General features: G+C 43.8%; 1 protein-coding gene and 1 long non-coding RNA gene across 2 annotated transcripts; one reads left to right on the top strand and one right to left on the bottom strand.

The window, feature by feature from the left end:
- Positions 1–20,271: 20,271 nt before the first annotated feature.
- LOC135232718 (uncharacterized) lies at positions 20,272–22,786 on the bottom strand. Its single transcript, XR_010323293.1, has 3 exons — positions 22,331–22,786; positions 21,106–21,208; positions 20,272–20,656 (listed from the first exon to the last, which is right to left on the bottom strand). It is a non-coding gene; the product is annotated as an uncharacterized LOC135232718 (long non-coding RNA).
- A 1,226-nt stretch (positions 22,787–24,012) lies between these two features.
- GATA6 (GATA binding protein 6) lies at positions 24,013–53,601 on the top strand. The gene is made up of 6 exons (XM_064294649.1): positions 24,013–25,132; positions 29,463–29,629; positions 33,697–33,822; positions 34,696–34,783; positions 34,873–34,976; positions 52,521–53,601. Exons 1-6 carry the CDS (start codon positions 24,013–24,015, stop codon positions 52,689–52,691), a joined length of 1,776 nt encoding a protein of 591 aa, XP_064150719.1. The 3' UTR covers positions 52,692–53,601.
- Positions 53,602–71,612: the final 18,011 nt, after the last annotated feature.

The following is a 71,612-nucleotide window of genomic DNA, read 5'->3' as shown; positions in this document are numbered from 1 at the left end:
TAGGGTATATCTTGAGTCAATCCTTTTGAGATATAAAAGAGATTAAACAAGCAAGCAGAAAGACAGATGGGGTAAGATAGATGCCAAGACATATGGAGATCTCCAAGGAACCAGGAAGCAGAAGCTGAAGAAACAAGTACCTTCCTCCAGAAAAAAAAAAAAAGAGCGGACAAAAAAAGCCTTCCCCTAGAGCTGGCCCTCTGAATTCGGACTTCTAGCCTCCTAAACTGTGAGAAAATAAATTTCTGCTTGTTGAAGCCATCTACTTGTGGTATATCTGTTATAGTGGCACTAGATAACTAAGATACGGAATTTAATGTATCGTCTAACTTCAGGGTTCTACAGTTCTTTGTTACTGGTCCATTGTTTTCATTACCATTGGGATATACAGTTGCCCACCCACTTTTTCCTCCTCGGGTTCATTGGGAAGCTGCTTTCCCACTGACAGTGCATCCTGCCACATGGCGGGGCCTTTATGACTGTTTGAAACCAAAAACAAACAAAAAAAAAACAGGAGGGTGCCATAAATTACTGTTTCTACAGGGTGTTGTATGAGGTGTGTGCATTTTTGGTAGGAAACAAAAATTTTGAAAACAAATTTTAGGGATACCGTATGTCCCTCTGAACTCTAAGGGGAACCCAGGGGTAGAATTAGTGGGAAACCATATGTCCCTTGGGACTTGGAGGGTAGGATTGTTGGTGGGAGCAAAAAAAAAAAAAAAAAAAAAATGCATACTACCTACTAAAAATTCAACAACACTCAGTGATTCAGCAGGCTTCCATTAATGAAAACACATGGTATCAACAAAAAATTCAAAGCAGAAAATAATTGGGTCTTGAAAGGATTATAAGAGAATGAAAATGAATCTCTGTAATAGGGCAACATTCTTGAACAACATGGCATTTGAAGATTGTTCATACCCCTTTCAGCAAGCTATATCTTGTTTGTTTTCACAGCAGTTGTGGATTTACCATCATTATTTTAAATATTTTTTAAATTCTAGCATAGCACTCACATCTTGCCACTAAATATTTTACGCAGAATACTTTATTTACTGCCGCAAACTCTTTTTTTTTTTTTTTTTTGATCTGTCAGTTTTGTGGAAACCTGAGAGATCCAAAGAGGCTCAGGTTTCTAAGCAAAGCAAAAGCAAGTAGTAATTTCCTTCTCCTTCTGCCATGGGTTACTCAAAGCAGGGACTCTTTTCCCAAGAGTGCAGATATCTGCCATCTTCAGATGGTTTCAACACAAAAATGCAATGGTTTATAATACTTTCAGTTCAACACTTAAGTCGTGGTTTGAAAATAAGTGATCAAGTAATTATTGAGAACACCTTGAAATAAAACAAAAAGGTCTGTATTCAGAGTCATAATAATTAGGCAAAAACATACCCTACCTATAGGTGTGGAGCACTGCTGATGTATTGGTTAAGAGCTCAGCTGCTAACCAAAAGGTCAGCAATTCGAATCCACCAGCCGCTCCTTGGAAACCCTATGGGGCAGTTCTCCTCTGTCCTATAGGGTTGCTATGAGTTGGAATCTACTTGATGGCAACAGATATCTACAGGTGTAGCAGGTGGTAGCCCACCTGGTAGGAAGTAAATGTTACTAAAAGACTCCCCCTCCCAAAATCTCTCCACTAGACTGCCAAGGAGTCTGAAACTCCAAAAATCACTCCCTTAAAAAAACATATTACACAAAGTACCCCTCTGCTCCCCCAAACAACAGCTTGATACCTCTGAAGGCTAGGTCATTAGGCCATTAACTCCTAGTAACACGCTGGGCCCTGTGGCCAACTGTTTGGGGTGGGTTGCTGGGAGAGGGAAGAAGGGAAGTATGGAATGAGAGGGAGGGTGACTTCATGCCTCATGAGAGTCCATGGTAGTTTCACAGCATTGAGGGTGGCAGCAAGGACACCCCAGACAATTTTACCTATTTCATAGTTTTGCCTTGGGCTTTCCCTATAGATCTTGGTTTTAAGGAAGTCAATAAACCTCATCCTAGGGAGCACTGAGTGAGTTCCTGGGTGGCGCGAATAGTCCAACACTCAACTACTAGAACCCACCCAGGGCGCCTTGGAAGGCAAGTCTGGTGATCTGCTTCCAAAAGGTCACAGCCTTGAAAACCCTGTGGAGCAGTCCTACTATGCACATGTGGGGCCCCCATGAGTTGTAATCGACTCGACAGCAACTAACAACACCAGGGGTACTGAGTCTGTTTGAGGTGATGAAAAGCTTTTGGAAATAGACAGTGATGATGGTTGCACAACATGGTAAATGTAATTAATGTCATTGAATCGTACACTTAAAAATGGTTAAAATTGCAAACTTTCTGTCATATGTGTGTGTGTGTGTGTGTGTGTATATATATATGGAAACCCTGGTGGCATAGTGGTTAAGTGCTACAGCTGCTAACCAAAAGGTTGGCGGTTCAAACCCACCAGGAGCTCCTAGTAAACTCTATGGGACATTTCTACTCTGTCCTATGGGGTCGCTATGAGTCAGAATTGACTCGATGGCAGTGGGTATATATGTATAGCCACAATAAAATTTTTAAAAATCCTTATTTCAATAATTAATGACAACAAACCTTATCCTCCTTCTTGAGCCTGAGAGAGTATGAATTGGAATGTTTTCTCCTACCACATCGTTCCGTTCTGGGCCCTGTTATTTCTAATTATATGGTCATCTACACAGAAGTCTCGGTGGGACCCCTGGGCTGTGGCCTGGCAGTGGCTCTGTAGACAGAAGAACAGCTGTTCAGATGCTGCTTCTCTCTCCTGAATGACTTAGGGTTATGTCCCAGAATAATGCTCTTTCCATGAGTCCCTGATTTGGTGCATGGACAGAGGAAGTGAGAGACCATTCTCTTTACCCCTTCCTGATCCCCAGCCTGCAGTCCCTGTGTCTACTTTAGAGATGAAACAAATAAGAGAAAATGTGATGCTGAAGTTTGGTCTTGATGTTGTGGAACAGAAGTACGGTTGGACCTCTGTGGGTCTGGGTCTATGCTCTGTATTTATTTTTTGTTGTTGTTGTTATTAGGTGCCATTGAATCAGTTCCGACTCATAGCGACCCTATGCACAACGGAACAAAACACTGCCCGGTCCTGCACCATCCTTACAATCCTTGTTATGCTTGAGCTCATTGTTGCAGCCACTGTGTCAATCCACCTTGCTGAGGGTCTTCCTCTTTTCTGCTGACCCTGTACTCTGCCAAGCGTGATGTCCTTCTCCAGGGACACATCCCTCCTGACAACATGTCCAAAGTATGTATGTAAGACGCAGTCTTGCCGTCCTTGCCTCTAAGGAACATTCTGGCTGCACTTCTTCCAAGACAGATTTGTTCGTTCTTTTGGCAGTCCATGGTATATTCAATATTCTTTGCCAACGCCACAATTCAAAGGTGTCAACTCTTCTTCGGTCTTCCTTATGCACTGTCCAGCTTTCACATGCATATGATGTGATTGAAAATACCATGGCTTGGGTCAGGTGCACCTTAGTCTTCAGGGTGACATCTTTGCTCTTCAACACTTTGAAGAGGTCCTTTGTAGCAGATTTACCCAATGCAACGCGTCTTTTGATTTCTTGACTGCTGCTTCCATGGCTGTTGATTGTGGAGCCAAGTAAAATGAAATCCTTGACAACTTCAATCTTTTCTCCGTTTATCTTGATGTTGCTCATTGGTTCAGTTGTGAGGATTTTTGTTTTCTTTATGTTGAGGTGCAATCCATACTGAAGGCTGTGGTCTTTGATCTTCATTAGTAAGTGCTTCTTTTTCAAGTCCTCTTCACTTTCAGCAAGCAAGGTTGTGTCATCTGCATAATGCAGGTTGTTAATGAGTCTTCCTCCAATCCTGATGCCGCGTTCTTCTTCATATAGTCCAGCTTCTCGTATTATTTGTTCAGCATACAGATTAAATAGGTATGGTGAAAGAATACAACCCTGACGCACACCTTTCCTGACTTTAAAACAATCAGTATCCCCTTGTTCTGTCTGAACAACTGCCTCTTGATCTATGTAAAGGTTCCTCATGAGCACAATTAAGTGTTCTTCGCAGTGTTATCCATAATTTGTGATGATCCACACAGTCGAATGCCTTTGCATAGTCAATAAAACACAGGTAAACATCCTTCTGGTATTCTCTGCTTTCAGCCAGGATCCATCTGACATCAGCAATGATATCCCTGGTTCCACATCCTCTTCTGAAACCAGCCTGAATTTCTGGCAGTTCCCTGTTGATATACTGCTGCAGCCATTTTTGAATGATCTTCAGCAAATGTTGCTTGCATGTGATAGTAATGATATTGTTCTATAATTTCCACATTCAGTTGGATCATCTTTCTTGGGAATAGGCATAAATATGGAGAGCTGTCTTCCATATTTCTTGGCATAGACGAGTGAGGACCTCCAGCACTGCATCCGTTTGTTGAAACATCTCAATTGATATTCCATCAATTCCTGGAGCTTTGTTTTTCACCAATGCCTTCAGAGCAGCTTGGACTTCTTCCTTCAGTACCATCGGTTCCTGATCATATGCCACCTCTTGAAATGGTTGAACATCTACTAATCCTTTTTGGTATAATGACTCTGTATATTCGTTCCATCTTCTTTTGGTGCTCCCTGCGTTGTTTAATATTTTCCCCATGGAATCCTTCACTATTGCAACTCGAGGCTTGAATTTTTTCTTCAGTACTTTCAGCTTGAGAAATGCTGAGTGTGTTCTTCCCTTTTGGTTTTCCAAAAAGTTTGGTCTTGATGTGGAACAGAAGTACAGTTGGACCGCTGTGGGTCTGGGTCTATGCTCTGTATTTATTTAGGGTACATTTATTGGAAACCCAATGGGGCAGTTCTACTCTGTCCTATAGGTCACTGAGTCAGAATTGACTCAACAGCAGTGGGTTCATTAGATAGGACAGCTTATGGTGACAATTTTAAAAAAAGACTTTGCAGGGCAGGAATTTCACCTTTCATAGTGTTGTGTTAGAGTGTGTGTGAACTTTATTCCCTTAGCAAGTCTTGCTTTGTTTCCTGTGTATTTGGGGGCTCCCAGAGAGGGAGGACCCTTGGTGTGGATGATGGTTGGTTTTCTTCAAATAGCTCTCCAGTTCTCACACTAAGCACTTCCTCCCCACAGTGAAGAGAAATCTGGGCTACCCCAAACAAAACAGTGGAAAAGGTGAGCGATTGTATTCTTGAGTTCAGCAAAAGTGGAAGAAATGTGACATTTTATCTGAATGAACCCCTCAGGAGTGACCCTGGTTTTCCTTGTGTTCTTTTCCCTTTTTTGGTGTGAGGCACTGCTCTTCCAGCACTTAAAATAGAAGTTCTATCTATGCTTTATGTCCCTGTTGCTGGAGATGTCGTTGATGTTTAACAAATACTTGTTGATGTGTGCTATTAGCCATTAATTCTTCTTTTAAAGTGCTCATTCTAATAGGCCTAATAAATTATTGGCTAGCGCAGAATTCTGAATACAGACAATAAGCTAGTCTTAAGTGACTGAATTAGGAGAACAAACGTGGAGAGTGTTATGAAGCTGGAGGTGGTAGAATGATGTGAAATGTAAGGTCCGTAAACACTCAGACTAAATAAAGAACAATGCTGCGCCGCAATAATAGCCTCAAAATAGCTCCTGTAAGGACCAAACATAGAATGTTAAAGATCAGAAAATTTCCATGGGATACACTAAGAATTTGTTTGTGTTAGAGTTATGTGTTGGAAGTTAAGCTATAGTTACATCATTTAATGGGGCAGTGGTGGTTCAGTGGTAGAATCTTGTCTTCTATGCTGGAGACCTGGGTTCAAATCCCAGCCAGTGCACCTCATGTGCAGCCACCACCCATCTGCCAGTGAAGGCTTACATGTTACTGTGATGCTAAACAGGTTTCCGTGGCGCTTCCAGACTAAGACAGACTGGGAAGAAAAGCCTGGTGAGCTACCTCTGAAAATCAGCCAGTGAAAACCCTACGGATCACAACAGTCCCTTACACAACTGATCATGGGGGTGATACAAGTCTAGGCATGGTTTCATTCCATTATGCATGGAGTTGCCAAGAGTTGGGGGCCAACTAGATGGCAGGTAACAATAACAATGTAATCTGATAATCAACTCTATTCAATATAGAGTCCCCCCCGCCACAAACAAAACAAAACAAAACAAAAAAACGCCAACTTTCAAAAGTTGTTTTAGGATTCCATTTAGGAGGGTGCGGAAGCAAAACAGTCAAATTTTAAAAAGCCGTCTAAGGAGATCATAGTGTGGGATGGTGTGATACTGATAATGTTGGAATTTATGATTTAGACTTGGAGCATTGCACCTACACCATTCCACATTATCACAGTCAACAACTTAATCAACAAGCATTTAGTGAGTACCGTGTGCTAAACTTATAGCTACTCATAGTGACACTATATAGGAAATACGGTCACTATGAGTCAGAATCGATTCGAGAGCAGTGAGTTTGGTTTGGCTTTTTGGTATGGGCTAGACACTATGCCTGGGGATGCAAAGATGAACTAGCTGTGCAGCGCCCCTGAGGCTTCACAGCCTAGTGGAACAAATGGTTGCAGTGAGAGTGAGCTACACGTGACTGGGGACTCGTCACAAGATGCACAACGAGGCTGCCAAGGGGATGAAGGAAGAGGAGGCCTTGTGTGGTTGGAGATGCACTGTAACAGCCTTCGCTGGTTTTGTGATGGCATCCTGGCCTCTAGAGTCAAACCGCTTGTGCCTGCAGACACAGCCGGGAGCTCGCAAGTCCTGAACTGACAGATGCAGCCACCCTAGGCCAATTTCTAGTCATTACGCGCTGCTTCCTCGAGTGAGAAAGGTTACCGACCCTGCTGGAATGGAGAACTTCTTACATTTGTTAGATATTAAAATATTTGTGCAGTGGGAGAGTTTTATTGGCTCTGCAAACTTTCACTTTTCCCTCTGATATAAACAAGATATGCTCAGCAATTGCCCGTGACTCCGTTCACAGATCAAGGCCTTCACTTCGTGAACTATTCAAGTAGGAAAACAAGGACTCTAGTTTGCAAGGAGTCCTTTGAAATTCCAGAAATTCAATAAGAAAAAGACTACTTTTGTGAATATTTTCCATGTAGGAAGATTTCTTGGTAAACTGGGACAGCTGGGTTGCTTTTCTGAGTCCTGCCCTGCTCTTCTGATGGGTTTTCACCAGCTGCCTAATTTTCTGCTTCTAAACTCTTATCTGTAAAATAGAGAGGTGGAATGATGACAGGATTAGTTGCTCAGGCTGGTCTACCAGAGACCCGGGCTGGAGAACTGGCATGCCCAGCTCTGTGGTCAAGCTTCTGAACTTTCCATACCTCAGTTTCTTCATATGATAGGATGATAACAGTGCCTACCTCGCCATGCACTCATGAGGATTACATTGAGATAATCCACACAAAGGGCTTGGCTCACAGAAAGCACTCGGGAAATGTTAGCTGCCATTCCCACTACTGTAACTACCATTCCCATCATCAAAGACACTTACGAAATGCTGATATGTACACGGCCCTGTGCCAGGCACTGCCCAGCAGACTTTTGAGATACCTACTTGAGAGAAAATTCAGGGTAGCTGTTATGAGTTGAATTGTGTTCCCCTAAAGTATGTGTTGAATTCCCGGCCCTTGTACATATGAATCTAATCCTGTTTGGAAATAGGTTTTCTTGGTTATGTTAATTAAATCATATCTGAGTAGGGTGGGTTCTAAATCTAATCTCTTCTGAGTTACAAAAGAGCAAATTAGACACAGAGACACTCACATGTGGTAGAAGACAGATGCCATGTGAGAATCGTCTACAAGTCAAGTAACCAAAGAATGCCTGAGACTACCTACAAGGAATTGATATAGCCAAGACCCTGGTTTGGACTTCTAGCCTCTAAAGCTAGGAGAGAATAAATTTCTGTTCTTTAAAGCCACTCACTTGTGGTACTTCTGTTACAGTAGCACTAAGAAACTAAGATCAAACCAGTTTCCACCAAGTCAGTTCTGACTCATGGTGACTGTACGTGTGTCAGAGTAGAGTTGTGCTCCATAGGGTTTTCAATGGCTGCTTTTTAGGAAGTAGGTCACCAGTCCTCTCTTCTGAGGTACCTCTGAGTAGACTCAAACCTCCAACCTTTTGGTTGGCAGCAGAGCGCATTAAACATTTACACCGCCCAGGGACTCGAGGAGACTAAGACAAATTGGCTCAATATATTTTCGTGTGTCATTCATTCAATGAATATTTATAGCGTGCTCACTATGTGCCAGGAGTCCTGGTGGCGCTGTGGTTAAGAGTTCACCTGCTAACCAAGAGGTCAGCAGTTGGAATCCACCATTCGTTCCTCAGAAACCCTAGGGAGCAGTTCTGCTCTGTCCTATAGGGTTGCTATGAGTTGAAATGGACTGGACGGCAACATATTTGGCTTTTTGGTACTACGTACCAGGCCCTGGGCTGGGAAACAATGACAAACAGAACAAACAAAAAGATTGCAGCTTTCTTGAGCTTACTTTCTAATGTTCCATCCTAATTTCATTATTTTAGGCTCCTTTTAAATGCCCCAAATCTCGCTGTAATTTACTTGGAGAGATTCAATCATGACTCAGCCCTTTAACACTCTGGATAGGAAGGTGAGTTTCGATTGTACCAAAGAAACATCTGAGAGAATCTTTTTTATTTATTTTTTTTCCCCAGCAAAGTTAAAGTGATAGTTGAATAGTAAGAAGTAATGAATCCCTGTGCTGGCACTTTAAAGTAGAATTTTCAAGAAAATACACATAGTTGACGTCAGTTGAGGGAGAAAGGTCAGATACTGACTTGATACAGCCAACGTATTACTCATGCTCAGAAGGATTCTGTGCTTAGTTTAATGATCTGCTGTCTTACCCTTGAAATTCTTAATAATTTTTGAGCAAGGGACCCTTTAATTTCACACTCCTGCAAATTATGTAGCCAGTCCTGATTACTTTAAATCCAACTCTGTGCAGGGTGTCATTAAGCCTATTTCTCCCTTACAGATGAAGAACATTCTTCCACAAAGCCAAGGGAGAAGGCTGGCAGGTTCCTTCTGTAGCTTCACACTAGGGAAGAGGTTGTTCTTTGAGGGGCAGCACCAGTTTCCCATCGTTCCATCCTCAAGCTTTGCACATCATGTTCCCTCTTCCCCCACTCCCACCAGCGCATCCTACAGGTCATGGGGCTGATAATGAGAAGCTTTTCCTAGCCTCTCAAGACTGGGTTAGGCACCACCTCTTGGAGATCCTAACACTTAACCACACTGTGTTTCACGTACCTCTTTGTCTGCATCTCCCACCCAGACCACTGTTGAGGACAGCAACCACACTTTATTACTAATGAATCCACGGTGGTTAGCACAGAGTAGATGTTGAAGGAAATAAAATCTTTAAAGTTAGCCACAATAATGGTGATGATGATTCAGTGTATTAGTAATAGAAGAAACCTTATCAAGTCACATGCCAAGGACTTTGTTGTTATGTTGTTAGGTGCTGTTGAGTCCGCTCTGACTCATAGCAACCCTATGCACAACAAAACTAAACACTGACAGGTCCTGCACCATCCTCACAATTGTTGCTATACTTGAGCCCATTGTTGCAGCCACTGTGTCAGTCCACCTCGTTGAGGGACTTCCTCTTTTCTGCTGATCCTCTACTCTACCAAGCATGATGTCCTTCTCTAGGGACTGATCACTCCTGATAACATGCCCAAAGTATGTGAGACATAGTCTCGCCATCCTTGCTTCTAAGGAGCATTTTGGTTGTACTTCTTCCAAGACAGATTTGTTTGTTCTTTTGGCAGTCCGTGGTACATTCAATATTCTTCGCCAACACCACAATTCAAAGGTGTCAATTCTTCTTCCATTTTCCTTATTCGTTGTCCAGCTTTCACATGCATGAGGCGCCTGAAAACACCGTGGCTTGGGTCAGGTGCACCTTAGTCCTCAAGGTGACATCTTTGCTTTTCAACATTTTGAAAAGGTCTTTTGCAGCAGGTTTGCCCAATGCAATGCGTCCTGTGACTTCTTCACTTCTGCTTCCATGGGTGTTTATTGTGGATCCATGTAAAATGAAGTCCTTGACAACCTCAATCTTCTCTCTGTTTATCAGATGTTGCTTATACGTCCAGTTGTGAGGATCTTTGTTTTCTTTATGTTGAGGTGCAATCCATACTGAAGGCTGTGGTCTTTGATCTTGATCTTCATTAGTAAGTTCTTCAAGTCCTCTTCACTTTCAGCAAGCAAGGTTGTGTCACATGCATAACGCAGGTTGTTAATGAGTCTTCCTCCAATCCTGATGCCCCATTCTTCTTCATATAGTCCAGCTTCTTGGATTATTTCCTCAGCATACATATTGGATAAGTATGGTGAAAGGATACAACCCTGATGCACACCTTTCCTGACTTTTAATCATGCAGTATCCCCTTGTTCTGTTTGAATCACTGCCTCTTGATCCATGTACGGATTCCTCATGAGCACATTTAAGTGTTCCAGAATTCCGATTCTCCACAATGTTATCCATAATTTGTTATGATCCACACAGTCAAATGCCTTAGTGTAGTCAATAAAACACAGATAAACATATTCCTGGTATTCTCTGCTTTCAGCCAGGAACCAATCCAACATCAGCAATGATATTCCTGGTTCCATGTCCTCTTCTAAATCCAGCTTAAATTTCTGACGGTTCCCTGTCGATATACTGCTGCAGCCGCTTTTGAATAATCTTCAGCAAAATTTTTCTTGCATGTGATTAAAGTGCTCAATAATTTCTACATTCGATTGGATCACCTTTCTTGGGAACAAGCAAAAATATGGATCTCTTTCAGTCGGTTGGTCAGGTAGCTGTCCTTCAAATTTCTTGGCATAGACATATGAGCACTTCCAGTGCTGCATTCATTTGCTGAAATAACTCAATTGGTATTTCGTCAATTCTTGCAGCCTTGTTTTTCACCAGTGCCTTCAGTGCAGCTTGGACTTCTTCCTTCAGTACCATTGGTTCCTGATCGTATGTTACCTCCTGAAATGGTTAAACATCGACCAATTCTTTTTGGTATAGCGACTCTGTGTACTCCTTCCATCTTCTTTTGATGCTTCCTGCATCATTTAATATTTGCCCCATAAAATCCTTCAGTACTGTAACTCGAGGTGTGAATTTTTTCTTTAGTGCCTTCAGCCTGAGAAATGCTGAGCATGTTCTTCCCTTTTGGTTTTCTGTCTCCAGCTCTTTGCACATGTCATCATACTTTACTTTGTCTTCTTAAGCTGCCCTTTGAAATCTTCTGTTCAGCTCTTTTACTTCATCATTTTTTCCTTTTGCCTTAGCTACTCGATGTTCAAGAGCAAGTTTCAGAGTCTCTTCTGAAATCCATTTTGGTCTTTTCTTTGTCTCCTGTCTTTTTAATGACCTCTTGCTTTCTTCATACATGATGTCCTTGATGTCATTCCACAACTCGTCTGATCTTCAGTCATTAGTGTTCAACATGTCAAATCTATTCTTGAGATGGTCTCTAAATTCAGGTCATACTTTGGCTCTGGTGGGCTTATTCTGATTTTCTTCAGTTTCAACTTGAACTTGCATATGAGTAATTGACGGTCTGATCCACAGTTGGCCCCTGACCTTGTTCTGACTGATGATATTGAGTTTTTCCATCATCTCTTTCCACAGATGTAGTTGATTTGATTCCTGTGTATTCCATCTGGCGGAATTCATTTATTTCGGTGAAAAAAGGTATTTGCAATGAAGAAGTTGTTGGTCTTGCAAAATTCAATCATGCGATCTCCAGCACTGTTTGTATCACCAAGGCCATATTTTCAAACTACCAATCCTTCTTCGTTTTCCAACTTCCGCAATCCAATCACCAGTAATTATCAGTGCATTCTGATTGCATGTTCGATCAATTTCAGGCTGCAGAAGTTGGTAAAAATCTTCAATTTCTTTACCTTTGGCCTTAGTGGTTGGTGCGTAAATTTGAATAATAGTCATAGTAACTGGTTTTCCTTGTAGGCTTGTGGATATTATCCTATCACTGACAGGGTTGTACTTCCAGATAGATATTGAAATTTTCTTTTTGACGATAAATGCAAAGCCATTACTCTTCAAGTTGTCGCTCCCGGCATAGTAGACCATTATGATTGTCCAATTCAAAGTGACCTATGCCCGTCCATTTCAGCTCACTAATGCCTAGGCTATCGATGGTTATGCATTCTGTTTCATTTTTGAAGATTTCCAATTTTCCTAAATTCATACTTTGTACATTCTATCTTCTGATTATTAATGGATATTTGCAGCTGTTTCTTCTCATTTTGAGTCACACCACATGAGCAAATGAATGTCCTGAAAGCTTGACACCATACACGTCATTAAGGTCAACTCTACTTTGAGGGGCAGCTCTTCCCCAGTTGTATCTTGAGTGCCTTCCAACCTGAGGGGCTCATCTTCCGGCACTGTATCAATGTTCCGCTGCTACTTATATGGTTTTCACTGGCTAATTCTATTCAGAAGTAGACCACCACGTGCGTCTTCCTAGTCTGTCTTAGTCTAGATGCTCAGCTGAAACCTGTCTGCTATGGGTGACCCTGCTGGTATTTGAATACTGGTGGCATAGCTTCCAGTATCACAGCAACACACAAGCCCCCACAGTATGACAAGCTGACAGATGGGTGGGGGTCCAAAGACCTTAGTAATGTATAAAACATATTGAGGGAAAAAAAAGCAATCTAAATTGTGAAGACAAATACCAGTTTATGTATGTGATATGGGTATTCAAAAAACCAAACCTGTTGCCATTGAGTTGATTCTGACTCATAGTGACTCTACAGGACGGAGTAGAACTGCCCCACGGGGTCTCCAAGGAGCAGCTGGTGGATCCAGACTGCTGACCTTTTGGTTAGTAGCTGAGCTCTTAACCACTGTGCCACCAGGGCTCCAATGATATGGGTATTAAATATCCATTAATAATAAAAATAAAATGTGGCCCTGCCATTTCAGGGTCTTTGCTTTTAGCCCCTTCTAGAATACAAAGGGAACTTTTGAGCTTCGCATGGTTTCTAATGTTACCTGAAAACCACTGATACTAGAGAACAGCTTTGTATCATATCATGCAACAGGACAGTCCATAAGAATTTTCTCAGGGAACATCCATAACCTCAGTGGGAACAGTGATCTCTCTGGTTTTCAACTTTGAATACTAATTCATTTAGCGTTCAGAATAATCCTGTCAGGTGGCTACTGTTACTATTTTTTTGTTGTTAGGTGCCATCCAGTTGGTTCCAACTCATAGTGACCCTATGTACGTCAAAGACTGTTATTACCACTCCCTTTTTATAGTTGAGGAAAATAAGCAGAACTTGCATAAGGACACACAATGTTACAGAGCTGGGATTTGAACCCAGGCCTCCATGTCTTAACCTCCACATGGGTGCTTAATCTAGTTTGAGACCACACGTGTAGCCAGATTGTGCTGCTGGTCCACCACCTCCAACAATAAGTAGGCTTTTTCCTGTTCACAGAGGCTTTTTCACTTTGCCCAAACCATGCTGAGATCTTTACAGAAAGATGCCTTTGAAATGCAGAGGTTGACAGCTTTATTTGTGAATCCACACTGTGGTTTTTGGCTAGAGTCGGCTGGGCACCAGCTATGTGGTTATCTGTGAGCACCTTTTAAAATGGTGTAATACACTGTTATTGTTGGATAATTGCATGCCTTTAATTTGTGGTATTATAAACAGCAGTAATCTGGCTCAGGAGTAGCCAGAAAAAGTTACTTGATATCCATTAAGTCAAGTTTTTATTTGTATTCACCTTTGTAGAGATAAAAATTACTATGGTTAGGAAAATGCATCATATTAAGCTACTCTAATGGGTGTCTCCTGATTGGATGGGTAAAAAAAAGTTGCCTCCTGAAGAAGTAGACGGTTCTGCTTCTTTCCCTAATAGGTGAATATACTTTTTTAGAATATGAATTTTAAAGAGGAAAAAACAGCCATACTTTTTTCAGTTCCTGGACATGGAATAGTGATTTTTTTTTTTAAGACTTCCTTAAACCACAGTTACCTGTTTACCTTACTCAGAAATTCTGATAGTTCGAGATAAAGCAAAACATTAAATCATGTACAATAATTACTTATCTAGTAAATATGAAGTCCCCATAATAGTAACCAGGAGTCCCTGGGTACTGTGAACGTCTTATACATTCATCTGCTAACCAAAAGAATGGAGGTTTGAGTCCACCCAGAGGTGCCTCAAAAGAAAATCCTGGCAATCTACTTCCAAAAAATCAACCATTGAAAACCCAGTACTACTGGGACACACAGGAGGCCATAAATCAACTGGAGGGCAACCGGTTTGGTCTTGATTTTCTACAGTCACCACGCTGAAAATCAGGGTATTCATCTTCAGCTATTGCTTTTAGTCAGTGTTCTGTGCTTTAGTTGATTCATTATCTATTTACAGAGAAAGAACGAATTATTTAGATAGCATCTTCCATCAAAAGACATTTCAGTGGTTTGAAAACTGGAGCCTAAATTAACTGTTAAGTCATTGGAGGGGAATCATTCTTCTTGTTTAGCCTACTGGGATAGCATTTAGATTTCCTTGTAGGTTTGTATCTAACCTGACAGAATCTAAAGATCCAGATGAGGCATGTATTAGGGTCTTCCTGGGGCCCCTGACAGAGCTACGTGCAGGGAGGAGAGCTTAAGCCATTAGTTTGTGATTAATGTTTGCAGAAAGTAGTAATATTTCTACCATTTTATGGATGGAGCAACTGAGGCACTGAGAGGTTAAGTGGCTTGCCCTCGGTAACAAAGCTGTTCAGTAGGTCCAGGAAGACCCAGATCTCAGGCGAGCTGACCATGATTTTGCACCTAATTCTCACCAATTCTAAATTTTGCAAATTACAATTCCTGCATTTGCCCACAGGCAGATTACCAGACTGAAGGTTGGAACAAAAAAAAAAAAAAAATGAGAAGATGTTGACAGTCACTTTCTAGGGGAAGGACGCTCCGAAGGTTTGTTTTGAATCACAGAGCTGCCGTGGGTGGGAACACGTCCGGCGGACCCGACCCTCGTGGCCACCGCGGGCTTTCTGCGGATCCCTGCCGGCTTCCGTCCATGAGGATTCAATCAGCCCCGACCGCGGGCGGTGGGGGCGGGGCCGGCCGACTGTAAATCTGGGAGAGCTGCAAGTATTCGGGGTCTTGAACTTTATCAGGTTTGAATGTGTGATTGTGAAAGTAAAGAGCAGAGAAATGACAGCACTCAGTAAATCAAACCCAGAGAAGATCAGGACTGTCAAAGACAAGAGAAAAACAGGCTCCGGGCACAAACCCTGCCTAAAACCCACAGGCATGGGAATACTTTTATGTTTCCTTCAGACTTTGCCTCTGAAAAACAAATCTCTTGCCCTGTCATTTTATCTACAGACCAGTATTCTTCGTTATGGCCCATGGATTTCTTTTTTTAAGTTTTTGTTATTGAGGCTTAGATCTTGCTTTAGAAGACCGGCTGTATAAGAAAAAAACAAAATTCGTTGAGAATAAACTGGAATGGTTTAGATTTTTCCTTATCAATAATGTGCTCTGTAGTTTCTGAGATCGTTCTTTTATTACTGCCTTAAAAAAAAAAGATTATTACAGTAAAATAAATCTCCTGCATATATAGCAAAACCAGATTGAATACTAAAAAGCAGGAGAGAAGTATAAAGTTAGACAGCCAGATCAGTTTATTATTATTATTTTAATATCTAATAATACCACTCCTCAAGGCTGCCCTCCTGATGTTAATTCACTCCTATCTACTGCCAGAAGAAGTCCCCAGGGTGGGCTGCTCCAGAGGACTGGGATTCTTGGAGCAGAAGAGAAGCCTCAAGATGACTATCTTTGCTTGTAGAGGACACTGGAGGCTGCTGCTGGCATTTGTAAGGGGAACAACAAGGAATGTTTCCTCTTCAAAGGAACCAGGAGTAAGTAAAGGGACTGTTTGTCTCAAGCTCCCCACACCCCCGTCTTCCCTGTTACAATGTAATAAATAAGGTCCTCACTGCTAAGTAGAAAAGGCCTGAAACCTCTGGTGAACAGTAGGTCCCAAAGTTGAATGGGTGCTCACAGAAGTTCTTTCCTGGGAACTAATTGAGCTCCAGGGGATAGTTGGGCCACACAACTATTGAAATTGAAATTTGGATTAGTATATGTGAGTCTATTACAATATAGATATTAGTATTACCAGTTTTATAGTGCTTACTATGTGTCATATACTAGTGGCACTTCATATATACAAAATTTTTTAATCCTCACAGCAGTCCTGTAAGGAAGGTACCATTATTGTCTCCATCTTATAGATGGGAAAAGTGAGGCTCAGAGAGGTTAGGTACCTTGCCCAGGTTACAGAGCTAGTAAGCAGGAGGGAGTGGGGGGAGGGGTCAGGATTCAAACCCAGACAGGCTAGTCTGGAGTCTCCACTTCTAGAGATTCCCTCAGTCTGCAAGCTAGACCGACAGCCTTCTTTTCAAACTTGAAGCCTATAGGACAACAGGAACTTGGATACTTTTCTAGAGAAAGAACAAGGGCTCAGCCATTTTGTCCATCTAGGAGGCTATCTGTGGGATAGCTTAGCTGGCATGACAGAGGTGCCAACCTTCTAGACTGTTAACACCTCAACACTAGGAGCTAACCCTTCTATTTCTTCTTCATGCATCACAAACTCAGTGCATGTTAGCAAGTGGAGGGCTATACGATGTCTCCCTTTGGTCTTAATTCTCTGCATATTTGCAACATAGCTGAACAGAGAGGTCATATTTCTGGGTGGCGGATGCAGTAATTCTTAATTTCATGGACACTTTTTTTCCTTCGTTGATTTGAGGAAGGGGCATTAGTAAGGTAGTGGCTCTCCAAAAGCCTATCACCTCCTTCTTTCTTCTCCTCCTTAGCAACGCCCCCCATCAGGAAAAAACAAACAACAAGAACAGGAAGGTCTCTTGAGTTTAGACAGCTCTGGGGTGGTGGGTATCTGGATCTGAGCCCTAGAACTGGCATTACCTGCACACCCTGGGATACCAGCAGAATCCAGGGAGAGCCAAGGTCCTACCTGTCTAATGAGGTGGACATTCTGTCTCTCTTTCATTGTCTTGGAAACATAAATGATTCCTTCCCCTTGGATGCTCTGATTTTTCCCGTTCCCAGAGACTGGGCGAGTGGCAAGACAGAAGACATGGGAAGAAAACCCATGGCAGGAAAGCTCTGCCTCCCCAGCTTCTTACCCCACCCTATTCCAGGCTAATCCCAGTCTGGAGGATGTGGAAATGTTCCATCCTGTAGGTGCCTGGTCTGGAACAGTGTCCCTCTCTTTCTCTCACACTCTCCCCTATTCACCCCTACTTAAGGGGGTCAGGAAGACTGACAGGGAGGGAGGACAAAAACCGCAGCATCTGACTCCCCGAGCCCATTTTAGAGTCCTGGATCAAGGAACTGGATATTCCCTTCTGCACCTTTGGTGAAAGGGAAGGGAATCACCCCCAGGGCAGGGCTGAGGCCCAGTTGGCAGCCCTAGGCTTTATATAGCGATGCCAGTAGTAATTAATAATGATAATAAATACCATACTTGGTAACCAAACAGTCTTGAGGGTGACTGAACCATTGGACCTCTGCCTCCCATCCGTCTGTGGTCCACACCCTCACCATGGGCCTCAGCCTCATCCTGCTGCCCAGTTCCATCCACCATGTTCTGACTAGGGTTCAAAATGGGATCTGCTCAAGATGACCAGAGCTGTGGTGCACACACTGCACCTTAGCAGAATCGCAGAAATCAGGGGTGGGAAGGTGAAGGGGTTTTGATTCTATTATTTAGTATCAGAAAACAATCAAAATGAGACGGTAATCTGGGCTCCGCCGAGCTGTTTAGTTTTTGTGGGGCACGCAGGGGTCATTTGGGAACCCCAGCTCCTCCCAGGGCCTGGCACTCTCAGGCCCAGCAGCCTGGGTACCTCCACATCCCCCGGGCGAGCAATGGCCACAGGTCCCGCCAGGCCCATTCCAGATCTGGGGCTGCTGAAGTTGGGATCTCAGGGTGTCAGGGCGCAGCCAGGCTGCGGGGAGGGAGGCAGGCGCCTGTGTGGAATTTCTTTATCGGGACTGGAAAGCCGCAAGTTTCTCCTTCGCTTCTTTAAACGATCAAGGAAAGACACCTTTCGATCTTTTGTCAGACATCTTGGCCCTTAATAGCTAAATTTATTTGGTTTAAAGCGGCCATGGGAGAAGCAGGGAGGGAAAATCTTTCGTCGGTCATTGGGTGGCCTAGATAACAAGCTTTAAAAAAGAGAGAGAAGAAGAAAGTAAAAAGGTTAATGGATGAGGGGAGGGCTAGAAGGCGCCCAGCGTGGGGCTTTTACAGCGACCCTCCCCCGGCCACCCCCTTATCGCGGCCCTAACTTACCGGCGGCGTATGAAGTACATTAAGTCACGTAAACAGCGCGCGGAGAGGAATGCCACCGCGGTGACCTTTCGTGCGCCGCCGTAGCAAGCCCACCTCCGCGCCGCGCTGGCGGCCGCCGGCGGCGCGCGGGGTCGGGCCGAGGCTGCGCGGGGCTAGGAGGCCGCGGCCGGGCCGGGTCCTGCCGCCGCCGCCGCGCTGCCAACTCGCCCGGGGCGCAGTCGTGGGCTCTGCGGTGGGAAGAGGGGCGCGGAGCCGGACAGGGGCTTGGGGCGACCTCTCGGCCCCGCAGCTTTCGCGCTTCCGCCGCCACCACCTGACGTCTCTAAACAGTATTTTTGATTTTTTAGAGAATTAAAAAAACAAGAAAGAAAATGACCGGCCGAACTCTGGGCCTGCGTGGGGCTGACGGCCGCTGAGTGGCGGACTCCCCGCCCCGACGGTGCTAGTGGGCCCGGCCGGTGGCCGGGGGCACCGAGGTGACCCATGTCCTGCGGCAAATGCGTTCCCTGGACAGGAGGAAATATGGTATAACCGAGAAGGCCCCGTTAATCTAAGTTTTAAAAAACCTAAAGTAAAAATATGTTTTAAGTAAAAAATGGTATTTTTTTGTCCGAAACGTCGTTGGAGCAGCCAGCTTTGAGAAGTGGCAGTATAATTGGCAGGGATAACGGCGTATGGGGACGCGGGACCTTGCGCCGGGTCGCGCTACCCCTCCGGAAGCAGCACAAGGCGGGGTCCCGACCACCCCTTCTAGTCTGGCAGCAGAGCCCCGGCTGCCTGCCCAATTGGCTGCCGGGTTCCCGCTGAATTCGAAACGCGAACTGTGCGTTGGCACGGCCCAAATAAATCAGCCCTGGGGACAGGCCGCGCTCAGGAGCCAGTCCTCCTCGAGTGTGAGGGGGACGACGCAGGGAGGGACGGCTCGCTCACTAGGGACCTCCCTTGGGTCTAAATGTTCCCGGGAGAAAGGGCTTCGTTCAAGATCAGCAAATTCCAATAGAGGAGACTGGCGGGGAGGAGGGAGGAGCGGAAAAAGACCCACCAAGAGAACGAGAGCTTCCAAGAACCCGCCTGTCCACCTGGGCATTTCGGGGGGCTTTCCCCAACTCTTGGGTTTCCGTAGTTTGGGGCGCTTCCCTTCTCTCTGCACCCCCATTTTCTGCCCCCCCTTTCGGGCTAGCTGGGGGGCGCCGAGGAAGCGCACGGGGCCTGGGGCGGATGACGGGGGTATATTCGAAAACTTGCCCCTTCTCCCAGTGCTTTCCCCAGCGCCAAAGTGGACACGTTTAGAAAACAGCAAATTGGAGGGGCAGCGGCAGGATTTACTCTCTGAGTCAGCTCTTTGGCTTAAACAGTTTTATTTTAAATTAATTGAGAAGAAAAACATTTCACTTTCCATTGCCTGGTTTGCTTGGAAAACCATACTAAAGAGAATGAAATTCGTGACTCTGCAAAGGAGCAAACAACGATCTTTTTTTCTTTTTGTTTTAGGCAATGTTAAAAAAAAAAGAAGAAGAAGAAGAAGAAGATTTAGAGTATGGCGGAGAAAATGCCGGGTCCCTTCACGAGCCCTGAGAGCCCGAAAATTGTCAAATCGGTCAATGTCCGCCCCAGCCGCGCCAGGGCCAACGCGCCCTCCCAACGCTGCTGCAGACCTGCGGGAAGCAAGACCCTGGGAGCTCGTTAGCTCTGGCCAAAGGAATCCACACGGACACCTCCGGTACTTGTAAATATAAAGAAACGTACACCACAGTGCTCAGGCTCGTGTCGGGGCTCAGGATCTTCGGGGCATAGGCTTGGAGGCTGACTTACCCGCTAACTTAATAAAATCATTTATTTGCTAACTCTTCACTGGAAATCACCCCACTGAGATCTGAAATTTTTAAAAATCACTTTTAATAGCAAACCTGAGAAGCATTATTTCAAAACATTTGCACTCAAAGGAAATCAAACGTTCACAATATTTTGATTTACAACTGAACTTCTGCAAAATCCACTGCACTAAGAAATTTGGTCGGAACTCACGAAAGAACCAAATGGAAGGCATTTGAAGCCTTGGTCGGAGTAGAGCGGACAGCAGACGCCGGGCTATCTGTTCTGGTAGTTGCATTCGATCGAACTTTGGTTAAAATTTTAAGCCCTTGGATCCTGCTCCAGTCGCCAGTCTGCGTTCCAGAGTTTTCTACCTTCAACCTTTCCGAAATGCTGCCACGCTGAACCTGGGAGCCGCCGCGGTGATTGGGGGAGGCAAGAAGGAATGTAATAAAAGTGACTAAATTGGACAAGAACGGTTTATGGACCTTCTCAGTAGCAATTTAAAATTCAGAAGTGTTTAGCAGCAATTTACAACGAACAATGAAAAAAGATGAATTATCGCCAACTTCCTCGATTCCGCGCCCCCTCCCCCAGGCTTCTAGGCTCTGTTACCTTCCTCCCCCTTCTCCCTCCCCCCCAGGTCCCACAGGTCCGCAATGCACAGTTAAATTGGGAGAAGTGTACACTTGGGAGATCTCACAGACTCTGGAAACCATACTTTACAATGCACCTACCTACCCCGGCTCCTTTCCCGGCCCCAACTGGAAAAACACAAAAACAAAACAAAACCGAAAAAACAGAGCTCAAGGGCTTTCAGGAAGACTGGCCTTTAGAAAATCAGACTTCGATTTACCTGAGGGAAAGAAAAACGTAAAAATTCATTCCCACAAAACAACTCCTAATTAAATTCTCTCTCGGCAGCCTCTTGGGGACACGTCTGTCGGAAGAAATCCTTTCTGTGAACGAAAGGGAACGAGACATATATCACGGCTCCTGCGGACGAGCCTGCGGTCGCGCGAGTCGTTGCTGACAGATCGGCTCTGATAACCCCGCGACGTTCATTTCCAGTCTCTTTGCCCGCTAAGGACCGTATCAGTTTGTACACAGTTGTGATAACCATTTGGAGGGAGCGAAGAAGGGGTGTGTTTGTAGGGAGGGGAGGGGAGCGGTGATTTTGCTCTGGATCCAGAGAAGGTGATCCCCCCCCCCCACTCCCTTCCAAGACTTATCTGCGACTTACCTGAAGTTCTCCAGGGAAATCTCAGAGCAAACTGTACATAACAACGCGGAAGGGGTCCCCAGGCACGCCGGGCGTGGAAGCGCTTTAAGTACATTACCACTGACTAACCTTTAAGTACACGACCACCTCGAAGTAAAAGTTCCCAAAGGTTAGCTAGGGAGAGGAACTTCCCGAAACTCAGAAATTTAGTATATTTTTTAAGTGCAGGGGAGAGCTAGGAATTGGGGCACCATTTCATCTTTCCCGGATCATAGGAGCTGCGACCCTCAACAGCCAACACGGCCCCAGGGTCCCAGGAAAGGATCGGGCAGAGTTTAATGTCGGTCACAAATAACTTCAGAGCAAAGAGCTCAGTTAACCCGGGGGGAGGAGCGCGGAGGGCCAGGGGGGTAAAGCACTTTTCCCCCTAGTTTTTTTTTTTTTTTCTGGGGGCGCAACGACCCAGGGGTGACATGCCTCTCCCCTCGCGGCCGCGGCGCGGGTCTGTGCACAGCCAATTCCTCACGTGCCGCGGCTTCCCCCCCTCCACCTCGTGAGTGTGTGCGTAACTAGGGGCGCTGGTGGGGGGGGAGCGCCGCAGCGGGCAGGATGGGGGTGGGTCGCCCGCCAGCCGGGTCAGGCCTTGTGCCGCCTCGGCCCCTCCCCCGGCGTCCTCCGGCCCTGCGCCCCCTGGGTGGATTTGCCCCCACTCCCGGGACTGCGCTCCCGGCTCGGCCCACGCCCGCAGGCTGCGCGGCGCTCATTGTCTGCCCGGGGCCGCGCGCTCCCCTCCCCCCGCCGTCCACTCCCCACCCTCTTTTTTCTCCTCCCCTCGCTCCCTCCTCCTCCTCGTCTTCACCTCCAGCTCCCAGCAGCTCGCAGAGCGCAGTTCCGACCCACAGCCTGGCACCCTTCGGCGAGCGCTGTTTGTTTAGGGCTCGATGAGTCCAATCAGGAGCGCAGGCTGCAGTTTTCCGGCAGAGCAGTAAGAGGCGCCTCCTCTCTCCTTTTTATTCACCAGCCGCGCTGCGCAGACCCCGGACTCGAGCTCGCCCGCCGGCGCCCTCGGCCTCTCTCCCCGCTCAGGATCACCCTTTGCCGCGGCTGTTGTCCATGCGCAGCGCCCACCAGAGGTTCGGATTCTTCTTTCCTTCCTCACTCTTCCCGCCTTGCTCCCCGCCACCCCACGCCTTGCGGGCCGCTAGGCTTCGGGCTCTCCAGCGCTCTCCGGGCCGCAGTTGGCTCCGAGGCTTTCTCCTTCCTATCCTCCCGGTGGTCTGTAGCGGCTCCCAGGTTCCCGGGACACCGCGGACCAACTTCTGGTGTCTTTTCCTCTCCCCGAAGCGCTTATCTGCGCGCAGCCTTATCTCCGAGTTATCTCGGCGCGAAGGGGCGGGAGCCGGTAGCCGGGCGGGCAGAGAAACTTATTTCTTGCTATCTAGTCCGGGTCTGTGTGTGGGCATTAATTTTAGTGTGGTTATCTTCAGTGAGCCGAAGAGATTTGGAAAAGCAGCCCCAAGGAGGCCAGCCCGACTGCATTTCGCTTCCCACTCCCCACCCCTTTAGAGGCTCCTGTCATTCTTCCTGCTTTCCCCTTTGGGGTGGCCTCGGCTCCGGGGCGGTCTCACAGCCCGCCTGGCGGTTCCCTCTCCTCTGCACTCCACTCCACCCCGTCTGATTCTGAGACGTTCTGCTCTTTCCACGGCCGGGGATGACTACCGTGTGGGCTGTGCGGTGGGCCCGGCGGGGCGTGAGCGCGCGCGCTGGTGGCCACAGACGCCGGCTGTGTCCACGGTGTGCCGCTCCCCGGGGAAGCGATTTGGGCGTGAGACTCTACCACCGCGGACTCCGGCACTGCCTCTGCCCGGAAGGTCCGGGACTGCCCGTCTCCGCCCCGGCGCCCCACCTTCCCAGGGTTGCACTGCATTTCTTTCTGGGTGTCCCGTTCGGTCTCGTCAACGCAGTCAGGGAAGCGCTGGAACGGCTACCGTGGGAGAACGCGGCAGTTTCGCTTTGGGGGGCAGGTTGCCTTTCTTGCGCTCATGATTTTTAGCCGGGAACTCTCACACTGAGGTATTCCAGGCAAAGGGAATCCGTAGTGAGGCGGGATGAGGCCGCGCGGACACACACTGCTATTTAAAGTGTCCTCTTGCGTGTCATCGGCCAAGAGGGAGTTACTTGGGGTGAAAGGAAAACCTCGGGGAGCCTCTGTCACCCCTAGAATCTGGCGCGCGGAGTAAGGATGCTGCGGACGGGCGGGAGTGGAGAGCCAGGGGACCGAAGCGGTGCGGGTGCGGGAGGTTGGCTATGCCGAGCCTTCAGGATCCTGTGGCGGCTGCGCAGGCTCCATTCTCTACTCCCTCCCCCAACCCCTGCGTCCTGGGCCGAATCCGGATCGTCGTGAAGCCTCATTACCTAGAAAACGAAGTCGGGGTGAGGTGCTTTAGGGCCTGTGCTTTTGGTAACCCCTCTTTATTTCTGTTCCCCCCTCCACCTCGCCTCAGGAGCTAGGAGTCAGCTGGGAGCGGCGCCAGACCGTGGATGGCCTTGACTGACCGCGGCTGGAGCCTGCCGAAGCGCTTCGGGGCCGCGGCTGCAGACGCCGGTGACTCCGGGGCCTTTCCAGCACGGGAGCCCTCCACGCCGCCTTCTCCCATCTCTTCTACGTCCTCCTGCTGCTCCCGGGGCGGGGAGCGCGGCCCCGGCGGCGCCGGCAACTGCAGGACGCCGCAGCTCGACACGGAGGCGGCGGCAGGCCCCCCGGCCCGATCGCTGCTGCTCAGCCCCTACGCCTCACATCCCTTCGGGGCTCCCCACGGACCTTCGGCGCCCGGGGTCGCTGGCCCCGGGAGCGCCCTGTCCAGCTGGGAAGACCTGCTGCTCTTCACTGACCTGGACCAGGCCGCGACCGCCAGCAAGCTGCTGTGGTCCAGCCGCGGCGCCAAGCTGAGCCCCTTTGCACCCGAGCAGCCCGAGGAGATGTACCAGACCCTCGCTGCCCTCTCCAGCCAGGGCCCGGGCGCTTACGACGGCGCGCCCGGCGGCTTTGTGCACTCGGCAGCCGCGGCGGCCGCAGCGGCAGCCGCGGCAAGCTCCCCGGTCTACGTGCCCACCACCCGTGTGGGGTCCATGCTCCCCGGCCTGCCGTACCTGCAGGGGGCGGGTAGCGGGCCTGCCAACCACGCGGGCGGCGCGAGCGCGCACCCCGGCTGGCCCCAGGCCTCGGCCGACAGCCCTCCATACGGCAGCGGTGGCGGCGCAGCGGGCGGCGGGGCAGCTGGGCCCGGCAGCGCCAGCTCGGCCGCCGCGCACGTCTCGGCGCGCTTCCCCTACTCACCCAGCCCGCCCATGGCCAACGGCGCGGCGCGGGAGCCGGGGGGCTACGCGGCCGCCGGCGGCGCGGGCGGTGCGGGTGGCGTGAGCGGCGGCGGCGGCGGGAGCCTGGCGGCCATGGGCGCCCGCGAGCACCAGTACAGCTCGCTGTCGGCAGCGCGGCCGCTGAACGGGACGTACCACCATCACCACCACCACCATCCGAGCCCCTACTCACCCTACGTGGGTCCACCGCTGACGCCCGCCTGGCCTGCAGGACCCTTCGAGACCCCGGTGCTGCACAGCCGCGCCGGAGCCCCGCTGCCCATGCCGCGGGGCCCCAGCGCAGGTAAGGGTCGCGTCGCAGTGTGAGGGTGGGGTCCAAGGCGTTGGGGCTGCAGGGTGGGTGAGGTAGCTACTTACTTCAGAACGGTTTTCAGGGCTTTCCTTTCTGGTTGCGGGAAGGGTTTTGTAGGCCTGAGGCAAGGCGACCGGGGACTAGTAGCTTTCATAGGGCGATAGGGTGATGGGGTGCGTCTATTTTACGAACGAACTCTCGGTTCCTTTCCAAGCTTACCTTAGTGACTTGGAGAAGGAAGCTCCGGGAACTCGAGGAATGGTAAATGGGCCGACAGTTGGGAAAAAATGAGGCAGAAAGGGAACTGACAGGGCCTGAGCCCTCTCAACCCTTGTCTGAAGCCCTAGTTTGGGTGTCAGTGGATGACTCCCCTTGGGGGAGCAGCTTAGGGGAGTGCTGGGCACTTGATTCACCCTCTCCCCAAATACACCCACGTGCACATGCAGCCTCACCCAATTTAGCTCTCAAAAGGTGAGGAGTTGTGTGTTTTCCCTGAGAAGGATATTTGAAGAAAGGACTTAGGAACAGAAGAGATGAGAGGGCTCCTGGATGGGCCAGCCTCATACAGATAGAACTTCATCCCAAGGGAAAGCTGGTGGATAGAGCCCGGGCCTGATGCCAGGCAGGACCAGGAACCTGGGGCTGCCTGTGCCTACCTGCCCCTCCTGTGCAGGCCAGGCTGGAACCCAGGGATCCTGGAGCTCGGGACATTTTTTCAACCACGGAGTTTTGTTCACAAATTTTTCAGCTTCCAATTCCACTTGTGCTCTCATTCACAAGGCAGGGGGAGGAGGCATTTGGAGTACACTGGGAAAACACAACCTTCAAAATACCTGGAAATACATCATTTTGTAAAGTGTTTTGTTTTGCTCAAGCAGGAAAGTGTGTGAGCTGTTTCTAGCCTGACAAAAAGGGCAGATTGGCTTCTTTTCACAGTCACAGCATTCTGTGAGTCCTCGGTGCTTTTACGGGTCTCTGGATTTGTATTTCACCTGTTTGATCTTCTCAGGGAAAACAAAACTTTTTCTCTTTGTTTGAGGGAGGTGTGAGGAGCCCCTGTAGCCAGAGAGATGACAAGGAAGAGGGAGGCGTATTAGCCCAACTTTTCTCAGTGCTCCCTTTGGAACCCTGATTAGTTAGGGTAAAGTGGGGCATTGCTAAGCCTGGGTTCAAAAGACATACTGGAAAACCCTAGTGACCTGAAAGTAAGGAAACTGAAGAGCCATCGGCTAGTAACATTGGAAGGGGGCCAACAGGCTTCTTCATAACTAGCCCTTCCTTTCTTCCTCCAAGGACTTTAAGACTTTGCTCTCTCTTTTTCCTTCCCCAGCAATCTGTGTCTGGAGTGGCAGTGGGGTACCCTGTTAAGATTTACCCTATTGGGTTGAGACCTGAGAGAGCAGAGGGCTATCAGCCCTTCCTGCTGCATAGGGACCCACGTCTGGCTTCTAGGAGCATAGAGGCAAGGAGATGAGGGATCTTCAAAGAACCGGAAACGGGTAGTGTGTATGAGGCTTCTTTTATTAGTCAGGGAGTCTAGCAGGGAATCTGATGGGTGTGTGTTGGGTGGGGAGCAGATGCAGTTTGAGCAGGACCCTGAAGCTCAGCCTGTTTCTTGACATACCTTAGATTGATCTCTATAATTCCTTTCCCCTAGTCTTCCAGCATTTCACATGATTGAGAAAGAGGGTAATCCAAAAGACAGAATCAGAGTCTGCTGATGTATAAAGTCACTGGTGCTGTATGAAAAGTCTTTTTAGAGACAATATGGTGCAGTGGCAAGCAAGTTTTAAGTTTCTTTTTCTTTTAAACATAGCCTGTCTGTTCACTAATTTGCTCACTTTGTGGCCAGGACACTGCAAAATTAGAAAAATGTTCTGTAGACCAAGAGTATATTTTAATAGAAAGGGAGGGGTTTGGGAGCGCTCAGCTTTTGCATAAAGGGTCTATTAAGAAAACAGGAAGCTACAAGGGCCAAACCAGTCTTCTTTTTGGAGGGGAGTGAATTACCCGAACTTTGTCATCCCAGGTGCTCTGTCATGTACTAAGAGAGACCTTGGTTCCCCATCTCCCCTCCCCCCAGCTTCCTAGCTAGATTCTCTGTTTCTCCACTTTGATTTTTTTTTTTTTTAAATAGCCGTTTTTGGAGGCAGTCTCTAATTGATTTGAGCAAATACCAGGGCTAAAACATGAGCACTGGGCTTTCTCAACCTGCACAGTGCAGAGGCCTCTGGGTGACCCACCCCATACACCTTTCCCTGACCCTGGTGGTGGGGGGTGTCCTGGGTGAACTCAGTCCTCGGGCCAGCACCCTCCTAAGATCATCCTACTCTGGGTCCTGGGACAACACACAGGCTATGCCCTTTCCCAAGTCCATCACTCCCTCAGGGCACCCAAAAAAGCCATGTTAGGAGACAGATGATGTTGAATAAGGAAAAATTGGTGAACAGGGTCCAGCACAATCAGATTTTGTAATTTTTCTTAAAAAAAAAAAAAACAGGGTCCCCCCCCCCCCACACTCCTCATTTTAGTCAGATAAAGGATTGTAGCTGCCGGGTGAAGGGTGAAGGAGAGGCAGAAGGGGAATGGGAGCAATAAATTTTTACATAATTAAAAATAAGCAAACACCCTAGATTTTGTGACTCAAAAAAAATTAAATTTTGTCTTGGGCTTTTCAGATGACTTAATAGTTCTACTTGGGGAGTCCATACTGTCTTCTCCTGGGAGTCTTTATTGTTTCCAGCACCGGGCAAGGAGGCCAGGCACAGGGCTGAGTTTTCCAGGGAATTCCCCCCTATATGGAGAGGGGCTCTGATAGGTAACATTTTAAAGTCAACAACAAAGACAAATACCTTGTTTAACTTCAGTGTCCTTGAAGTCCTGAGCATTTTACTGATTGCCCTAGTCAATAGTGGCTTTTAGGGTGGAGAAGAATAAATCTTTGTGATGTGTTGTACGTTGCAGTGTCCCCATGACAACTTTGACTCTCATTGTGCAGGATGCTAGTTCCTAGGAAGGGAAAATAGTACTAATGGAATTAAAGAGTCTTTATGCCAAAGTCACATTTCAATATTTTTACAACAAAAGGTTAATAGTCGACGAGTAGACACAAGCTTTAAATGGCAGGGAAACTGGATGGAATAGAAAGGCTCACTAGCACCCGAAATCCTCAAATAAAACTTCTTCCAAGTGTGATGTTTATTTACTTTAAAAAGAGATTCAGAAATGCTTCTTAAAGAATGCCAGTTTGAAGTATTTAAACCATATAAAATATAACGAACCCAAATAGTAGGAGACGTTTATTAAAAAAAAAAAAAAACCTACATTCACTTATTTCACCTATTTCATTTTAGATAGTGTTTATTTGCCCATACTTAAGTTGGTTGAGGGGAAGTAATGAATGTTACAGCCATTTCTTAAGATTTTTTTTCAAGGCAGGTTAAGATTAGTTGTGATTTACAAAAACTAACCAAATAATAATAAAATGACATTTTAAATAGATTGCATAAACTGAAATTTTAGTGTAAGAAAATAGAAAACAATTTTATGTATTACTGGGAAGGTCTTACTCATTTTCTCAATCTTTAAAGTATCAACCGTATGTACAAATTTTGCAGATAGAAGAAATTAGTCATGAGCATAAAACGTAACATTAGTCTGTGTCCTTAATATGTTAGTACTCACCCCCCTCCCCAGTCCTGAGTTATATTCTAATCAATTGACATAAGTGCCCAAGTACACGATTTCCAATTTCACGTGTTTTTTTAATTGGGTAAAAGGCTTGTAAGGAAGAGTTGCGGATTCGGATATAGAAAATGCTTTAAAAAATTACCTGAGATAAAAGTAAATAAAGTAGCCGCACTGTGTACCCGGGTGTTTGTGGGGTGGAGAGAGAAAGAGTGGTCAGTGTTAATGTTGTATGGCTCGTTTGCGTTTGGCAAGTGGCATATTGTAATTATGATGGATTTCAGTTTTGAAAAGCTTGAAGCAACCGGAGACAAGGGGCCGGGGGGTCCAAACCGACCTCCCCACAGAGAGGAGGCAGATGATTTCGGGCTCTGCCTCCTGAACTGTCCCGATTTTCTGGGGTCTCTACTGCGCTCACCCAAGGTGTGCAGAAATATTGGGGAAATAAATGATCAACCAATCAATGGCAAGGAACTGAAACGTTTGAAAAGGCAGGTGGGGGAGCCAGGGCACCCAGTCTCCACGATCCAGAGGGGGGCTTCGGGGGAGGGGGGCATCAGGGGTGACGGACGCTCTGCCTGAGGAGGGGCAGGCGTGGCGCGCCTGACCCGGGCCTCTCTCCGCTCTCGCGCAGACCTGCTGGAGGACCTGCCCGAGAGTCGCGAGTGCGTGAACTGCGGCTCCATCCAGACGCCGCTGTGGCGGCGGGACGGCACCGGGCACTACCTGTGCAACGCCTGCGGCCTCTACAGCAAGATGAACGGCCTCAGCCGGCCCCTGATCAAGCCACCGAAACGTGCGGTGAGTGAGACCGCCGCCTCGCCCTTCCCTCCGGCCGGGCCCCGGGCAGCGCTCCTCCCCGCGGGGCCGCAGCTCGGCGCCGGGTGCTTCCCACCGGGCCCCTGACCTCGCCGCCGCCGGCGGCCTGGGCGGTGCTGGTTGTGCGGTGCGCGCCCGGGGCCCTGGCGGTTTCAGCCCGGCCAGAGGGACTCGGCTGCGCGCTCCTGGGCCTTTCCCGGCCCGCCCGCGGGCGTCTCAGTGTAGGCCACTGCGACACCAGACTTCGGGGAGGCGAAGGCTGCCCCTTTTCTGTATGTTTACCTATACGGAATGATGTCGTTTAGTGAAAAGGGAGGTGTAGGGTACTATTTTTTTTGTTGTTGTTAAAGGACGAAAATAATCCATATTTACGTATCGTACTTTTTACTGAAATAATTCTACAAGGATACACAAGAAATTGGCAATGGTGGTAAGCTGGGGAGAAAAACTGAGTTCCGAGAGAGATCAGGTGAAGGAAGGAAACATTTTTCTCTGTGTATTCTTCAATCTGGTTTGGTTTTGTATTCTTGAAAAAGGTGTGTGTGTGTGTGTGTGTGTGTGTGTGCATAAACAAGCCATGTTCGTTTACAACAGTTCCCTTCAAATAGAATAAAACAGCAAAAAAACTCCGACCTCTGCTCTGCCCCCTACAAAACTTCATTCTGGGCTCTTCTACTCTGTCCTTTAATACCTTTCCTCCTCGATTGAGCACCACATTCTGTACGTCTTTTGGGTTGCTCTGGAGTCTGGTGAAAATTTATTTAATCACTATGATTTGAAATCTGACTGTTGAGAGAACTGCAGAGAACTTGAGAAATGCCTAGTCTGTGTGTTCTTCTCAAGACTAGAATTTTCACCAATTGGAGCACATTTTACCATGTTTAGAACAGGGAATTCTGATTTTCTTCATGCATTAATCTCATATTGTCATTATGTGTGTTTATTAGCAGGAGTGGGTATTTGCTGCTGTAGTGATTAGAGAAAATAAATTAAATGGTTCATAAATCCCACTATAAAGGTAACATTTGTTGAACAAGTACTCATACTTTGATACCTTTTAAGAAAAATATTTTACAGTTAGATGCCGGATGTCTTAAGTATCCAAGTAATTTATTTAATTGTTATACTCTAATTAGCAGGAACAAATGCTACTCTTGTTGTTTGTGTTAAATAGATTAGAGGGAAATTGCATCACGATGTAAGTCTGACACCTTAAAAAGAAGCAATTAGTTTTATGGTTGTTTTGTTTTTAATGCATTTAAAATAAAGTGGCTGAGGTTAATTTAATGAGCGGCTGTGCAGTTAAACATATTACAACCTCCCACAGCTTAAAATTTTCTTCCAAGGGCATCCTTAACTTCAGTGTGTGACTCCTCGTGGTTTTCGTTTTCTCTTACTTGCATCTGGCATTGTATTTAAAAAGAAAAAGTAGCCCATGGAAAATATTACAAGAAAGTTCCTTATTTAATAAAACTTATTATTTTGGGGGACAGGGGAGGAGAAAGGCAAATGGAGCTGAGTACTAGGTGAGCTCTGAAAGGTAACATTTTCTCAAGATTGGGTGAACAGTTGGTAGAAAAATAGCCATTTAGATACAAGTTGCATTCTAAATTTGATCTAGTAACATTCATATTAGATAACACCATTTGTTTTGTGCCTTTATGGGTAAAAAATAACTGTTGCTAGAAAGAAAACAGTTTTTCACATCTCTGAATCAATTAATTTTCCTTCTGTGTGGCAGGTGTCCCGGCAGTGACCAAGGTCAGCCAGTATGCTTTGTAAATGGGTTTATAAATGATACCAATTGAAGGGTGTGTCACTATCAATTAGTTCTCCTTGTAGGCTTTTTATTTATGGTTTTGATGGATCTAGCATAGTTCTCAGAAACAGAAGGTTGAACCCAAGTTTGTTTAGCCAGCAGTACAGAACCAATCACTATGAATTTGAACTCATAATACGTTGCAAAATGAGAGATTTATGGTGTGGCTTGAATTCCTTGTCACTGATGAGTACAACTAAGATCACTTGTAACAAGGAACTTTTATAACCCGTTCACCTTCATTTCACATGTTTATGAGGACGGGCTTCACTTATGATCTGCAGTTGACAGTCATAAAATTCTTTGTTATAATGGCAAATTCTGATAACAGATTTGGTTCACATTGACTCCAAATTCCACTGGAAACTGTCATAAATGACCTGTTTATAAAATAAAGCTTTCTGTCCCCTAGCTTACTGATTTCACATTTATGAAGAGAAAGGAGTGCTCTCTGAGAAAATTATTTTCTTTTATCCAAAAAGAGGAAAAAAATAAGAGAAAAAGAAGCCCCACGTGTAAGGTTTTGTTAATGTTTGTTCTCATCATTTTAGCAAAGCAGTTCCCCAGATAATATCCCTGTTAGCCAAGCTCAGTCGTTTCCACTGAAGTCTGATTCTGTCTTAGCACTTGCTTCTCAGAAACGATGGGTGGAGTGTTAAAAGGTTTACTCGTGTCTCTTTGTTTTTATAACTTGTCTGGAAAGAGTAGTGCTAAAGCAGTACAACAGGATGTGAATTGTAAATGCAAAATTCAATTTTATCTTTTAAATGCGTGGGCAAAGGATTTTGAAATCTCCGTCCTCTCATCTGTGAATATTCATGCTCAATGTATATTTTTTGTTGTCCATTCTTCACTACTTCTCTAATTAATCAGCATAGCTAAATTTCCAATTTTTTTATTTGTACATTTCAATTTCCTTTGGTCCCTGAATTTTTCCTCAGTCTTTTTGCTGAAGTCATGATGCATTTTTTATAGTTGCTAATCTAGGTAATTTAAAGACAAATCTTATATTTTGCCATTTGAGGGAGGAAATTATACTAGTTCAAATTCTCATTCTTTATAATGCACACATAATAATTTAGGGGAAATAAATTCCCCCTAAGGTTCTTATGCATAAAGGGAAGGTGGAAATGGAAGTCACAGTCATACAGTTGGCCGTTCCTGGTAATGCCATTTAACCCTTTGTACAAACAAAAATTGTGTATAATACCTACGGGGTAAATATTGATGTCACTGTATAGAAGACTATGTCAGCATCAAAACATTGTTAAATTTACTTTCTCGTAAAAAAAAAAAATTCTGGCAGGCAATTATGACAATTATGGATTGTATTAAAATATGTTTCTTTACGAAGTATTAAACATATTTTTCAAGATCCATTTCCATTAACATACATAAACCCTAAAAACCCAAACCCATTGCCATCGAGTTGATTTCCAACTCATAGTGACCCTATAGGGCAGAGTAGCACTGTCCCATAGGATTTCCAAGGAGGGCTGGTGGATTTGAACTACTGACTTTTTGCTTAGCAGCTAAGCTCATAATCACTGTGCCACCAGGGATCCTCCATTACATAGATCCTTCAAAATTTCTTGAGAAATAGACCTGGTTAGTTTTCAGGGTGAGCTATGGGGACTGCCTAAAGCCACTTAGCGTATCCGTGGGTGGTTTGTGACTCTTGTATGTCAGACCTATGACCACAGGGCTGCCTGCTTGGAAGTGGGGTAGGGGGGAAAACTCTCCTGCTGGCCCAGTATTGTATAGTTATTTCTGGTGTGTTTTGGAATATAATTCTGTTTGGGCAACCTTTAGAAAAATAAACCTGATTACCCTTAAAGTAATAGCAGTAACTAGGAAACTCCTCTAAATTCTTGGAGAAGAAACCATCAGTGAGACTTTCCATATCATGATGCTAGTGAAAACTTGAAGTGGAGTTATTAGCCAACATTATATGATTGCTTATCAGTTATTTCTTCTAGAATTTATGCTAATTTGCTGGAGCAAATCAAATGTTTGGGTTTGGGATTGAGCACATTATGTAAACCTGAAGTTTCTTGACTCGGGAAGGTCAACGTAATTATACTTTAAATTTTTTTCTCAAGGAGCATATCATTTATAATAAACCCAGGTACATGCTTGTTGATTACAGCATCGTAATACAATGAAGTATGTAGCATATACATAAAAATCGTTTGTATCTTCGGACTTACTTTCTTGTGCTGTCTTCTAGCCTGCATCACGGCGGCTTGGATTGTCCTGTGCCAATTGTCACACCACAACCACCACCTTGTGGCGCAGAAACGCTGAAGGTGAACCCGTGTGCAATGCTTGTGGACTCTACATGAAACTCCATGGGGTGCGCCATTTATTCTCCTCATGTGTATATATGCATTTGGTGTCTTGTTGTACAAGGTGGTTTTAGTTTAAAAACAAAAGGGAAAAACTTGAATTTTTGAAAGTCAAATATACATTTGAAGTATGCTCTCATTAAATCTAAGATGCTATTAATTACAATATAAACTATTATGAATTAGTAAGAAACAACAACCAAAAATGCTGTGTCACACATATACATCCCAATTTTAGAAATGTTAAAATGTGAAAAACATGCATTTGAAAATTGATAACCTATGATACCAGTCCCTGTCCTGCTTTTTTTTTTGAGGGGGGGGGCATGCTCAGAGAACATGTGAGAAACCAACTAGAAGTGCACAATAACTATTTTATATTTTCAACTTTAAAAACACTTGGAATGCAATCAAATATATTGGTACAAAGGAGTAATATGTTTAAGAGTTATAGCTAGAAAGGCTCTATACTTCATTTTAAAGGATCACACAAAATATAAACACATCAGTCTTACAGAGAAAAGTAAGCTTGTATCTGTAGGAGGAAGAGAACAAATGATCTCTTTGAAATAAAAATATTTATTCAGTGGTTTTCCTCTACAATTGAAATGATTTAAAACAATAAACATTAAATTGAAGCAGTAAATTCTCCCTGACAAATTAGCCCATTTCCTCTGAAGGAATCTGTATGGTTGATGGGGGAAAGTATAGGCACTTAATCTATTGAATGTATATAAAAAATTAGATTGAGATTAATGCCAAGTTGTTTTTTTTTTTTAATGAGGTGTCTTAGTATTAGTGTTGAGTGTTTTAGTTAGACTTTTCTTCAATATAGTATTTATTAAACTTATGGCTTATATGAAAAAAAAAAAAACTTTTAGGTGCCTCGGCCGCTTGCTATGAAAAAAGAGGGAATTCAAACGAGGAAACGAAAACCAAAGAACATAAATAAGTCAAAGACTTGCTCTGGTAAATATAATAAAATGCTACTTGATTGTATTTTTCAACTTTAATGGTAAGTATATGTATATTTATAAGGTTAATTTTGACCGTTGCAGGTAATAGCAATAATTCAGTTCCTATGACTCCAACTTCCACCTCCTCCAACTCAGACGACTGCAGCAAAAACGCTTCTCCTGCTACACAACCGACAGCCTCAGGGGTAAGTGTCACAAGTAGGGCCAGAGTGGTCACAGTGACAGTGAGCTCTCTCTGAGCGAGTGGCTTGCTCTCTGGTGTATTATCTCAGATTTTATCTTATCTGGTAGTACAATAATCTAAACCAACATTCAGTTTCGTTAGCTGATACCTAAGTACAGTTTTTAGAGGAAATTACTTTTAAATGTAAACAAAATGACAAATTTAAGTACTTTACAAACCTCTTAATTAAGATGTATATCTTTTTTTATGGTTAAATTAACCTAAGTAAAAGCCTGAATTTGAGTATTAAAGATCTTAAATGGTTTTATTTCTAGGTATTTATCTGAGTTGTTACCTTGTATTTCTGACATAGGTCAGAAAAACTACTAGGCCAACAGTTTCCTATATCCCAGGGCCCGTGGCATTTAAAACTGCTCCAGCTGTTTTTCCTTTTTATTAATCATCTATCCGAGGCAAAGCTCATCCAAAGGTGATCACTGGTTTCTTTTCACCCAGCTGTCCCCATTCCGGGAGATCTGGACTTTTCTAGAGGACCTTAGTTGTACCTGGGTTTGTTACATTCCAGCAACAGAGCCACAAACCCGGAGAGGTTTGTGCCGTTGAGCACCGGCAGATGCCAGGGGTCTTTGAAGATCACAGGGCTAGTTTCTATGCAGCTATTGCTGAGACTAGGTTTTCCTGAAGTAAAAACAAACAAACAAAAAACCCGTATTTGCCTGGAATGCTCTTTAAAAAATATCTCAGGTAGAACCAGGAGAGGACCTTGGGCAGCCGACTTCAGATAGTGCCTGGTGATTCTTTGGATTATGCTGAGACTAGTTTAGGACTAAACACCAGCATGTAAATTCCTGCTTGCTTAGTGATTGTTTTCTACGTTTAGCTTTGCTCTCGAATTATTTGAGGTACTTAAAACAAAACAAAACAAAAAAAACAACTGGATTCCTACCCTCCACCCTAGCCCCAACCCTAGATTTCCTTAGTCTCTGGGTGTGGGGCTTGGAAATTTTTAAACCTGTGCCCCAGGTGAAATTTAAACCGCTGCCCTGAAGCTGTCTGTGAGCCAGGGTTTGGGAACCATAGTCCTGGTATTTTATTGGTTTAAACAAAAGAAAAAAATTTAAATATTTAAAACAAAATTTAAAAACTGTTGCTTAAAATTATATTTGTTACCTTTCTCTTCTCTTCTGAATTTTTGGGGGCCTTTTCACTGATGAAACCAGAAGTTTCAGCGTTTCACAAAGGATCAGTTGTCTCGATTTGTTACAGACACATGTTAAAGAATGTTTCTGGCCTTTTATAAAAATGGACTCTGGTGTACGATGTTTTTTATAGGCAGGTTAGGTGTAACTTTTTTGTTTAAGGACCTCAAGTAATAAATAGAACATATTGCATGTTCGGAAGCCTTGGTGGCGTAGTGATTAAGTGCTGCGGCTGCTAACCAAAGAATCAACAGTTCAAATCCAGCAGCCACTCCCTGGAAACTCTGGGGCAGTTCTACTCTGTGCAATAGGGTTGCTGTGAGTAGGAATCGACTCGACGGCGCTGGGTTTAGTTTTTATTGCATGGTCAGAGATGGAAAAATCCAGCATTTAAAGATAACCTTTATTATATCCTAAGTCCTCAGAAGCAATTATCTAAAGGAGGCAAAACAATGTTTCGGTTTTCCAAAGCCCTGAGGAGCAGTCTGCTTTTTGCCCTTGAGTGTCTCTCCTAGCTGAAATGACATTGCTGCCAGACCCTGGTCACAGGTACAGGCCAGCTTATTCAAGGCGAAAGTATAATTTGAATGACAAATGGCACAGAAAGAGATATTTGCCAAACAATGGACTTCGGGGACTTGGGAGCTTTTAGTGGATGGAGTCGGTTTTTCTTCTGTGGTTTTGTGATGTAGATTTTCCAGATGGGATCAGTTGCCCTTCTGGGGAATAAATTCCAGCTGTGGGAAGGTCTATACCCTGGCCTGGTTGGAGGGGCTTCGGGAGTTCTCTGAGCTTTCCAGCGCTCCCCACTGCCCTGGGATCCCTCCAGGGGTGGAGTGCAGGTGTGTGTGAGGGTCCTTGTCATAAATCCAGCCCATGTTTCTAAAATGCATGCAGGTGCGTATTCCAAGGGGCCACCAGGGACAGAATGTGCTGGACGTGGCGGAGCTCTCTGTGGGCAGTGTTCTTCAGAGGAAATCTCAGTTCCTTACTAGAGGCCAGGAGGCAAAGAAACAAAGATTTTAGAGATCTGGGGAGTTTCAGAGTAGTCTCACACAAGGTCTTTTGCTGCAACACACTATCCTGGGCAGCCTGCACGGGAACCGGGCAGCCAGAGGTGGTGTGAGCTCAGCGCCCGGAGAGGAGGCAGGGTTGACTGGAGTGTCCCAGGGTAGGGGTGGAGCTTGCCTACTGGCCTTCCCTCTGTCTCCTGTCCTCAACATGACTCCTCCAGGCAGACGGCAGGCACCTAGACTTGAGGGTTTTCTCCCACTGGTGAACCTGTCAGGAGTGTTTACAGCAGCCCCTACCTGGCAAGGTGGTTGTGCAGAACCAGGCCTGCTCAGCAGAAGCAAATCTGCCGGCTGCCTTTAGAAACTGTCCCCCTCAGGATCATTGTAGTAGCTTCTATGAGGCCGAGCCACTTCTACAGGTCGTTGCCAGGTGTGCAGTGTGCCCCTGCGGCGTCCCTTCGCACTGGGCATTGCCTTCTGCTGGGTGGACTCTGAGCCCCTCTGTGTGGCGCTCCACAGCAGAGCAACCACAGAGAACACTGTGGAGGAGTTATCTGCGGCGGCTGGCAGGAGCAGTTTTAAAAGACTGCTGTGTGGACAGGTATTTTATTTTCCCATTTTGTTTCTGGTGTATCATATTGGAGGGTGGCTGGCTTTGTGGCCGTCTGCCTAGAGGATTTGGTGAAATATTGGAGGTGAAGGAAATATTACCGCCACATGGCTAGGTTGTATTCGGTGTTTAGGAAGCGAACATATCACACAGCATCTTAAAATAAATGACTGTTGATCCCCACTGCCACCTGTAATGTGGCAGAATGAGTAATGCAGGGTTATCCTAGTTTTATAGGAGCAACTGAGCTACAAAAACAAAGCACACTCTAAGCCATACTCATAGTGGAAGATAGGGCCTGAGGGGTCACACATTCTTCCACTTAGAGATGCAAGTGAAAACATAACAGCTCATCTGCTTTTCCTTAATAGTGATTGCGAGTTACAGAGGTCCATATCAAACTTAGTGTTCATTTTAATTTCACCCCTGAGAGGTCAGTTGTAGGAGATCACCACCAGGCATTATCAGCCAGCTGCTTTTGAATCCTAGTACGGGAAGGGAGAAGTGTTCTGGACGGGAGCTTAGTTTAGTATCTGGAGGGAGGCTGTCCTATTGTGTGTTGCTGAGTGAGCCTTCCTGGTGAAACAGTGGTTAAGAGCTCTGGCTGCTAACCAAAAGGTTGGCAGTTCGAATCCACCATCTGCTCCTTGGAAATCCTACTGGGGCTAGTTTTACTCTGTACTATGAGTCTGAATCGACTGGACAGCAAGGGTTTTTTTTTTTTTTTTTTTTGGAGTGAGGCTCCAGGGTTCCCCTCCCCAGCAGGAATGAGATGTGGGCAGGATTCCCTGTGCAAGCAGGCATTCTTCCAGGGTGAGTGTAGAAACTTGGACTTTGAAGTTTCGTTGACTTACTTGCATGTCTTAGCTTTAATTACTTGTTACTAATTTGTGTTTTAGCTAGACTTCCATCTAGGGAACAGGAGTCCTTCCTTCTGATAGTTTTCAGGTCAATGACCTGATATCTCATGACTCAGTTTCCCTTTGTCGTAGGCTGTGCAAGTGAGGTAGAGGGAGGGCAGTTGGCTTCCTGTCTGGGATCAGGGAGACTCACTGCCATGACGCCTGGCTTGGTCTTTATTTGGGATTCTTTGTGTTTACTAAGAAATATGGTAAACTTAGTTTTTGATTAGACAGTTGACTAATTTCCCTGACTTTTGAACTTAAAGATAAATTTCTTGAAAATAGACATTCCTTCTGGATAATTTTTTTTTTCTTGTACATGTACATGTAGATTTACTGAAGAACGCGTATGTAGTTGACCTAGGTAAAATATCAGAAGACTTTTTTTTTGGCATTTACTCTTATAGAATTGTAAGAATATTAAAATCTTTTTCATTGAATTCTGTTTATTTGCTGAGTTATATTTTATAGGTTCTTTTGCTTTTGTTGTTTAGGAGGTAAACATGGTAACATGTTGTATTTCAGCAATTCTCAAATAAGATTTAGTAAGTATTCCAGAAAGGGTCCCATCCCATCTGATTTAAACCAAAGATTTGTAAAAGTGCAGGGTACTTTATAACTTTATAGCACAGCTCCCAAACAAGTATTTCCTCTAATTTCCTTTGGGATACCAAGCCAAACCAAACCCATTGCCGTTGAGTCAATCCCAACTCATAGCGACCCTACAGGACAGAGTAGACCTGCCCCGTAGGGTTTCCAAGTGGCTGGTGGATTTGAGCTGCTGACCTTTTGGTTAGCAGCCGAGCCATTAACCACTGTGCCACCAGGGCTCCAATAGGGGAGGATTGATTTTGGGAAGAAATTAGTAGTAAGAATTACTGTCTGAGAATAAGGAGTCACAATGTAGTTTGCTAGCCTAAAAATAGCTTGTATAAATAATTATTAAAAAAAAATTAAACTGGCTTAAGTTGATATTAAATCTGCAAAAATCATAATGTTGAAGTCATCATTAAACATATAATATTGAAATTAATGGAGAAGTAGTATGTCTTACTAGCCCTTGCCTTACTGGTCTTCGTTTCAGTTAAGAAGCATTGCTTGAACATCTGCAGTATGGAAGATCTTGTTTACAGTTGAGTAAAACATGGTCCCCGACCTCAAATTGCTTATACTGGGATGGTGGGAACGGGGTAGAAGGGCTGATACAGACACAGACCTCACTACTGGTCAGATTTGTAGGTGCTTTGAATGAACTACAAAATATGTACTGTAGGAGGGAGTGATGAATTCTGATTGCGGAGTTGGAAATGGCTTCACAGAGAAGAAGAAATTTGAAATAGTTGAATCAAGATTTTTTTGCAGGAGAAAAATTGGGATATAAGCATCCCGGAAAGAAGGAAGAGCATGGATACCTATGGCACTTGGGAAAGTAGTTTTAGGAGTTCAGTGTGGCTGGAGCGTAGGGTATAAGAAGCCAAAGGTAGGAGATAAGGCTGGAAAAACAGGTGGGAAGTAGATAGTACTGTTTAATGAAAATATTTCAAATCAGTTATCAACTCATCCTTAAGCAGTGCCCAAACTACATTCGTTTCTAAGTGGGGAGACTTTATTTAACCCTCACTTCAGTGACATGTGTTTTCTGTCAGCATGTTAGGGTCCATCAATGGAGCCCATCAATTAAAACATTCTTAATTGGGAGTATTTCGATAATTGATGTAAATAAACGCGTGCTCCTGCTTGTGTGTTTTAAAGGGGTTTCCACCTCACAATTAGGAGCAACACTTCTTCAGAGCTGTTTACATGCACATGCACTGACCTCTTGTGCTTTCAACATGGGGAGCACTTCAGATTCTCTGTCTCCCCAGATCTCAGAGCAAGATGGTTAGGGGTAGCTGCCTGGTTACTTTCCTAATGGAAACACTGTGGTGGTTCCTTGTTTGAGCCACACCCTTCCTGCAAGGAGAGGTAGACATACTTAGACTAAAACTAAGACAGACCTAAATTCTGCCCATTACTGGTGACTCTGTCGCTGGATGGGCTTTACCCAGTCTTTGGTCAGCTTCTCCATATTAAATAGTTCTCATTATTCCTGTTGCATTTTTCTCCTGGGGTGCTATGTGCCTGACTAGACCTATTTCCCCTAGTCATTACCACTCTGTGGTAATAACTTTATTCAACAACCTTATCAGAAGAGATATTTCTCCTGAGCTGCCTGGTGCTCAATCTTGTGCTAGAAGTGGTTTGAAAGAGTTAAAGCGCATTCCTAAGTACGTTTGGAGCCCTGGCGGAGTGGAGTTTAAGAGCTTGGCTGCTAATCAAAAAGGTTGGCAGTTCAAATCCACCAGCCGCTCCTTGGAAATCCTATGGGGCAGTTCTATTTTGACCTATGGCGTTGTTATGAGTTGGAATTGACCGGACAGCAACAGGTTTGGTTTTGGGTTTAAGTGCATGTGAACATCAGGGAGTGATTTCAGTAGAGACTGACACTGTTAGAATATTTGAGTGTGCTTTACAAGGCCTTCTGGAGAAAGCTTAGGCAGCTTACAGGCTAAGACTGAAAATTGTTTTTATAGATTTTATCTATTGATATTTGCATCCTTTGGTGAAAACTGGGGAGAAAAATCAGTCACACAGCTTACTAGATATTGCTCAGTTGATGGGGGAATGTTTTATTAGCAGATTTACGTTCCACTATCTTTTTCTCCAAGTAATTGAATCCCTTTGGATTTACCGTGGCATTATGGTTGCTCACAAAATAAGTTTCTTTTAAACAGCCAAAGGGTGCATTTGTGAAGCACTTGGTTCGTGCTTACTGTACTAGTTGCATACAATTTTAGCTGCTTTCTCAGAGAAACTTGACTTTGAGTAGGAGTTCGGATTCAAAAGGCTCCTGGGACTACGGCAGAAAATTACTGCTTAACTCCCACTCCAATATTCCACAGGAGCCTTTGGCGGGCTTTAGGACTAAACATTAGTCTTGCATCTTATCGTAGTGGTCATGCCTTGGGGATGTTTTCTCTCGTTCCCATACTTTCTTATTTATAAGGTAGTGGCTGTTGGAAGGCAGGAAACTAGCTTTTATCAAATGTCTTTTATGTGCCAAGTGTTTTGTGTACACTTTCTTTTTATTCCTAACTATTACTCCCCAAATTAGGTGTTTTTATGCCTATTTTCTATTTGGGAGGTAAGGATCAAGCCCAAGGTCATGTATTGCATTAACTGGCAGAAGTTAGATTTAGATCCCGATCTGGCTGGTACATATTCTAGGTTAGTATGTGATGGTAGTTCATCTCTTTGAAATCTTTGAAGAGATGAAATAATGTTTTTAAAAAGAAATTTGACTGCCTTTGTTTAGTAATTTCAGCATCAAATACCATCCCACTAAAACAGGTAGGGAAATAGTGCAGAGAAGTGCTTTGCTTCTAGTGATCAGTATATAAGGCACATGATGCAAGTTATCTGGTCGGTATTATACTTAGCAATAACATGTATTATAACCCGTTGCCATCAAGTCAATTCCAACTCATAGCGACCCTATGGGACAACAGAGTAGAGCTGCCCATAGCTCTTCCAAGGAGTGGCTGGTAGATAGATTCAAACCCCTGACCTTTTGGTTAGCGGTTGTGGCTCTTAACACCTGCCCCCACCCCCGCCCCGGGCTCCAACATCTGTTATGGTTGAGTAATATTAAGTAAAAAAAAATAATACTAGGTAGTAAAAATTACTGTTGTTGATGAGCCTCATGTGATTATAAAAAGTTCTCTTAAAAATATTAAATACAAGATTGCAGTATTGAAATTTTTCTAGGAGTGTGATTTAGATCCACACACAGTAAGTACTAAGCTATTTGGAATTTGAACTTTATTTCACTTGTTAGAACGTTCAAATTGCTTTCAACTGACTTTCAGGAAATAATTTTAAAAAAGTGTTTTTAATAAGCAGGTGACTTTTTTTTTTTTCAGAGCTTATAGTCCAAAACATGCTTTTTTTAAATAGAGAAAAAAAAGAGAGAGAGCTAAAAAAATCATTAATCTCCCACAAGGGTCTGTAAGAGTGCTGCGGTTAGGTATTATTATTGCCTCATTTATAAACCAGACCCGGAGTGACTCCATAAGTTCACAAAGCAAGCCCGTGTTGAAGCCGGGGCTGGAACCGATGTCTCCTGCTCTGAGCCCAGGGCTGTTACCATACCCAGGGAGTCCACCAATCATCACAGTTATTAATATCCCACTTGCCACATGCTACAAGCCATGAATATAAATATTTTGTTGGCATTTTATCTTCAGGCTCCCTGTGTGCCAGGCTCCTTTTCTTTCTTCTCTCACAGCGCCTTCTAATAACTTATGTTCCTGTCTGACCGCATTGGCCTTCGCCGTGAAAGTCACACGTCACCCTGGCAGGGAACACTGAAGCATGTGGAGTTTGCATACTTGCATACTTTCATTTCGATCTCAAGGCTTTTTTCTGGACTCTTTCATTCTTTTGTTTGTGCGGTGTATGTGTGTGTGTCTGAGTGTGCCCACTTGTGAGCACACAGGGAGAAAGAGAAAAAAAGAAGGGGGGAGGGAAAAGAGCTGGGAGAAAAATGGTACGGAGTAGTTAGGAAATACATTATATACATTAACATCCAATGGCTTTGTATATTAGGAAACAGTAAAACTATATTGCTCTTTAAATAAACCATAATATATATATATATCCACCCAATTTATCACAACCGTGGTTTATTTAATAAGTGACTTATTATCACAATCTGAAGGCCAGAATACTAGGTAAAGAAGAAGTCCAGGCAGGAATAATTTGCTTCCCACATGGCCTCAGGTTAAGAGTATTAATTTCAGAACAAAACTTTTCTTTGTAGGTTACAGTGCTTTTGTTTTGTTTTGCCTTTTTTTTTTCCTGCCTCTGTAGGGTTGCTATGAGTCACAGTTGACTCGACGGCAATGGTTTTTTTTTTTTTTTTTTGGTGGATATACAAAATTGTCACAAAACATGAAATAATGTTACGGGAAAACATGGCCAAACTTAAGAACTCTGGCTTAGAATGAATGCTTTAAAATGTTATTGTTAAATGACTCTTCGAAGAAAATGAATTTCTTTACTGGAACAAAAAGTAATTTTTTATACATTTCATGGGTGTCTGCCAAAAGAGTTACTAGCAATATGAAGATCTAATGGATGAGAATTAAATACAATCTGTTAGTGCTGTTCATGTTTCAACCTACCTGTTAATTTTCTTTGAATCTTAATCATAGTAATTTTAAAACAAAGCCTCTCCAAAAACTAGTATTGGCAACATGATAATTCATAATTAAGCTGATACCTACTATGTCAGGCCTTCTAGGCCCAGGACCCAGAATTGTGAGACTGAGCACAGGGGCTTACTTTATTGACCTCAGATTTTAAGAAAGATTTAAACAAGTAAACTACAAGATAGTGATTTCAGTGACCTGTTGGAGTCTTGTGAGTAAACAGAACTCCAAGTCAATATCTGACCATGTTTATCTGATGGCTTCCCTGATGGTTTTCACCAGAGCTGGGGCACACACTCCAGAATCAGGTTTTTACTCTGCTAAGCACAAACACCTCTAATTTGAAGCCATTGTTCATTTAGGTGCTTGATTTTTGAGGAAGCCAGAGTATAGTCTGAAGTTTATTCTGGGGCTTCACAGACTAGCAGCTGGAAGGAAACAGATTGAGGCAGCCAGGGCACTAGCTCCGACTGTCTGCGACTACACGAGCTGCTGAAGTTTTCTAAAGCCTCTGTTTTCCTCCCCCTACTAAGGGGGAAAAGTAGTTCCTACCATCTGGTCCTCAGGAGTATTGCGCAGAATACGTGGGAGATGTCCACAGACCTCTTTGAAGCTCAAGAAGAATAGTGCTACTTAGAACATAACCTTGGAAATGCAGAGCGATACTCTTTATTTGCAAGGTGTTTTTCATTGCGAGTCGTCGGAAATAAATCCATACTTTCCTTTTGGGGAAATTTAGAGCTTTAGAGCAGTTGTTGTTAACAACGTAACCATATTTTAAAGATTTTTATTTCCCTGATAGTAACAGTTTTCATCCCTTAAGATATTTAGTGCTTTCATAATGCTTCCTTCGGTTTAAATGCATCGTTAATTCCCATTGGTTCTCTGACCATGGTGCGCTTTCTGGAATTGAGGTAGATTAAGATGCTCACCCAAACCCCCTAAAAAGCCAGTTTTATTTTAAAAGTTAAGGTCCTAATCCACCAGGTTTTAAATCTTGCTTCAGGATCTTTACTACTTAGTTTGAAGACTGGAATAGAGTAGTCCATTTTGATTCAAGTTAAGTTTTTTCTTCGGTAGGCTAATTGACTTCAGGTTGTGGGACAGCCCACTTCCCCTGCAGTTTACATTTGAACATGGATATGTTCCTGAAAACCCCAGAGTAATTATATACTTTGAGTGGTGCCTTTCTTCGTCGCAGCATGCCTGTTGCCGGAATGGGCACAGATGTGTCAAACAATTTGCTCCACTGTTCAGAATAGGTTGTGTGTACAGTTCTTCCCTCCGTGAAGACGGCAGCAACCCTCAGTGTGACTCTAACCTGGCTGACTGGGGCCAAGGGGGCAGCCAGAGAGCTTGCACTAAGGAGTTTGTTGTGCTGAATTACAAAAAAAAAAAAAAAAAAAAAAAAATGCAGATTAGGTTATTAGCTGAGGAGAGAAGCTACGCTCTAGTGCCTTATTGAGCTGTTAGGGGACAACGAAGAGGGTTTTGATGTGTCGGACAATTTTCACGCACCCAGATGGAGACAGAATTCGTGTGTTTGTGTATCTTTCATGTATTACCTCCTAGTTGCTTTTTTGTCTGATTTCTATGTTACCGAATATAGGATCCATCCAAACTGAAATGAGCACATGCGCATAGCTTTTACAGTTATGTGTAGTTTTATCAGTTAAGATTTATAAGGCAGTGCTTCCCCTTTGTTGGAATTTATTTGTATTTTTAATTTTTCTTTGGGGAAAGGCGGCCATAAAGCACCACAGGAGTCTAGCCTAGAGGTTACAAAAGCAGGGAAGAGTACTTTGGCAATGAGGAACGGCTGGCTTCCCTTCACAAAAGAAAGAGTCCTCACCACAGACTGACTTAGATGTGTAGGAAGGACAGATCGTAGGTCCTGGAAGCCTGAATTCAGGCTGAAGAGGCCTCATGATCATTATCAAAGTCTGACACCCTGGGAGTGATCACAGCTCACCCTTCACCTGGCCTGGGTGCAGTGTTTCCTCTCTTCAGGGAGAGGCAGCGAGAAGGATTGTAGCACCGGGGACCAAGTACACCCGTGTAGGCTCAGTTTTGGTTTTCTTCCTCAGTAGTGAAATTCATGTTTATGATTCACAGAGAACCTCCTTTATTCTTCTGAAAATGCTGTGTTCTTTAACAGTTTCCTTTTCTCTAAAGGGTTTGTCTTGTCAGAGCTGTTATGTGGGCATCCCCTTCAGAGGCTGTCTCTATTGCTGCTGAATATGGGATACGTGCAGGAAAGGAAAAGAGAACATACGTTGTTCTTATAGTGAGCTCACTATGGGCCAGGCACTCTGCTGAGTATTTGACTCCCCCAGCTAATCAAAACAGAAATCCTTGACTTTTCATAACCAGTTGCCATGGAGTCCCTTTTAACTCATGATGACCCCATGTGTACCGGAGTACAACTGTGCTCCCTAGAGTTTTCAGTGGCTGATTTTTCATAAGTAGATTGCCAGGCCTTTCTTCCAAGGTGGACTCAAACCTCCAGCCTTTCAGTTAGCAGCCAAGCACGTTAACTGTTCACACCACCCAGAGACTCCGCTTTTCACAAAGACAGTATGTATGTCCAAAATGAGTGAAAGTTTTTTCTCACAGGAAAAAAATCCTGGTGATCTAAAGATTAACTATGCCCGCTCCATAGAAAAAAAACCAAACCTGTTGCCTTCGAGTTGATTCCGACTCGTAGCGACCTTATGAGTCTGCTCCATAGGCTAGGAATATTTTCCATGTCCCCATCTGCAGCAACCCAGGTTCTCCCTGAAGTCATTTATTCCTTTAGGAGGAGTTTCCCCGCCCAGCTGCTCTGCCTGTCTCCCACCTAACCTGGCTGGCTTTCAGTGCTAAGCCTGGGCAGGGTCTGGTGCTGATAACACATTCTTTCTACAGGAAGTGCCTCCATTTTCAGTTGTCTGTGGGTGGGTGGAGGGCAGATAAGCTGTGAATGGAAACACAGAGCAGATTTCTACTCCACCCTCATACTGCACTTTGATCAGAGAAAGACTGGGACCCCCTGCCTGGTCTAGAGGCCTGGGAGGAAGGATGGTAAGCCTTGGGCATTCTGAAGCTAAGCTCTTCTCTACTTTGCTCAGGAACATTTAAGTTGGTTTAAGTCTGGTGGAATGCCTAGTTTTATTACGTTGATATAGGTCTGTGATCTTGGCAGGATTTAGCGAGATATGGGAAAACATGTTAACCGATTCAAATTTATACTTGTGGAGTTTGTGTGTGTGCATGTGTGCATGGGTGTCTATACTGGGTCCAGGGCCTTAATAATTTTCTCAAATAGTTTTTTCCCAGAATTGCACTGATTCTCAATAGGTAGCTCTGGATTATAACCAATGAAGAAAGGGAATGAAGATGAAGAGTAAAATGACGAGCCAAGTTTCTTAGGCAGGTTGTGATCATTCTAGACTTTTTTTTTATTGTGCTTTAAGTGAAAGTGTACAAATCAAGTTGGACTCTCGTACAAAAATTTATAAACACCTTGCTATATACTCCTAATTGCTCTCTCCCTAATAAGACAGCACACTCCTTCCCTCTACTCTTTTCATGTCCATTCAGCCAGCTTCTGTTCCCCTTTACCCTCTCATTTCCCCTTCAGACAGGAGATGCCAACATAGTCTCATGTGTTTACTTGATCCAAGCAACTCATTCTTCCCAGTATCATTTTCTATCCCATAGTCCAGTCCAATCCCTGTCTAAAGAGTTGGCTTTGGGAATGGTTCCTGTCTTGGGCTCACAGAAGCTCTGGGGACCATGACCTCTGGGGTCCTTCTAGTCTCAGACCATTAAGTCTGGTCTTTTTACGAGAATTTGGGGTCTGCATCCCACTGCTCTCCTGCTCCCTCAGGAGTTCTCTGTTGTGTTCCCTGTCAGGGCAGTCATTGGTTGTAGCCAGGCACTATCTAGTTCTTCTGGTCTCAGGCTAATGTAGTCTCTGCTTTATGTGGCCCTTTCTGCTTCTTGGGCTTATAATTACCTTGTGTCCTTGGTGTTCTTCATTCTCCTTTGCTCCAGGTGGGTTGAGACCAATTGATGCATCTTAGATCGCTGCTTAAGACCCCAGACACCACTAAGGTGGGATGCAGAGTGTTTTCTTAATAGGTTTTTTTTATGGCAATTGACTTAGCTGTCCCCTGAAACCATGGTCCCCAAACCCCCGCCTCTGCTACGCTGGCCTTTGAAGTGTTCAGTTTATTCAGGAAACTTCTTTGCTTTTGGTTTAGTCCAGTTGTGCTGACCTCTTCTGAATTGTGTGTTGTCTTTCCCTTCACCTAAAGTAGTTCTTATCCACTATCTAATTAGTGAGAACCCTCTCCCTCTCTCCCTCCCTCCCCCCTGTCGTAAGCATCAAAGAATATTCTTTTCTGTGTTTAAACTATTTCTCAAGTTCTTGTAATAGTGGTCTTATACAGTATTTGTCCTTTTGCAACTGACTAATTTCACTCAGCATAATGCCTTCCAGATTCCTCCATGTTATGAAATGTTTCATGGATTAGACCAGTTTTGAGAGCAAGTGACACTGATTCACACATTCCATGTTTTAACTTTGTGGAACAGTGCTTCACATGTGCGTGGGTGACCAGGCTTCAGCAGCTGTGCCAAGTGACCTGGAGACACTTACAGTGGTGCACTGGTGGCTCTTCAGAACCCACTTCTGTCAGTTAGGGCCTCTGCTCTGGTTCCTCCCCATTTTTCACTCTGCTTTGTGACCCTGCCGAGGCTGCCTGCTCTCAAGCTTGTGCTTCTCTGGTGCTCTTGTCTTCTGTTGTTATTTGGCCCCGGACTCTTAGTGACCCCATGTGTTCTTCCCTTCCACAAAGTGAGATTGTGCTTTGCCATTCAAGTAAAATAGTCAAAGGAAGGTATCAATGGCTGATAGCCTTGGCCCTCTCATGTGGTTCCCTGTCCGCCATCCCCTCCTCGGTGTCCTCACAGCACTAATGTGTGTGCTCAGATAACTTGGAATTATCACAGCATTACAATTTGTATCCTACTGTTTTTCACTTATATAAGAATTTGTCTTGCTGCGTGGTCTTGCTATTTTTACTAATTGCATAATAGTTCGTTTAGTGGATGTACCCTGCTTTTCCAAACCGTTCTGAGATTATTAGACACATTCATGGTTTCCACTGTTACAAGTAATCCTGCAATGGATATCTTTCTTTGTGGTGCCTTTTCCCTTCCTTTGAATTATCTCCTTATGAGACATTTTCAGAAGTAAAATTATAGGGTGAAGTAGGGTATAAACTTCTTGATGGCTGTTGACATTACTTTTAGGTGTGTAACAGAGTATAGTCCAGTGGCCAGAGCTGAGGCCTGCTGTGATAACAAATTTTTTTCTTTGCAGGCTTTCTTGTTTAAATATTATATGTACGTCCCCATTTAAAAATAAGGCTATCAAGTCTTGGGCGTAAGTACTTCTCCCATTTTTGCTAACAGACTCGAAGAAGTTGCTTTTGATTTCAGATGAGCGCATGTTTTGGGGTTTGTCTGCCCTTTGACAGTAGGATTCTTGCCTGGCCATACATGTCAACATTTTTGTTTGAAAAAAGAAGACAGTGACAATTTCTAGGGATAGTTTTTGTGATGATTATCCCTGTTGCCATCGAGTTGATTCCAAGTCAGAGCGACCCTCTAGGACCAAGTAGAAGGTTGGCAGTTCGAATCCACCAGCTGCTTCTTGGAAACCCTATGGGGTAGTTCTATTCCAAGGAGCAGCTGGTGGATTCAAACTGCTGACCTTTTGGTCAGCAGCCAAGCTCTTAACCAGTGCGCCACCAGGGCTCTGATTATTGCCCAGGAGTAAGAATAATATACAGTGTGTTAAGATTTCTTTAATGTGGCTCCTTTGAAAAAATGTCAATGAGCCTTTGTATACTGTATTCAAACATGAATTGAGGTTTACTTATTATTTTTTTCAATGAGCCTTTTGAATGGCTGCAAAGCACCTTGCTTTCTCTTTGTGGAGAGCTGTCAGCCAATGAACAGGATGTTCAAGGAGATTGTCCTCACTTAGCTCTAGAGGAGTTCCCACTGCTTCTGCCCTTGCCCAGTGATGCTGGTAACTTACTGGGGCTGAAGGATAGAATTAGTGAGACTAAATTAAGTCCAAGTTCCTTAATCTTAACAACAACAATAAAATACTAATAATAGCTTATACTTATATGTGGTTAAGTGCTACGGCTGCTAACCAAAAGGTTGGCAGTTCGAATCCACCAGCCGCTTCTTGGAAACCCTATGGGGTAGTTCTATTCTGTCCTGTATATCGGGTCGCTTTCAGTCAGAATTGGCTCGATAGCAACAAGTTTGGTTTTAGTTTCAGACTTATGAAGTCTTTGCTACTGCAAGACACTGTTCTAAAAGCTTTACATATGTTAACTAATTTAATTCTTTAAACAGCCTTATGACATAGGTACTTTTTGTTTCCGTTTTATAGGCGAAGATACTGAGGCACAGAAAGGTTTATGTCAGCTCTTCTAGTTTTCATCTTCTACCTTATCTCTTTCATGTCCTTGCTTCTTCTTTCCATTGGGTTTTCTGTTGAACAGGCTAGGGTAATTATTCCTGTTACCCTCACCATTCCTGCATGCTCCACTTTTGAAGACCCCTTCCTCATCAGTAATAATTGCCCACTATTGAATGTTTGACATGGGAGAGTACGGTCCTAACACTTTTTCAAACATTACCTCATTTAATTGTCACAACGACCCCTTGAGGTAGGTAATACCCACTTACAGATAAGGAGGCTCAGCGAGCTACCAGGATCTTGCATAAATGGCCAGGCTCGCCTGCCTTAGACCCTCCCCAGGAATCCCCTTCCCTGTGGGATTCTTAGGCTGACCTCTTATGTCCATGGCACTCTGTTTGCTTGACAGGATTACTGGAGCTATTTCAAAATTTTCACAAGAATCTATTTAAAATTTTCAACATTTCAATGACTTTGTGAAATTTGTATTTTTATGCACCGAAAGCCCTTAGTTTAAGTCTTTAAGTTTGCATTATTAAAAAAGAGTTAGGATGTGGGGTGTACTGTTGCTGGATTTTCACAAACTCACATTTTTGCTAGGAAGGGAAAGGGCAGGTTACCTGTGGAAGGGCTAGATTTGGTTTGTCTAGCTGGGAGGACATTTGGGTCCGTAGACAAAGTCACATGACAGGACCTGGTTGGGGATTACTCCTCTGAGGCCCCGCTGTCCAGCTTCATGCAGCTATTGTGAGGATGAGAGAGAGCCACACCTTGTCCGGGAAAAGCCACACTGACTTTTTTCTCTTGGCTCCATGCACCACTGGATGGGAGCACCTTCCCTTCTGTTCAGCCTGTGTCTGATCTTGGGTATTTCTCTGAAGTTCTTGTCATGTAACCTTAACTCGGCCAGCCAGATGGATGTTTTAAGGATCTAATGGGATCATGTCTGTAAAAAAGAAATGCTTTGAAAAGTCCAAGATGTCCCACCTGTGTTAAGTAACCAGGTAGCTTGGAATTTATGAATTGGAACCTGAAAGCTTGAGAGAAGTAACTTCTGAGCCTTTAGAAGGAAAAAGCCATGATTAAAAAGTATGTGATTATGACTAGATCCTTAAAAAGTCTCTCGAATGCAACTGATTTCTCAAACTGTAGTCTAAACATGATTTTAGTTATTTTGGTTTGACTCTACCAAACTGTATGATGTTTTCTATTTGGCCTTTTCTTATTTGGATGGAAGGAATGAATTAAACGGGGGAAAGGTAAACGTTTACTTGCCATGATCATGACAAATGTAGGTGTTTAAAATTTTCTTCATACTGTGGTCTGGTTCAAATATGGCCTGTTTTTGGAAAGAATTAAGGTAAATGAGGTAGACATTAAAACCAGAGTATCCGTGGGTTAATTTTCCATGAAGTCAGTGCTCAAAAATTTCATTTATCAGGCAGTGTTGGACTCTAGCATTTCTCTTTAGACTCTGACATAACTGCCAAGTCTTCTGGCCATGCTGTGTGTGTGTGCATGTGTATGTGTGTGCATGTAATGGGAGTATGTGTGCAAGGATGTGTGTATGTGCGAGTATATGTGTATGTGCAGAAGTGTTCATGTATGCACGTACGTGTGTGCACTAAGTGCTCTGCAGTTTTTCTTTTGAAGTGATTAGATTGAGTGTGCATCATTATGGCCTATTTACGTACCCAGTGTCATCTTTTGGCACTTTTCACCAAGAAGATTTCTTCCAGTTCCCCTTTCTACCTTGTTCATCTTGCCGAGTAGCTACTGCCATGACTTCTAAAGCGGACAGGATAATGTTTCTGAGTTTAAATTACCAGCGTTAGGCTGATAGCACGTTACCACATAGTACGACTCCCCCACTTCCCGGGGCGGTGCCTAGAGAAGCCAGCTTTATCGGGTTTTTTTGCCCCCACCGACTCGAATGCCTGTTGGATGTGGCTCTCGACCCTGCTGGATTTAAAATCTCGTTTGTGCCCATGTGTTTAACTAGCAGGATCGTGGATAGCAAATTTATCAATAACTCTCTCACCCCTTCTCTCCTCCTCTCTGCCCCTCTCGTCCTGCCAGGCAGGTGCCTCCTCAGTGATGTCTGGCCCAGGAGAGAGCACGAACCCCGAGAACAGCGAACTCAAATACTCAGCTCAAGACGGGCTGTACATAGGAGTCAGTCTGGCCTCCCCGGCGGAAGTGACGTCATCTGTGAGACAGGATTCTTGGTGCGCTCTGGCTCTGGCCTGAGCCCGCAGCCACAGGAAGCTGGGAGAGTCCACCATGGCCCTCATGTGACTTTTGTATTATTTTATGAAGCAGTCCAAACAGTGGCAAGTACGCTGACAGAACATTCCTCTGACGCGTTATTTCTGTGCCTTTATTTTGAAAGAGATGCATTTCCAAAGAGGCTTGCTCCGCCTTACCATCGGGTCCCTCGTGAGAGAAGATGGGGTTCTTCCGGGGGAAAGGTCAGCGGAGCCCAAGAGCACACCGTTCTCTTCCCCTTGCCAGGACCCTGGTGCTGCACTCCCAGCCAGCCTGCCTCTGGGCTCACGCGGGGATTTAGTGTCCATTGCGACACTTCCGGAAACCGGGACTGGGACCGGGGCCTTTCCTGCTAAGGAATATTGAGAAAGATTTTTAGAAAAGGTTTTATGTGTGTTGTCCCAAATCATGTGCTTCTGGTCGATTTTGGTTATTCGCGAATTTCTTCATACCTTGTCCAGATCCAAATTTCACATGCGTTCGTGGAGAAGATCATTTGAGCGTTTCGGCACATCTCTGGAGGCTGAGTTGGTTCATGAGGTCTCTTGTCAAAAATATTACTCAGTTGGCAAGACTGCATTATAACGTTAACATACACTGTGACTGAAGTTTTTCAAAGTTCATATTGTGTGGCTGATCTGAAGTCGGTCAGAATTTGTAAACAGGGTAGCAAACAAGATATTTTTCTTCCATGTATACAATCATTTTTTTAAAAGTGCAATTTGCGTTGCAGCAATCCAGTGTTAAATCATTTGCATAAGATTTAACAACATTTTTTATAATGAATGTAAACATTTTAACTTAATGGTACTTAAATAATTTAAAAGAAAAATGTTAACTTAGACATTCTTATGCTTCTTCTACAACTACATCCCATTTCTATGTTTCCAATTGCTAAAGAAAAATATTTCAAGAACAAATCTTCTCTCAGGAAAATTGCCTTTCTCCATTTGTTAAGAATTTTTATACAAGAACACCAGTATATCCCCTTTATTTTACTGTGGAATATGTGCTGGAAAAATTGCAACAAAACTTTACTACCTAACAGATAACATTTGTAAATACTCTATGAGATACCTAGGCATCTTTAAACACTATGGTGAAGTCTGTATAGTGTGACTAACCCACAGGCAGGTTGGTTTACATGATTTTTTTTTTTTAATGGGATGTCATATGGAAACCTATTTCACCAGAGTTTTAAAAATAAAAAGGGTATTGTTTTGTCTCTGTACGGTGAGTTTCTTCCCTTTTAGTTTCATTTTATTGTATATAACTATGTGGCTATAGACATTAACATAAAACAAGCCCATGTGATGTTTGCAAATTGTCTGGAGACTTTCCTTTCAAAGAATTGTCCTTTTTGAGCATTTTATACATTTGGCTTATTTGCAGTTGGCACATGGAGTTAGGTATCACTTTCAGTTTGCATTGGGGATCATTTTTATAAGTGCAAAAAAAAAAAAAAAAGACCTGTTTTATTACATGAAATTATCTGAGATGATAAGCATTCTGTTCAGGATCAACCATTAATAACATTTTGGAAAGTCCAAGGTTTCTTCCCTTGGGAAGGAAATCTGCTCTGTGGCTCAGAAGCAGGATAACTTCCTTTCTATTCCCTCCCTTTTGCAATGGCCATGAAGTCTCATTTAAAACTCACCTAGGTTGAAGACCTTGCACTCACCAGAAGGTATTTAAAAGTTATTTGAACAGGCTGTTTTTTTCTTCATCGGGTGGATTTCAGGAAGTCGGGGCTGTTTCACAACATAAAATGATGGCATTTTAATTTTGGCTTCCTGGGAATGTGACATGTTTTACTTATTTCATGGATTTACTCCAGCCATTCTATGGGATCCAGCCCGAATCTTTCAAGAGAAAGGAAGCCTTCCTCAGTGATATTCGGAAATAATGGGTGGTGTTGGTAGCCTGGTGCTTGTGTGTCTGGGGAAGACACTGATGTTCACACACATGCAGGTATCATGGTGGAGGAGAATAATGGTTAAGAGTGCTGGGCTTGGGGTCAGACCACTTGGCTTCAAGTCCCAGCTCTGTCATGGGCTAGCATAGCTCTGACTTTCGTTAAGTTACCCCACTCTCATCTTCTTAATTTGTAAAATGAGGCATAGGGTTATGTGAGATATTTCATGTAAAGTGTCTAGCATGGTCCCTGACACATAGTAAGCATTCAATAAGTGTTAAGTTGAATTTGAGAAAGAGTGGCTGCCATAACATGGGTGTTTTGAATAATGCCTTACTTTCTGTGGAGTATCAGACATTGATCTTTTTTTTTTTTTTTTTTATCAGACATTGATCTATAGGCATCTGATGTTCTTTGGTCGCCTGCACTTCTTGAGCAATGCTGGGGAGAGTGAAATGAGGGCCTGTCCCTGACCCATGAGTGGCAGAGATGGAGGGAGAATGTCTGGGAGCTACCAGTCTAAGTTGAACTGATGGCTGTTTTGAAGAAGGGGGCTGACTGACAGCAGGAGAAAATTATTCTCCCTGATGTATTTTTTTCTCCCCGCTCTTATGGTTCTCATTACTTTGCATGCTTTCTGGTGGGTTGGGAGTTGTTAGAGTTAATATGCTTTGATTGGGAAATGAATTTGTCTTATTGGGGCTTCCAAATGATCTTTTTCCTTGGAAATGATTTCACATACTTCTTGCAATCCTAAGATGTAATTAGGTTTGCTGCCTGCCCCTCCCCCATTTTTATTTATTTATTTTTTTAGAACAAAGTGGAAAGAATTCTAGCTTTCATGAAATAAATTACAAGGAGCAGAAGGTGGGCAGGAGGCTTCTTGTAACCCATCCTAATACAAGGACCTCCACTAATCTGGTCTTTTTAAATGATGGCTTTCTTACCTATGCTTATATAAAGCAGAAATATTATTTTTTTCCCCAAGTACACGATCTCAACACCCCTCTTCTAAATGTGACATACAAAAAACAAGTCATTCATTTCTCAATAGGGAATGCATTTAAATATAGGTGCACCTCAGTTTAAAGAATCCTTAGGCCCATTACCATGGGTTGTAGGATTGTATGTCCCCCATCACCCATGGCTGATTTTAGGCCATCTCATATATAGGCTCTCTCTGGGGTCTCTCTCCAGGGTCACTTAATGTTGTTTCCCGGTGCCTATGGGAGGGTCAGAAAAGCAGAGGCAGCCATTCATTTCCCCCTGAAAATAAATTAACTTTTTGTTCATGGGAAATGTTCTCTCTAGTCCTTAGAAATTTGATGTAATTTCAGATCACAGATAAATGAACTGCTGGGAGGGCAATACAGCCAGTCTTTGGTGGCCATACCAGATTCCACACTGCTTTCACTGTGGTACAATGTGGCTGCTTCTGTGTGCTGGCTGAGTTCTCTCTATACCAGTATTGCCCATGGGCCTGTGGATCCCCAAGGATCTGAGAAAGGAAAAATGGGTGTGTGTGTGGAGGGGGTGATGGGTGGGTGGAGGGGCAGAGATCAAGTATTTATTTGGAATAAGGTAGCTCTGGCTAATCCAAATGTGTTTTGTTTCTTGGTTGAAATTCTATTAATTCAGATTGGTGACACCAGTTATCTCCTATTGGTTGGAAGCCCTAATTGGCAGTCAGATAGTAGTTTTATTATTTTGAGTGGGAGAAACTTCAACATGAACACATTTTTGAGATCAAATATTTCAAGACAGGGTCTGTGGGTTAGAATTTGGTTTCTACAGCTCTGGCCATGTGAAGTCTTGGGATGGATTTTGTGCTGCTGAGCTTTCAACAGCTGGATTCAAAGCAGGTTCTTTTGCTTATGATCTCTGTGGGGGGGAGGGGGCAGTAGATATCTGTAGGCTGGGCTGAATGAGTCCCTCAGTGGTATAAACGGTTAACATGCTTGGCAACTAACCAAAAGGTTGGAGGTTCAAATCTACCCACAGGCACCTTGGAAGAAAGACTGGTGATCTACTTCTGAAAAGTTAGCTACTGAAAACCCTATGGAGCCAAATTCTACTTTGACACATATGGGGTCTCCATGAGTCGGCATTGACTCAGTGGGGCGATGGAAAGGAGTTGTTCTTTGCCTGGGGATTCTGTGGTGTCTTCAGTTGCTTCAGCTCTAAGATATAGGTAGACTGAAAGCCTAAATAAGTTCATAGGGACTTTGGGTAAATAATGGTTGATAGTTCCAAATAGCTTTTAAAGGAAACTTAGGATGTTACAGGTGTGTCAAACCTTTGAAGCTCACGTCAGAGAAAGCATCAGTGTTTCCCACTGAGCCTTCTACAATGTCCCCAAAATCTGTACCAGAGAACTAGTGTGACAGCTGGCACCTCACTGTTGTCATCCTTGCTTGGTAGCTGGCCCAGAGAAGTGGCTGTTAGACAGTTGCTGTCACTGTTTTAGCTGAAGGGTTACTCGTTTTGCATAGTGGCTTTTTTTAAGAACATTTTAAAAATGACTAACCCACTGCTGTCGATTCAATTCTGACTCTTACAGACCCTATAGGGCAAGGTAGAACCTCCCCATAAGCTTTTCAAGGCTGTAAATCCTTACGGAAGCAAATTGCCACATCCTTCTCCTTTGGAGTGGCTGTGGGTTTGAACTACCAACCTTTTGGTTAGCAGCTGAGTGCTTTAACCACTGCGCCATCAGGGCTCCCTTAATATTAAAGAATGTATACACACACAAATATTGTATATGTATTCTCTATAGAATTACACGAATATGGAGAAGTACATGAATGGGTACAAAACCAAAAAACCCAAACCAAACCCAGTGCCGCTGAGTCGATTCCAACTCATAGCGACCCTATACTACAGAGTAGAACTGCCCCATAGAGTTTCCAAGGAGCGCCTGGCGGATTCGAACTGCTGACCCTTTGGTTAGCAGCTGTGGCACTTAACCACTATGTACCAGGGTGCAAAGTAGGAGGCTAAGGTGGGGTCCAGCCAGGAAGGCACGGCTGGGAAGCGTTATACTGACAGGACAAGAGAAGAGAATTGTGCAAAAAAGGAAAAAGATGGGGGGGGGAGCGACTGTGCAGAAAAGCACGTTTATAATGACATTTGTGGATTTACATAAAATCGTGTCTGTGAGTATTTGTATCGAGAAATTAAAAAGATTTTAAAATGAGGATAAGTTAAATAGTTTCTGGTATGATTCTAAACAAACAAAAAGATTAAAGAATGTTAAATTGGTAGAAGGGCTTATATTTCAGTTATCAGTGGTCCCCTCTGGTAAAATTATCATCTAAATAGTCTATAGCCTTTGGGCAAGTCATCTTGTCTCTCTGGACTTCAGTCTTCCCGTCTATAAAATGGAGAAATCAGGTGGCATAGTCTTGAAGGTCCTTTCCATCTGCATTTGCTTCTCACATTCCCAGGGGCTGATTATATACAATAAGGTGATGGTGGGCCTATGCCCTGGTCTGGGTTCCCAGAGCTTGAGGGCCCTCCAAGGACCCCTGCATGACCAGGGAAAGCTGATGGATTAGAATCTCCTTGTAGCTCTCTTTCTGTTTGCTCACTGCCTCAGGTTCTGGCCTCTGGAGGCCAAACCCTCCTGTAGCTTTGGGCCACGGAGGGTGAGAGTCCTGCTCATATTCATGAACACGGGGACTTGGTAAGAGGTGCCCCCGCCCCTAATGCTAGACTTGCTTGGTCTCTGGCCCATGATATAAAATTTATACAGTGATAGGAACCCAGACCGGAAAATGGAAAAGTCTGCTGCAGAGCAGTCGACAGAACAAGGAAAAAACAGTTTTGCTTTGCTTGGCCCATGGCTTCAGTATCTTGTAGTTGATTTTTCTCTTTTTTTATTATTTCTTGGAAATAACCAGCTTTTCATTATTGTTTGCCTTCTTGTGTCTTGTCTTTAGCTATTACACTTTTCCTCCCTGTCTCCTTACTCCCTGGGCTTTACATTTATTTTTGTGAATTCTATCCCCCTGGCATGCTAAGGGAGCCCTGGTGGGGCAGTGGTTAAGAGCTCGGCTGCTAACCAAAAAGTCGTCAGTTCAAATCTACCAGTTGCTCCTTGGAAACCCTATGGGACAGAATCAACTCAATGCAATGGGTTTGGTTTTTGTTTTTTGAACATGCTAAGTCTGACCTGAAATAATAAAGCAAATACTTATATAGTGCTTGTGGGCTACTTTCTATATGAAGTGTTTCATATACATTGATTTACCTAATCCTCATCCCAAATCTATTCTCCTTTTACAGATTTGGCTACCAAGGCACAGAGAGGTGAAGTAACGTGCCCAAGGTGACACAATGGCAGAGCTGGAATTTGAGCCCAGGCAGTCTGGCCCTAGATCACATGCTCTTAAATCGCTGCACTATATTGTCTTTTCAACCTGATTCAAAGGTGAAGAAATTAAAAGAACACAGAAGGGAAGCTAGAACTCTGAGATCTGAGGCTGTGCCCTTTCTCTTTCCCCTAGTGTCTCAGAGATACACAATTGTGATTCGCAACACAGATAAGTCTAGATTGAAGAAACCTTAGTAAACCTCGTAAGCTGCTTCTGTGAAATGTAAACGATATCAGCTTCTAGTTCTGTGCTTCTTTAGAACTCACAAGATAACACCTACTTATAAGCTGGAAGCGTGAGTTTGGTGGTGAAGTGCTGGCCAGGGGCACAGTCACTGAGCAATTTATTCCTTTCCTGTAACTTCAAGGAAGGCTTTTTACACTCCGTTGTGGTTAGTTGCTGTCGAGTCTCAACTCGATTCTGACCCATAGCGACCCCAGGTGACAGAGTAGAACTGCCCCCAGAGGGTTTTCTTGGCTATAATCTTTATGGAATCAGGTTGCCAGGTCTTTCTCCCGAGAATCTGCTGGGTAGGTTCTAACTGCCAAACAATTTGGTTAGCAGACCGAGTGCTTAACTGTGGACCACCATAGTTGTCTTGCTCTACCTAGCTCAAAAGATTAGGGTAAAGCATTTTAAAAAGTGCAAAAAGCTGATGAAACGATTAACAGTGGTTAAAACTGAACACCGCAGAGAACAAGGAATACTTACCTCATCATGGTATAAAATCCTTTCATTGTGCCAAAGAATAAATTTTTTTCAAGAAAACTTGTGCAAGGTTTTGGCAGTGGCATCTTAGCTTTATCTTTTTCAATAAGTGTTCATTACTGCTTACATCATTGTTGCTAGTATGGTTTTGATAAGTGTCCATTATCAGTGATGCTGTGTGTCAGGGCCCTGAAAACTTCCATGAGCATGAGAATCACACGCAGTGCTTGCTAAAATTGCCATGTCCCTAGCTCCTTTCCCAGAGCGTCTGATTCTGAAGGCTCTATATAAGGCTAAGGAATCTACATTTTTTTGGCCTTTGTGTTAATTAAAATTTCTCAAATACAAAATTTATAAATTGCAATATAGTAAAAAATAATTGTCCTCATCCCTCTCACCCATGCACTCAGTTCCCCTTCCCAGATGTTACTCTTGTTTCCTGTATACATTATATGCATTGATCATTGATGCACATACACACATCAGTATATATGCATATGTATACATATTCCATTTTTAAAATAAGCGGTAGTATATAATACACACTGGTTTTTTTCACTTAGTGTATGTGGTATTCAGTTAGTGCCCTACTGAAGGACATTTGTTTCAAATCTTTTGCTATTCAAGCAATGCTGCCATTAATATTCCGTGTCTGTCGTTTCACACGTATGTAAAGATATCTATAAGATAAATTTCTAGAAGTGGCATTGCCAAGTCAAGGGTTATCTCTGCTTTTAATTTTGATAGACATTGCCAAAATGCTCTCCACAGAGACTGTCCTATTTTGCGCTCCCACGAGCAATGTACCAGAGTGCCTGTTTTTCCTTAATCGAATGAGTCTGTAATCAAGCTTTCTGATCTCGGTTTATTTCATATCGCTGAGCTTTGTTTTTCATCCTTCTTATTGTGAACGAGGTTGGACATCTTTTCCTATGATTAAGATCATTTGTATTTTCCTTTTATGTGAACTCTTCATCCACCTTTATTTATATTCTTTGCCTATTTTACTATTGAGTTATTAATCTCATTGATTTGACAAGTTCTTTACATATTAAGGAAACTAGTTCTTTGTCTGAAATATACCTAAAAAATATTTATTACTGGGCTTTCTTTGGACTTTAAAAAAAATCGTGATGGTCTTTGTTTAAATTAATTCAATTTATCAGTCTTTTATGCTTTCTGAGTTTTGTATACTACGTAGAGAAGCCTTCCTCACTGTTAAGATTATTTTTAAAAATTTCGTGGTTTCTTCTAGTGCTTTTATGGCTTTATTTTAGAAGTTCACATTTTTTTAATCTAGAATTTGTATTGTTGTTGTTGTAACATATAGAGTATATGTTCAACCTTATGTATTTCCAAATGGCAACCTAGTTGTCCCAGCATCATTTACTGAATAATCCATTTTCCTGCCACTGATTCAAAATGAAAATACATATAAATTCTCATATGTATATGTATTCTGACATAAGTTCCTATGCGTCTAAATATATTTAACTTCGAATTTCATATATATTTGGGTCTGTTTCTGGATTTTCTATTCTGTATCAATCATCCGTTTATTTGTACTCCAATACCATATAAAAAAAAAAAACCATATAGCTTTGATTATTATACTTTGGCATATATTTTAATATTTAGAGACTTTTCATTGATCTTATGTTTAAAGGAATTTGATCACTATTTTTGTTTTCATTTTTCCATACAAACTTTAAAATCAGCTTATCTAGTTAAAAAAAAACCTTGTGGATATTTTTATTGGAATCCCGTTAAAATTTCAGATTAACTTAAAACAAACAAACAAACCCAGTGCCGTCGAGTCGATATGGACTCACAGCGACCATATAGGACAGAATAGAACTGCCCCAGAGTTTCCAAGGAGCACCTGGCAGATTCGAACTGCTGACCTTTTGGTTAGCAGCCATAGCACTTAACCACTACACTACCAGGGTTTCCTTAAATTAGCTTAGGGACAATTAATATCTTCATTTTGTTAAGTCTTCATGTCCAAGGTGAAATATGTCTTTTCATTTGTTTAAATTTATTTCTGTGTCCTTCATTTGAGTTTTAAACTTTTTCCTGATAGATCTTGCATGTATCTGGTTAACTTTATTCCTAGCTGTTTCATCCTTTTTCATGCCACCAGGGTTTCCCATACTAACTTGGTTGTTATGTACGTTAAGAGCGTATTAAGCTTGTTTCCCAGAACTGTCCTGAATTCTATGTCTTTTTCAGTCAATTCTATTGTGTTTTCTGGGGAATGTGAAGTTTCTATTTGCGACGTTGGTGGGTGGAGTGTTGGAGGGAGACACTGCTCTTGGTGTTGACTAAGGAGTTACAAACTCTTGTGATGTGCGTATTCACTTACATCATGGGTTGACGTAACTTTAGAGAGGAAAGGGACCTTGCTGTGGTCCAGCTGAGGAAACTGAGTCTTGGAGAGGTTAAGTGCTGGCTGGGCAGTATAGAACCAGTGTTTCCAAACTCTTGGCACAGTGACCTTGGCTCTGGGCTTGGCTGCGAGGTCACTGAATGAAATTTGAGGGCCAAACACTGTGAGCTAAAGCTCAGCCTTTGGCAGGAGCTGGTAACTTCTTACTACTCCGAGTATTGCTTCATTAATTGGTTTAGGAATTAACAAGATACCGAGACTTGGCCTAATATTGTTTTTTCAAAGATTGTGTACGTCTCCAAACACCAGGTCTGAGTTACCTCTGGGAAGCAGCACAGATGACCACTGGTCTCCAGTGAATCATCAAGACTTCATTTGCTGGAATAAACGAAAGCTTTGTGAGAGTAGGAAATCAGGACAACACCTACACTTGCTAAACCAAACAGCTTCTGTTTCTGAGCCCCTGGAGACCAGTTATCACCAAATGGAAGATACACTTGGCAAAGTTTCTGCAGGCTTCACAGCTTGTAAATAAGAGGTTGCATTCTGCATGCTCCTCTGTTGTTGAATCTGGCTCCAGTTGGCTGGGCAATGACCAGTAGCTGGGCTGAAGGGGAGGGAACCCGCAGGAATGACTCCATTTGGAACGAACTTTGTAATCCCACTATCCTTAATTCAGAGCACACTATATTTTGAGAACACGAAGCATCTTACTCATGAAGATCATGTTGGGGTTACTTGCTATGTATTACCTGTCACTTATAAAGCCGTACCAAATGCAAGTTGGTCTGTGTGGAATACATTAGAATAGATTACACAATAAATATCTCTAGCTCTTATCACCCCTTTTACTGTTTCTTATACTTTTAGTATTCTTTGGACTTTTACTTCCTTTTCGTGATTTTGCTTATTCTATTCTTCCATTTAATCTATAACAAAAAATTTTGTACTCTTTGATACCCCTAGATTCAGTGGTATCATTTCCAGCTGGGTCCTTTCAGGAGAAATTCCAGGAGGTGCCTCTTTATTCTTTACAGACAGGGGAGAGATGCTTTCATTTTGAAACTGACCACGAGGAGCCTTGGAGTGGTAGCTGCACCTTGGATCAGGGCATTGGAGGGAGCTGCCCCCTAGTTCAGCCTGCTTTCCTTGACCCCTTTGAAGCATTCGGAATTGTGGCCCACTCGATCTTTTTTGAAATGCTCTCTCCCTTTTCTCTCATGAGGTTTTAGATAAATCAAGAGTGTGATGAAGCGGAAAGACTGTGGCCTTTGAAGTCATGCAAATAATGGGCTTGAATCCTGGCGTAGCACACTTCAGCTCTGAGGCCTTGAACAAGTTACTTACGTAATCTCTCCAGGCTGCAGTGTTCTCACCCCGGAAAGGAGAGCAATACTACCGACCTCATATTCTAGTCACCCAGCCTCGAAGCCTTACTCAGCTTCAGCTTTGTGAGGGTAGGAGACACGTTTTATAATCCTGTGCAAAGTGCTAGCACAGTGCCTTTCATTAGATTGTTGTTGTTGTTAGTTCCTATCCAGTTGACTCTGACTCATGATGACCTTATATATAACAACAAAATGTTGCCTGGTCCTGCACCATATTCGTGATCATTGCTATGCTTGAATCCATTGTTGTAGCCATTGTGTATTTTGAATGTCTTCCAACTTAGAGGCTCATCTTCCAGCACTGTGTTGCACTGTGTACCATAGTGATCCATAAGATTTTTCAAGTTAATTAATTAATTTTTTTGTGAACCCGTAAAGTTTTTATTGGTTAATTTTCAGAAGTAGATTGCCAGGCCTTTCTTTCTAGTCTGTCTTAGTGTGGAAGCTCTGCTGAAACCAGTCTACCGTGAGTGACCCTGCTGGTATTTGAAATACTGGTGGCATAGATTTCAGCAACATGCAAGCCACCATAGCATGATAAACTGACAGGAGTTAGTTTCATGAGATAGGTACTCAATAATTTAATTGCTTTCTGCTTCCCATGAACAGCCTGACGTCATTCATTCTCCACAAACTTGGCCATTGATACTTAGCAACTGGGCCTTGGTCCCAGGTTAGAGGGATTAGTTGAAGTGGATGTTGTAGCTTGAAGGGGCCTGAGAAATCTCTGTTAGATCACTCAAGTTCAGAATTCTGTGTTGATAGCTTCTTGGGGACTCTCTTAGGGTTCTCACTGAAGAAGGTTTTGTAGAAGGGGGTGCAATCCCAAAGCCTAGGAGCTGCCTGCTCCCATCTAATCAGTTCTGGGTTCAGCACTGCCATGATCTAGCTTTATGACCTGGGGCAAGTCACTGGACTCTTCTGGGCCTCAGTTTACTTGTCCATAAAGTGGGAGCATCTAGATTTGATGTGTTCCAAGTTCCCATCCCACTTTTTAATACCATGTTTCTCTGCAACTGCTGTCTTGGTCCATGATTTGCAGAGATAGGTTAGGAATTTACGGCTGGTGGTTGCTTTACCTTTTCTGAAAAGGCGACAGGTTTTGAAACTTCATTAACTTTAAGAATTGATGGCATGTGTTTGTTGACCAGAAAAGTGATGCCTTTTTATCACTGTGATGTGATGATGTCATGTATCTCGTGGGTGCTCGATAAATGCTTTTTTTGGCCTAAAAAATATTTTTAAAAACTTCCCATTAAAAAGACATGTTCAGAGCAGAAGCCCCTGGGTAATGTAGCGATAGGAATGCCCACCCTCTACATTGCTTTCTTGTAGCATAGGGAACTATGTGCTGTATTGGGAAGAACCAAGGCTTTGGGGTCAGACAGAGCTGCACTTCAATCCTACTCTTTCCACTTATCCCACTGTGTGACCTTGGTCACAATATTTCATGATAGTTAACTGCCATGAGCCTCAGTTTGCTCATCTGTAAAATGAGGATAATGGGATAACTCATAGGTTTGTTGTGAAATTAAATGAAATACTCCGTGTGAAACGATGCTGGACACAGAGTAAATTTGAAATAAAAATGAGTTTGTTCTCTCTTCCCTTGGATTGTTTCCAAAGCCACAGAGCACTGCAGTGCCACTAGTGAGTTTGAGGCAAGAGTCTCATTTCAGAGATGTGAAGGAACTTATCTTTCTTTTATTTAAAACTGCACCAGAGTCTGGTCACCATTTGAGTGTGCCAGATATGAAAGGCGAGGGCTAGGCCACCTGGTGCTTTGCTTTACTTTAAAAACAGTCCGTGCTCTAGGAATCCGTTGTCCTTCCATTCTAGGAAGAAATGATGAATCATTACAGGAAATAGTGTCCCCCCGCCCCCTTCTTCTTCTCAAATACCTTAGCAATGAAAATAACTAAAAATACAACCCTCAGTTGAGAACAGTTTCTGGAGGTGACAGAGTGAAGACAGGTATACCAGGATTGGAGTCGACATCTCTATGGGTTTTAAATCCTAACTCTCTCTCTAAATTCTCAAAAGGCTTATATATTGAAAAATATATTTTTTAAATATAAAGTACTACTTCATATCAAATGATTTAGAATACCATCAAAAATAGAAATAATGATAAATAATTTCCTAAATAGATAACTAAAAAAGGACCGCTATGGGAAACCCTGGTGGCGTAATGGTTAAGAGCTACGGCTGCTAACCAAGAGATCGGCAGTTGGAATCCACCAGCCCCTCCTTGGAAACTCGATGGGGCAGTTCTCCTCTGTCCTATAGGGGTGCTATGAGTCAGAATTTGGATTTGGATTTGGTTTTGGTTTGGTTTATGGGCTGCCAAAGAAAAGCTCTTTTTTGACTGTAGAAGATAGCCCCCGAAGGAGACTGAGGCTGGCCCACACCCCCATTAAGCAGGGGCGAGCTCCAAGGCTCTGACCGTCTTTTCCACTGTATTATTTGTGCTGTACTGTAGCATTTAACCCGTGCTTTGTCTCCGTCTGCTTTCATTCAGGCTCCAAATTGCCATTAATTGGCTTGGCCGACATAGTCTGCCATTAGATTCTACCTTTTTCTTTCCTTTAATTGTGGCTAGAGGTCACTGTACTACATTCTAAATGTTATTTTAATTGACACTTCCCAGATATCTGCAGTTGGGACCTGGTGTCCTGCTTGCCCTTAGACTCAGGCTGGCTTTGAGTTGGTTACTAAAAATCAGCTAAGCCACCACAGCCACTTGTCTCAACTCCGTTTTAACTGAGTATCCCTGGGTGGTCCAATCCGTTAAGTGCTTGACTTTTCAGCAGAAAGTTGGTGGTTCGAACCCACCCAGGGCACCTTGGAAGAAAAGCCTGTAAATTGCTTCTGAAAGGTCACAGCCTTGAAAACCCTATGGAGTGCAGTTCTACCCTGCAACAAATGAGGTTGCTGTGAGTCAGAATCAACTCAACGACAACTGGTTTTCTTTTTTTGGTTGGACTTTAACTGAGGGCCAAGGGTTTTTTTTTTTAAGGGTTTTGGGCCCTTTGCTCTTTTTTACCAAAGTAGGAAGGCAAGCTCCATTGTCACCTCATTCTGGATCCTTCCCTGTAGTGGATGTTCCCTACCCCTTATGAGCGAGCAACTCCTTTAGAACCGAAAACCAGAACCAGTCGCCATCAAGTCCAGCCCATGTGTGTCAGAGTAGAACTGTGCTCCATTGAGTTTTCAATGGCTGATTTTTCAGAAGTAGATCACCAGGCCTTTCTAAGGTGCCTCTGGGTGGACTCGAACCTCCAACCTTGCTGTTAGAGAGAAAGAAAGAGTGTGAGCTACAGAAAGCTTGAGGAAGCTATTTCTGTGCAGCCTGCTCCCCATACCACCCCTCTTAGAGTCTAGCTGGATGAGAAGAGGCTGTAGTTTGTTGCCTGTCCATGCGCTAGTTAAACTGAGTAGAACTGGCTTCCTGCCTCCTAGCCAGGGCTGAGGCCTGGTTGGTAGGACCTCAGAAAGTATTCCTTCTGTTCTGCTCCTCTGATCTGACTCTCTCCCTTGGAAGGCTGAGGCTGACTGGAATCCTGTGGTAGAGGAGAGCTGTTCACAGATTCTGTCCTTGAAGGTTTGCTGCTCGCATTCCAGCAGATCAGGAAACAGGAAGCAAACCAAAGAAAGCAGCACAGAGGAAGAGACCTAAAGAGACAGAGCTGAGCAAAGTCATACTTTTGCATCTGATCTAGTTACTGGCTCATCCTCCTAACTTTGAGAATTAAATACTTTTATTTTAGTGAAATATACAAACAGAATAGCACATATATTGCATACGTACAGTTCAAAGAATAGTAATAATGCAAATAGTCTAAGAAATACAGCGTTACCAGTAATCTTTGAATCCCTTGTGGACCAGTCTTTAGTTACCTCTGTCTATTTAATCCACAGCCAAATGTCTGAATCTACCATACATTTACATTTAAATATGTCAAATTATCGCCTCTTTTGCACTCTCTGGAAAAGAATTAGTTTTAATGATCTGAGGGAGTCCCTGCCTGCCCAAAGCCTTTTCATCAGCCAATCCCACCTCCTCATCTCCAGCTGTCATTAAGGAATTCCCCAACTTTTGTTTAAAAAAAAATGAGTTGATAATCAATATACACCCATTGCCATCGAGTTGATTCAGACTCATAGCAACCCTATAAGACAGAGTGGAACTGCCCCATAGGGTTTCCAAGGAGCAGCTGTTGGGTTGAACTGCTGACCTTTCAGTTAGCAGCGGAATGCTTAACTACTGTGCCACCAGCCGAATGAAACCAAATCCGTTGCCACTGAGTTGATTCCAACTCATAGTGACCCTATAGGACAGAGTAGAACTGCCTCATAGGGCTTATTGTGCCACCAGGGCTCTGATAATCAACATGGGGGGATCTATTTCTATGAAAAACATTACTTAGCTACCCTGTTGTTGCTGTGACCCTTTGGGACAGAGTAGAACTGCCCCACAGGAAGACTGAAATCTTTACGGAAGCAGATATCCCGGTCTTTTCTCCCTGGAGGCACTGGTGGCTTCAAAACACCAACCTTTTGGTTAGCAGCTGAGCACTTAAGCGTTGCACCACCTATCCTTCCTAAATTCTGTGGATAGTAGAGCCAGGAATCTCTACAGACTTAAGGAAGTAGCAAATGCTACTTTTGTAACACAGATTAAGTACTCTATATGTTAAGGCCTTTTGTGGGGAGGGGTGGGTAGTTCGCAAGAGCAATGCAGGTATTGAGGCTTACAATAAAGAATTTTCCTTTTTCTTGTCTGGCCTTTTCCAGTGGGATGTTGTAGAATGGCGTGATGGTTAAGGTGTGTGTCAATTTGCCTGGGCCATAATTCTCAGTGGTTTTGCAGTTAATGTAATGATATAGTTTGGCAGTTACATAATGATGTAACCATCCTCCATGGTGTGATCTGATGTGATCAGCCAATCAGTTGTAAGGGGAGTTTCCTTGAGACGTGGCTTGCATCTAATATATGTATGTATATATGGATGTTCTGGCAAAGCCTGCTTGCTTGCTCCTAATTCTGCATCCAGCTTGTCATCATCTCACCTCTAGTTCTTGGGACTTGAGTCTGCTGCCTGCCACATTGCCTGCTGATCTTGGGATTCATTGGCCTTTGCAGTTTGTGAGCCAGCAGCCTGCCATCTTACCTGCTGATCTTGGATTGGTCAGCCTCTGCCGCCTGTGAGCCAGTGGCCTGCCATCTGACCTGCCAATCTTGGATTTGTCAGCTCCTGCAACTACATGAGTCAGGAGAAGCCTCCAGCCTGATGCCTGACCCAAGGACCTGGGACTTGCAGCCTCTACAACAACTGTGTGAGCTATTTCCTTGATATAAATCTTTCTCTGTATATATATATATATATATATATATATATATATATATGTATTTATATATACACATATATATACACACACTTCACTGGCTTTGCTTCTCTAGAGAACCCAGCCTAAGTCAAATAGTATCGTGTGTTGTGTATGAACGACCTTAGGAACCACGGGCTGGATGGTGGATGGTGCAGGTAGAGGCAGATTGGTACAGTCTTCAGACAGGCGCTGCTGAGAGGCCTTCCTGAGCTGTATTGAGTGTCTACCCACAGCTGAAGGTCAAGAAGCATCTAACCATTGCTCATCTCTGAAAAGCAGGCTGTGATGATGTCATCCACATCCATCATGGTGTGTATGTATCTGCCAATGCCATTGCTTTTTGGGTGGTACTGGACAGTGTTGCCAGGATTTTTAGGTACCCTCCACCCTCTTCCCACACCATCACCCACTGGACTAAACCTGGGCCAAATTTCAGCTTTTCTGATGCCTTTCTAGAAGGGCTTTGGGAGTGATGATGTGAGACCCAGAAGACCCCAGAGTCTCTATTCCTTGTGTTTTGTTTCAGAGTGACCCTCTTTCTTCCCAGTCTCACTTCCCAGAATTCCCAGGACCTTACACCACCAGCTGGAGATTTTTGGTTCTAGACCCAGGTGAACTTCTGGACCTGGGGCTTTTTGGGATCTTTTGGAATTTGGCAGTATCATTGATGGGCAGGGTCTGGGCAAGAAGAAGCCTCTCCCTTTTATTCTTCCTCATGAATACTTATGCCACTTTGTAGACAGCTAGTTCTGAGAGCCTCTAGAGGACCTTAGAGCCATTAATAGTGACGAGACCATGAAGTCACAAGTCAGCAGGCTGAGGCTAGGTTGGCTAAGAGAAGGTGATCCTGACCTGTGGACCTCAAATCTCTGAACTTGTGTGCAATTTTTTTATGTATGTAGGTATGTGCATTTTTCTGTTTTTCTGGAGATAGGTCTGTGATGGTTAAAATTGTGTGTCAACTTGGCTGGGCCATGATTCACAGTGTTTTGGCAGTTGTATAATGTTGTGATCACTTCCCTCTTGAAATTTGGTATGTGATCACCCCCATGATGGAATCTGCTGAGTGGTACTGGTGGGGGTGGGGCCTGTGGTGGCTCACTACCCCCTCAGCCTCCATCTCTCTGCCTTCTGCTGCCTATTTCCTTCCTGCTCACCTTGCCAAGGTTTTTGGCTTGTTCTGGATCCAGCAGCTGCCTCTTGGCTAACCTCTGGTTCTTGGGACTTGAACTAGCAGCTTACCTGTCCATCTTGGGATTTGCCAATTTTCACAGCCTGAGAACAAGAATCCTGCTCCCCGACCTGCCATTCTTGGGTTTTCCAGCCCCTGGAGCTCAGTGAATCAGGAGAAACCTGTGGTCTTGCCTACCCGACCTTAGGATTCTTCAACCTTCACAGCCTGTGAGCGGGAGCCCTGCTCTCCGACCTGCTGATTGTGGGTTCACCAGCTTCTGCGGCTCTGTGAATTCGGAAAGGCCTCTATCCTGATCCAACCCCTACAATCACGTGAGCTGTTTCCTTGATACAAATCTCTCTCTATTTTTATATATATTTATGCACTTTACTGGTTCTGCTTCTCTAGAGAACCCAGCCTAAGACAAGGTCTGTTGCTTTTATTAGATTCTCAGGCACTTGAGACCTAAAGTAGACTAAGAACCAGGGTCCTGTCTGATTACTGGTTTGTAATACAATGAGAAAAATAAAGAGATATAAATAAGTTTTTCATAATTATAAAACTGTAAGAATACCCCTTATTCTGGGATTGTGTCCATTCTATTCTTTTGGTGTTGAACTATTCTTTTTTCTGTAGGATTATGATGATAGTGAATGGTAATGGAAAAAAAAAATTTTTTTTCTCTCAACAAAATCAAAAGTTAGTGGTGCTCCCAATTATATATATATATTTTTTCTGGTCAGTGCAATCCCCAAATCTAAAAACCACAATCTAGAGGTTGCCCTTATATTTGTACACAGTGTAGGAGTATGCCATTATCTGTCTCTCCTCCATCTCCTCATGGTACATGACAGCCGTCTTTCATTGTGTGCAGACTATCTTAAAGAAAGTGATGTAAACGGCAATTTTCCTGGCTCCAAGAAAACATAATTGTGACTTTAGGCAAATCACCTAATCTTCCTGTGCCTCAATTTTCTTATTAAAATGAGGGAGTTGGGTATGAAAAGATGCTCATGATCATTAGCTGTTAGAGAGATGCAAATCAAAACTATAATGAGATACCATCTCACCCCGGCTAAAATGGCACTGATAAAAAAGCTGATAACGACAAATGTTGGTGAGGATATGGGGAAATTGGAAATCTTATCCATTGCTTGTAGAACTGTACAATGGTACAGCCACTGTGGAAAATGGTATGGCACTGTCTCAGAAAACTAGAACTAGAACTACCCTGTGATCCAGAAACGCTGCTCCTAGGTATATACCCTAGATAAAAAAAAAACCAAACCCACTGCTGTCGAGTCGATTCCAACTCATAGTGACCCTATAGGATGGAATAGAACTGCCCCATAGAGTTTCCAAGGAGTGCCTGGCGGATTTGAACTGCTGACCTCTCGGTTAGCAGCTGTAGCACTTAACCACTATGCCAAAAGGGTTTCCGGTATATACCCTAAAAAAAAAAAAACCCTAGACACCTAAAAATAATTACATGAATACACATACGCACACCTATGTTCATTGCTGCTTTATTCACAATAGCCAATACATGGAAAGAACTGAAG

The sequence above is a fragment of the Loxodonta africana genome, chromosome 11, assembly GCF_030014295.1.
Source record: "Loxodonta africana isolate mLoxAfr1 chromosome 11, mLoxAfr1.hap2, whole genome shotgun sequence".
Taxonomy (NCBI): Eukaryota; Metazoa; Chordata; class Mammalia; order Proboscidea; family Elephantidae; genus Loxodonta; species Loxodonta africana.
Note: the sequence above shows the minus strand (reverse complement) of the source record. Positions and strands in the feature narration are given on the sequence as shown.

What these genes read in the sequence shown, in the direction of transcription:
- GATA6 (XM_064294649.1), top strand. Translation starts at nt 24,013, where the DNA reads ATGGCCTTGACTGACCGCGGCTGGAGCCTGCCGAAGCGCTTCGGGGCC. An exon ending in GCCGCGGGGCCCCAGCGCAG is followed by an intron (nt 25,133 to 29,462) that starts GTAAGGGTCGCG and finishes GCTCTCGCGCAG; the next exon opens with ACCTGCTGGAGGACCTGCCC. An exon ending in TAAGTCAAAGACTTGCTCTG is followed by an intron (nt 34,784 to 34,872) that starts GTAAATATAATA and finishes TGACCGTTGCAG; the next exon opens with GTAATAGCAATAATTCAGTT.